The sequence below is a fragment of the Bolinopsis microptera genome, chromosome 6 (assembly GCF_026151205.1).
Source record: "Bolinopsis microptera isolate Bmic1 chromosome 6, MBARI_Bmic_1.0, whole genome shotgun sequence".
Classification (NCBI taxonomy): domain Eukaryota; kingdom Metazoa; phylum Ctenophora; class Tentaculata; order Lobata; family Bolinopsidae; genus Bolinopsis; species Bolinopsis microptera.
The window spans coordinates 20627740-20684746 of NC_087077.1; the positions used below are offsets into that span (position 1 = coordinate 20627740).

At 39.4% G+C, this 57007-nt stretch overlaps 3 protein-coding genes across 3 annotated transcripts; 1 reads left to right on the plus strand and 2 right to left on the minus strand.

The window, feature by feature from the left end:
• Positions 1-25511: 25511 nt before the first annotated feature.
• LOC134817222 (cytochrome P450 20A1-like) lies at positions 25512-26529 on the plus strand. Its single transcript, XM_063826357.1, has one exon. It carries the CDS (start codon positions 25536-25538, stop codon positions 26490-26492), a length of 957 nt encoding a protein of 318 aa, XP_063682427.1. The 5' UTR covers positions 25512-25535; the 3' UTR covers positions 26493-26529.
• Positions 26530-30593: 4064 nt separating this feature from the next.
• Positions 30594-33443, minus strand: LOC134817508 (sphingomyelinase phosphodiesterase C-like). Its single transcript, XM_063826650.1, has 7 exons — positions 32966-33443; positions 32663-32767; positions 32196-32312; positions 31646-31775; positions 31478-31495; positions 31225-31367; positions 30594-30702 (listed from the first exon to the last, which is right to left on the minus strand). Exons 1-7 carry the CDS (start codon positions 33397-33399, stop codon positions 30594-30596), a joined length of 1056 nt encoding a protein of 351 aa, XP_063682720.1. The 5' UTR covers positions 33400-33443.
• A 178-nt stretch (positions 33444-33621) lies between these two features.
• LOC134816676 (cytochrome P450 20A1-like) lies at positions 33622-35677 on the minus strand. The gene has a single exon (XM_063825629.1). It carries the CDS (start codon positions 35661-35663, stop codon positions 34257-34259), a length of 1407 nt encoding a protein of 468 aa, XP_063681699.1. The 5' UTR covers positions 35664-35677; the 3' UTR covers positions 33622-34256.
• Between the last annotated feature and the right edge of the window lie 21330 nt (positions 35678-57007).

Sequence of the window (57007 nt, forward strand, 5' to 3'; positions counted from 1 at the left end):
TAAACCCATACGATTACATTCTTGCTTGGTTATGCAAACTTTCCATTCTGTTCCTCCCCCCTGTATCAAGTCTCCAGCTATCCAACCTGAAACATCTCCAGTTATCAGGATGCGAACTAGCTTTACTTACTCACAGTTAGAATTATTAGAGGGCGTTTTCTCCGCACAGAATAATGTCAACCAAGAACATGCTCATAAAATAGCTGTGAAGTTCCAACTTCCTGTTGAGTGCATCACTGCCTGGTTCTCGAACAGGATACACTTGAAAAGAAAACGAGCTCTACGCACACTAAAAATGCTGAAACTGAAAGCTAAAGATAACGTCATTCGTTGATAAGGGGTCTCCATCCGGCACTCGCAAAAAAGGCGTTACCAAGATAAGAAGTAATGGCTTCCACGTAAATCATTATATTTTAACAAAGTATCTGATCAAAACCTGGCACAACTTAGCGAGTTAACTAGGTTTGACTGTTTGAGATGTTATTTGTGCTCCCTATGGTCTCAACTTCAAAAACATTGATATTTGGATACAAATTGTAAAAGTTATAAATATAAATGTATCCAACATTCCATTTCACAATCTACCTATTTAATTTTTGTTTGCTACCTATCAAATGCCACAGCATGGTGGGACATAACACTGAACAACGTATTATGTCAAATATTCATCAGATAAAATTCTACTCTGTACCTTTGAGCATCGTTTGATACGCACTGTTCGAGGAGTCAGTATTTTATTGCAGAGTTCCTCACGTATTTCTCCCTTTACTCAATATAAATACTGTAACTGACACTTTACTCAATATAAATACTGTAACTGACACTTTACTCGATATAAATACTGTAACTGACACTTCTATCTCCCAGAGGGTGGTACTAAAGATCAGGATAGCAAGATCTCGCACCTTAGTTCGCTGCTCAGTGAGAGTGAACATAACGCTGCTGCTCTACAGGAACAGTGCACTTTACGGTTTATGAAGAGTTTCTTTTTGGCATAGTTCCAATCAATAAAGCCATGCATCTAATGTCCGGCATAAGGTAACTACCTTACTCGGGAATATTATTGCGGGTTAATTTATGACTGGGAAAATTAATGACCGGGAAAAATATGGCGGGCTTTCCCAAAACCCGCCAAATTATCCCGGTCATGAATATACCGGTGGCCGACCTTTAAAGTTTTTTTTTCAGAGGTAAACAAATTTTCAACCGAAATTTCTGTTTTTTGTTACTTGTTAAAAGGTTAATGAAGTTATTTCAATTTAAAGTTATTGATATTACTCAGAAATAGAAAAAAAGACACGTCTATTTAAAGGAAAATAAATCTAAGCAATAAATATAATTAGTCAAATCTACATTAAAGCGTATTCTCATTCTCATTATCGCTAATGTCCCCGCCATTATCATTATTGCTTTATTGATATCCCCCTGCTGCTGACAGTGCACCTTCACCGTCTGTACCAATAGTTATGAGAGCCGTTATGTGAACAGTGGGTTCCATAACAGTATTTGTGCCTGTTGTGCCTAATACTGCACTAACTCAGTAGCTTTTGTGGTGTTGTAATCATCACAATGACACATCAGTTGATTAATGTGTCGTTAGTTTTTAACTGCTCGTAATTGTATTTAGCTAGAACAACCCCACTCCCCCTCCCCCTCTTTCAAATTTTACTGTTATTTATATTGAGTAATAGTCTGGGCTATTGGGTGAACGTTTCGCTATCACCAGCTTTTTTATGCGCTAATTTTGTGTTTCGTGTGGAGTATTTATTTTCTCTCTCCTCATTTACCGAACAACACCCACTCCCCTCAGTATCTAAATTCAGAGGCTACAGAACGGGAACAACTCGTCCCTGTCCTTACCATTGTCCTGAAACTTTAAAAAAAGGAGATTTCCTCGTTGAATAGCAGTGCCAGTGTGGGCAAGCGGGAACAAGTCCCATGGACTAGCACCTGGTTTTATACCTGGGTTCTTCCAAAAATTCAGACTTATCAGCCTCATCAGGTATTATTAAATCTAACCTTAAAAAGCACTTGCTATCCCTCCAAAATCGAGATGACCCTAATACATGGTAAATAATCTATATTATATCTCAAATTTGAAATTCTACATCCGGTACGGCTCTGCACACATGATATCAGCTCTCTCTGCCATGAAACATGGCTAACCCTTTAAACTATGATTTAAAACCTAAACCTAAACTAAAACCCAACTGGGCTCTCCTGTGTCCCCAAACTATACCAATAAGTAATTTTAGATTATTATATTTTTCTATATTCGTATAATAAGTATATTGACGTAGTGGATGGTTGAGCCTGAGGGGGTTTCAAGCACAAGTCACTCTCAAATCCTAAAGATAAGCAGTGGCCTTCGGCACTTGAAACCTCTTCAAACCTCCCCTGATTTATTTATTATTGATATTGTTTGATTGTGCCGTAAAAAATAAATAATTGTTTTATTATAGTTCCAGCTGAGTGCCGGGTCATTATCCAGTGCAGTTGGTGATAAATCGGTTTTTAGATTTGAGTGGTTGAAATGATGTTTCACATTTCAGAGTAGTTTGTGGCCCATCCATCGATCTAGAAATTGGTGATTGGGTCGATCAGCTGCTCGCGGGCCTCCTACTGCCTACGTGTCCATGAATGTGTGTAAAATGGCAAATTTCCGTCTTCAGTCTTAAAATGCGGGCGCGATTAGATCTGTGTACATGCTTATACTTTTTTGTTTTATGAGTAAGCTGTGTGATTGTGAAAGTAAGCTATACCAATGTATTTTTACGCTGATTTCGAATAAAACCTATTACATGGCATGGGCATGAAAATCATTTCTTAATTGACGATGTCAATTCATCTCAGCTCGGCGCGGCACAGTAGCGCATCTCGCCGATCTAGAGAAGCCTCATTGAGTGCGCGGCGCGGCACAGTAACGCATCGCGCTACAAATCATTTCTTGCTGAGTTATGAGCAAATAACCATTTTGGTCAGAAGCGCGCACGTGACAGGCTTGTAAAACGATACTTGAGCTGTTTATGATGTAAGGGGTCGTTCACATATTTACCTTGACGGATGTTACTCGTCTAATTAATTTCTTCGAAGTAGCCGCGCGCGCCGCTTTTTTCTCGAAATGTTATTGGTTATGGCCCGATGGCAAGTGCTACAAAGTAGCGCGGCGCGCGCCGGGCCAGACCATTAACAATGGTCAAATATTTACCCTCTAAAATAATAACAATTTGACAATGTTTTAATTCAAATTCCACTTAATTTCACTATGATAGTGATAAAATTTAGAAATTGATCCAATATCCGGCTATAATAGTAAATAGTTTAAAAGGTGCTAGGCCATTTATGAAAAACGAATTTGAGTAAATTTTATTTGTTCTCTTATAAAAGTAGCTGGAAATCCGGACATCCGGGGGGAGGGGGTGGTTTTGAAAATTCGGACACACCCGGACAGGGGGTGGTTTGATAATCTGCGATTTTGGCGGACGTCCTAAGTAGATGGCCGCTAATGTTTCTGGCTCTTACTAATTCGCTCGCCCAAAAAGGAGCGCTACTTAGGACGTCCGACAAAATCGCAGATTATCAAACCACCCCCTAACCGGGTGTGTCCAAATTTTCAAAACCACCCCCTCCCCCGGATTTCCAGCTACTTTTAAGAAAACAAATAAAATGTACTCTAATTCATTTTTCATAAACAATAGAATTCAAAGAGTTAAAATAAAATTCAAAGATTTGAAATAAATGGAACTTTTTGCTAATTATGCAAAAATTTTCGTACGTCCGGAGACTGGAGACGCGCGAAAGTTTCCATTGTAGGCATGCAATTTAGGAGACCGAGCGATTTAACAAAAGCCGCAGCCACGCACTTGTGCGTCGCAGACCACATGGCGTGGGGCAGGTGGTCCTGCAGTAAATTTAATGTTTATGCTATTTACATTTTTGGTCAATGTTCAATGTTATTTACATTTTTGGTCACATTTTGATGAAAATAAGAGAAAAAATTAAGTCCATAGAGTTGAGCAATAGGATTGCTCTAACCAGAGCCCTCTCGCTTGCAGTAGCGCGCGACCGCCGTACGCGTAGACACATGGCTATGTGAAGCAATAGGACTGTTTAAAGGTTTTGAAATGCGTTTGACAGTGATAATGGATAACAGTATCAAATATATCACATATTATATTATCAATTATGCTGTTGACAAGTTGAATTTCTGATTTTCCTTTCCACACGCGGAGCACAAGGGATATGCACGTGGGGGCAAATAAAAGAGATGGTTGTCTACAGCTATACTGTATTAATTTAGTATTTTAATGTTAACAAATTATTGTATTAAAGATCAAATTGAAAAACTGATGTAATAAACCAAACAAAGCAAGTAAAGTAAAACCGAGAATCTCAGTAACATTTAATGAGAACTACTACACACTATATAGGCTCTTACTAATTTAGCGCACTGCATACTACGAACGTTTCTGGTATTTATAAATGTCAGGTGTAAATATATTTCATAGATTATATTTATGGTAAATGGCCTTTTTAGATTCAACTGGCCACGAAATGTTTCTCAAGTAAACTCACGATTTCAATACCCTGAGATTTCAAGTTCTGGTTCCCCTCCAAACTCACCTGATCCCTAACATGCAATAACACGTTCTTAACAATCTCAGTGCCCACAACTACTCCTTCAGTTTTACAGGAGTTGAAGATAAGAGCGGTCAGTTTCAGCGCCAGGCTTCTCACAGAGGTGTGTTTAGTGTCGTCCACACATCTCAAGACACCCGGTATTGCTGCCTGGTACACACTCCTCCTCAGCTCCTCCGTGGAGTGTTCTTGGCTCGTGTCCAATGTTTGCAGCAAGTGTTGAAGCGAGCACAGCATTGTTATCTGTATCTTCCACGTGCAGATCCTCATATTTCCAGCCAGGAACTCGCACAGCTCCACAATCTTATCGGACTTGTTTTGGCAGACCCTCCATCCTACGCCCAACAGTAACACAGCTGACTCCTGAGGAAGGCTCTGTATGGTGAAGGTCTCCGTCTTCTTCCTCTTCTCCTTCTTCTCCTCCCCCTCCTCCTCCTCATCCTCTGGGAGAGGTATCAAGTAAGCAGAGCATATATCCCACACCTCCTCCCAACAGTCAGTCACCTCCACCCCTAACAACACGTCCCCCAGAGACCGCATCACCTGACTCACGTACTCGCTGTCCTTCTTCCTGCACTCCCTCAGGAACACAGACACCACTTTCTCTTCCTCAACCCCAAGATCCGAGACTTTGCTTCGTTTAGGGGAGGTCAGAGTCTTGGCCAGAGCAGACAAGATGGCTGATTTACCGGGGAATGTTCTGGCAGCAGTAGCAGCGAGCAGCAGGTCCACACTAGGAGGGATCTGTAGAGGAGGATAACTGGGACCCAGGACGGTAGCTACAGTTCCCAGAGTATCAGCAGCTTGTTATATATTTGGGCCCAGTTGACGTGTAGCAGGGTATTTTGCATTTTGGTTCAAGACTTTAAAAATCGCAAAAGTAGCCGTATTAATCCTCCAAACTTACGACTTAGATGAACTAGAGTTAGCCGTTAAAATACAGCTTACACTTTTTACCTTATGATTGGGTCGTAATTCAAAACATAATTTGACAAGGAGTCTGGCTCACCGGTCACTTAATGTCACTTAGAGCTCAATTATAGCGACCTTGGTCTGGCGACTGGAGCTGCAACAGGAGCATATGATCTGTACACGAGATATCCTTGTGTTTGGCTTGTACGTTAGCTCTAATTGGGTATTTCGTCACCAATTTCTGATTTCCCTTTCCACACGCGGAGCACAAGGGACATGCACGTGGGGGCAAATAAAAGAGATGGTTGTCTACAGCTATACTGTATTAATTTAGTATTTTAATGTTAACAAATTATTGTATTAAAGATCAAATTGAAAAACTGATGTAATAAACCAAACAAAGCAAGTAAAGTAAAACCGAGAATCTCAGTAACATTTAATGAGAACTACTAGTACTACACACTATATAGGCTCTTACTAGTTTAGCGCACTGTATACTACGAACGTTTCTGGTATTTATAAATGTCAGGTGCAAACATATTTCATAGATTATATTTATGGTAAATGGCCTTGTTAGATTCAACTGGCCACGAAATGTTTCTCAAGTAAACTCACGATTTCAATACCCTGAGATTTCAAGTTCTGGTTCCCCTCCAAACTCACCTGATCCCTTACATGCAATAACACGTTCTTAACAATCTCAGTGCCCACAACTACTCCTTCAGTTTTACAGGAGTTGAAGATAAGAGCGGTCAGTTTCAGCGCCAGGCTTCTCACAGAGGTGTGTTTAGTGTCGTCCACACATCTCAACACACCCGGTATTGCTGCCTGGTACACACTCCTCCTCAGCTCCTCCGTGGAGTGTTCTTGGCTCGTGTCCAATGTTTGCAGCACGTGTTGAAGCGAGCACAGCATTGTTATCTGTATCTTCCACGTGCAGATCCTCATATTTCCAGCCAGGAACTCGCACAGCTCCACAATCTTATCGGACTTGTTTTGGCAGACCCTCCATCCTACGCCCAACAGTAACACAGCTGACTCCTGAGGAAGGCTCTGTATGGTGAAGGTCTCCGTCTTCTTCCGTCTTCTTCCGTCAGCTTACACTTTTTACCTTATGATTGGGTCGTAATTCAAAACATAATTTGACAAGGAGTCTGGCTCACCGGTCACTTAATGTCACTTAGCGCTCAATTATAGCGACCTTGGTCTGGCGACTGGAGGCAACAGGTGCATATGATCTGTACACGAGATATCCTTGTACTAGCTCTAATTGGGTATTTCGTCACCAATTTCTGGTTTCCCTTTCCACACGCGGAGCACAAGGGATATGCACGTGGGGGCAAATAAAAGAGATGGTTGTCTACAGCTATACTGTATTAATTTCAATGAAACTAATAAATGAAATGAAACTAATAAAATCAATGTTTTAGCTCATTTTACAAAGTCAAATATTTAAAACAATTAAAATTGTATAGTGCTCAATTTGTAAATGACTAGTTGATCTTTGCTATAGGAAGTTTGCCAAGGACTGGCAGCTAGCGGGGCAAGGAATGCACGGGCTTAGGGGCTTTTGTGCACACCAGAACACTAGCTCGGTACATTTTTGGAAACTAGAAGGACTGAAAACTAAAATTGTTTTTGATGGAGGTTGAGGCATGTTTTTGAGAGGGACTGTATAATAGCTTGTGGTAACAACAGGCCTTTACTTTGATAGGATGAAGTTTTGGTTTTAGGACAGGGAGAAGGTGTAAGCAGTGATTTGTAGAGTTACGTTAATATATTGTAGTATGAACTTTTATTCGGAGAATTTGTATTATAGTATGAATTTGTGGTCAGAGAGTTAGATAGGGAGGATAATAAAGTTAGCAAGTAGCATAATTGATAAATGAAGTCAGGGAGACCATGGAGTCCTTAGAATTGTAGCTTCATCTAATTCATTCATTTAATTAAAACCAAACTTCGTCGGGACACCTTGACTTGGAACAATGAATCTTTTGTTAGAAGATAAGACCAGCTGCTCAAGGTGGGAAGGGCGCACGTGAGGAGATAGGGTGAAAAAGCACGCACTGAGCACTATAAATAGTAAAAAGCTTGGAGAAGCAAGGATAGCTAGTTTGCCCCTTTCTGAGGGGGGTCATTGATGCCGGACACCTTCTCTCCAGGAACCGTTACGTTAGGGTCCTGGAGAGAAGGTTGTCACGGTCCATTATAGATAGTGGAGCTGTGCTCCGGTACCTGACTGGCTTAGATGTAGACGAGGGGGTGGTAGTGTTACCACAACTGGGCTCTGGACGAGCGGGCTAATATACCAGGCGTTGAGCTTCGAGTGCTGTAGAGGTCTTGTAAGAGTAGATTAAGGGCAGAATCCCGTTAGGCACGGTCAACAGGGGTTGACCGTGAGGGGGAAGTAGGCAGAATAGGGCGTGATATAGCCAGACGATGGGGTGGTCTTGTAACCACAGCAGGGCTCTGGAAGAGCGGGCTGATATACTAAGATACTAGGCGTTGTGCTGCAAGGGCTGTAGAAGTTATTTAAGGGTAGCGTAATTTAGAGGTATATTTTAGTGTAGTCGATTTGTAATCCTTTTGATCTTATCCGAGTTGTTTCCTATTAGTTATCTTGTTTTCATTGGTCTGCAAACTTAATTAAATACAAATAACTACGAACTTAAAAGCAAGTGTCCACTGCTTACAATGGCGCGAACGGTAGGATCTTATTTTATTATAAGTTAGTGTATTTGTATTTTAATTATGGGGGAATAGGGGGGAGAGGGTATCATTATTAAAGAGGTCGTGATCTAAAAAGATTCTGCAATAAGCAAGGACATGGAAACAGAATTAAGAGAGGAATTAGAAGAAGTAAAGAAGGTAAATGGGAAAATAAGGAAAGAACGCGAGGAACTAAGGACAGAATGCGTGGAGACTGAAGCAGCAAACGAGGAGTTACGGACGCAATATGAGGCGTTGAGACAGCACGGGGCACAGCTAAGGAGGGATGGATTTACAGAAGGTAAATTAGAAGCCATGGAAGAGAATGAGAGAAAGATGAGAGTAAGAGAAGAGAATAGAGCAGCGGCGGGTAAGAATTACCCCTTGATGAAACCACGAATGTTTGAGCTGGGGAGAGACAGTTTTAGAACCTTCCTGAGCGGGTTTAGAATATTTGCTCATGCTGCCAACATTAAGGAGGAGGACTTGGTAGATATGATCATGACTTACTTGGATCCAAAGGCCCAAAGGAGAGTGGAGACTCTAAGGTTGTCCCAAGAAGAAAAGAGGGATGTTGAAGCGAGTTTTGAGGGGATAACCGAGGTGCTGAGCGAGGTTCATTCGAAGGCGGAGTGCAGGAGGAGACTTTATGAGATGAAGCAAAAGGAGGAGGAAACCATTTCGGACTTTGCAGCTAGGGTCACTGAGATGGCAGAGGCTGCCTATGCACCGGAGGAAGAGGCAATTAAGAAGACCATCAGGCTGGATGTATTTACCGCAGGAGTATTGAAGGATGAAATCGGGATAGAATTAATTAAGTCTGAAGTGCAGGATTTTGAGGCAGCGTTAAAGAAGGCGGTTAAATTGGACGGGATTCTAGCAAGTCGTAATCCTAAACCAGTAAGGAATGATGAGGAGCTGTTGTTCCAAATTGGGGAGAATGTAGAAGTAGATGAGGGGGTCGTGAACCGTCTGATGGATGAAAGCAGGATGAGAGGGGAAGTAGGCGCGTGTTACACCTGTGGACAGCATGGACATATTGCTAGGGAATGTAGAAAGCCCATTTTTTGTTATGCGTGTGAGAGACCGGGACATATTGGAAGAGATTGCCCACAAAGACAGGGCGGCCGAGGAGGTTTTCAAAGAGGGAGAGGGACAAGGTTGACAGGGTTTAATATTTTTGAAGGGAAGAGGGGTAAGTTTCATTTTTGAAAAGGAAGAGAGGGGAAAGGTTGACAGGGTATTTGATTAATATATATATAATTTAGATTAAAGTAGCGTTTAAATTGACCGTTCAAGTCATTTCAGGTGTAGTTATTGCTTAGTTATTACGGGAAGTGAGTATGAAGAGTGGAGAGTCAGGTTGGAAAAGAAGAACATCCGAGAATATGAGAGCAAAGCAGAGGGTTTGGTGGTGGTAGAACGAAAGTGTGTCACAGAAGAAAGCTTTTTTGGAGTAAAAACGAACGATAAAACGATGAGTTATGCGAGATTAACAAAGGAGACAGCTGATAAGGTGATAAGTCTACGAGGATGCATTGATGATAAAGGAGAAGTGGTCAAAAATGAGGGTAAGAGATTTTACAATTGTAAATGGGGATGGATGGAAAAGATAACCACGGTGGAAGTTAGTTGTAAACATGTTAAAGGGTCAGTGTATGTGAAGCACGGCCATGAAGCGAGAACAGATTTAACAAGTTTTAGAGGGTGTAAATATAATCAGGGGTATTGCAAGACTGGGGATGAAATGTACTTAAGATGGGAAGTGAGACCGGAAGTGAGAGAAAGTTTCGAGGAAGTGGGAAGTTATGATGCAGTTCAAATTAATGGGCATTTATTAATCGAGGAGTTGGGGTTGGTAATTGAGGTGAAGGGAGGAGTGAATGTCACAAAATGGGTAGATCGAGAATTTAGGGTAACTAAGGAAAGTAGGAAGGATCACGTAGTTAAGGCAGTGAATTTAAATGAAGAATCAATAACGCACTAAGAGATGAATTAAATAGCAGATTTGAATACCTGCAGGTGGAACTGATCAAATCACCTAAAGCACAGGCAATATATTTATGCAAAGTCTGGAATAGGTTAAGAATGATTGAAAAAATGACGGCTATGATAGATCCTACGACGTATATTAGAGAAAAGACGGGCAATAATTTATTGGTAGGACGGAGAGCAGGGGACTATGTGGTAGCTTACCCATGCGTAGAGGTAACTAAGTTAAAATGGATTAAACAGACGGGAGGGAAATGCTATGACGGTTTACCAGTAAAATTCGAGGTTAATGGATCGGAAACGGAACATAAGGGATTCCTTTTACCAAGGCATAATAAAGTTGAAGTCAGGGGAATAGAGGTAAACTGTCACAAAAAGCAGCCAATAATAACGGAAGTAAAAGGAAAGTTAGAATGGCACTCAGCTCAATCTGAGGATACACACAAGGTTAATGTAAGTAACGTGATAGACCTGACTAGTCAAATGGAAGAAGGGGTAGGGGTGATAGATTTTATGCAAGCAGATTGGGTGTATAATGCGGAAGACTTAAGAGATACTGAGATTGACAGGCTAGTAATGGAGGAAAATTCATTAAATCATGACAGCAAAATAGAGGGATCAGAAGGTGGGGAGGTTAGTTCACTTTGGGAGTTCCTGGGAATATTCAATGGGAAGATATCAACAATGATTAATGCGGCAATAATGTGGATCGAGAGAGTGGCAATAGTGATATTATTATGGAAGGTTTTTAAGAGCTCTTGTAGTTGTTTGAGGAGGAGGAGAGTAAGACGAGGAGGGGCCCCGAGATACGCTAGCGTGAGAAATAAGGAGAGGGTGAGAGAAAGAGAAGTGTGATTTGATGGAGAACAATTGAAATAAGGCACTAGTGCAAGAGCAGAGAGAGAGAGGGAGAGAGAGAAAGAGAGAGAAAGAGAGAGAGAGAGAGAGAGAGAGAGAGAGAGAGAGAGAGAGAGAGAGAGAGAGAGAGAGAGAGAGAGGGAAAGAGGAGAGAAAGATAAGATAAACAGGGAGGAAGTAATGTGAAGAAGGTAAATTAGTATGCGCATACTATAAGAATTAAAGAGGGAAAGGGAAAAGTGACAAGTTGATATTTGAATTTTCAATAAATGAATTGCTGTGAATGAATAACGAATGTAAAATGGTTAAACATAATAACGACTTTTATCAGGATGATTAAGTGGTATTTTGTGATAATGAGTGGCTGGAGCGAATGAGGAGATTTATGTGAATGAGGAACTGGGAACCATACTGATTTCGAAGGGACTGTTACTAGCAGATCAGAGGTCAGCGTACGTATCTAGTTTTATTCGAGTACCGAACCCATTAGCAGACGTGAATTTATGCAATTTAGGGTGTGGACAAGGGTCCGTTACTCTAAATAATTATCTAATGGCTGCGGGATGCAAAGTAGGAGCCGGTAAGACGGGATTAGATAAGGTGGCAGATACGGTCATACAGGGAATTGAATATGAGCCGGGAGAAGAGGGAGTATCGGGAGGCAGAGCCTTGGAAAGTTGGTGTCTGCTGGAATGTCTAAGATCGAACAAGTGTAAGGCTTTTGGAGTAAAAGAGGGCAGCGTGTGTTGGTTAAGAAATCGAGCGCTAACACATTATGAACTGAAGGATCAAGTAGGAAGTGCAGAGGTGGACTTAGCGTGTGTGGTGAAGAACAACAGGACGAAAGTGTGTGAGGAACTGTTGAAAGAGGACAGCATGAATTACTTGATGACCCAAGAAAATGAGAGATTTGTGCGAGAGCATTGGGAATCAATCAATCAGTTGATCAAAAATTCAGAAGGAACGATGAGGAGGAAGCGGTCCATAATAGGCACTTTGGCGGGGGCATCTATTGGATTCTTGGCAACAGGATTTTCATTTTTTGAGATGAACAAACTTGGGGATCATGTAGATAAGTTGAGAGCTGAATATAATGATTTCAGGGAAAGACAAGTGAAGTTTGATAAGGATCAAATAGAATTTAATAAGGAGGTGTTGAAGATCTACAAGGGCCTAGAGAGAGAGACTCAGAAGGAGATAAGACGATTACATTGTGGGGTAAGTAGTTTGGGGTTCCATATTTTGAATATGAGGAGATTGATGGAGTGGAAGGATTTCTTGTACCAGCTATACAAGGACGTTTTAGGAGGGGCAATGGTAGGTTCGATTTCTACCGTGATCTTCACTAAGGAAAACATGAGGACCGTAATAAAAGAGACAGAGTTGTTGAAGGGGACAATATATGAAGAAAACCCGACACTGGCGTATAGGCTGGGGACCATGTCCATAGTGGAGAAATCGATAAGAGAGGATAGATTTGTGATCCATGTAGTTTTAAAATTGCCCATAATAAAGAGAGAAGAACTAAAGGTTGTGTTTGAGGTTCAACAGACAGGGGTGAGGCATGGAGAAGCGTGTGTGAAGTATAATTTACCAAGAAAGGTGTACAAGAGTGAGGGGAAATTCTATGTGTTGGAGTCACCCATGTGTTCAATGATTTCTAACATTAGGCTGTGTACGTCAAGTATCAACAGTACGTTCACGGAAATGCCTTGTATCACGGATAAGGGGAGCTGTGTGGGGACATTAGAGAAGTGTGGCACCAACATTAAGCAAAGTGTGGGGGGAGTCTTAGTGAGAAGTCAGCAACCAATTAGAGCAGCGGTGTTAGGGGATCCGAATACTTTCGATCCAGAGCAGCCGAGGGCGAACTCAGTAACCTTTTTTAATTACAGTAGATATGGAGACGTGTTGGTGGGGAAAGTCAAGATAAGAGGAATACGTTCAGCAACGTTGGACAAGGTGGTAAAGCTGTCCGATCCCACACAATGGCTGGAGGAGATAAGAAATGATACAAGGAAGTTAACAAAGCAGAACATCACGCGCTTGACAAAAATCATTGAAGATCAGAGTAAGGAGTTGGAGAAAATGAACGAGACCACTGAACAAAACCGGAGATGGACCTGGTACATTGTGCCAATGGTTATAATTATGGGATTGATGATAATAGGATATGAGTGTGTGTGGAAAGCGCTTCCGGAGGGATGTAGAGAAAGAGTGGCGAGCTGTAAGAAGTGTAAAGACTCCCTAGAAAGGCGTCCCCAATATGAAGAAATAACATCTTCCCGGAAACGAACAAGAAGGAATACTGATGAAGATACGGAGGAAAGGCTGGAGATAGAAGACAAAGGTACTGCATTAGAGGATGAAGTGGAATTATTGGAAGGCTTTAACAGATATGGTGAGGAAGTTAGGGGATGGTTGCCAAGCATAACCTCCGAACTAGAAAGGGTAATGAGAATCCAGGAAGAAAACAGATTAAGGACTGAGGAGGGAGTAAGATATAGGATGAAAGAGAACAAACTACGGAATACACTCAGCTGGAGATTCGACAAGACGTTGGAAAGTTATCCGCTGGCAGAAAGGAATAAGACACTTTATGATAGATTGGCCCGAGAAATCGGCGATGAAATTATAAAAGATGAGGACCAAACCAGGGAGGAAGCTAAAAGTACGGAGAGGGAAGAGACAGAGTTTGAAAGAATGGCAAGACAAGCAAAAGACGGGGAATATATCAGAAAGATGTGTCTAAAGAGGGGTGAACAACTGGACATGCAATTGGTCCGAGGGATAAAACAAATAGTGAAAAATGCAAAGGAAACAAGTACCGAGTCGGAAATGGAAAAAGAGGGGACCAAAAATAGTGAAAATGAGGGTCAGCAGGTGAATAAAAGAAGAGCGATATACAATAAAGAGTTGCATTTGCTTTGAAATATCCCTTTGAGGGAGATCAGCCTAAGAAATTCCCTAAGATGGACCTTAAAAGTTTCAAACAATCAGACAAACGGACTCTAACCACTTGCTTCCCATAATTTAGGTCTTCATCAGTTCATGACGGTCTTCATCAACCAGTTTCCGGGAGCAAAACCTGTCCGTGTGGAGGAAACTGGAGTTGATGTGAGTCTGGAAAAGAGCCTGGGAGATCCGGAATAACGAAAGGAGGGCAGACGTCAACAGGAAAACGCTATTTGGAGGTAACAGGTAATTAGAAAAGGTAAGGCATGCACATTAAAAAGGTAAAAGTATAAATTGTATAGTATTAAAAAGGTAAAATATTGTTTATGGGCACATAACACGAAAAGGTTAAAATTAAGTTAATGCCTGGGGCCAAATAGTTTAGACCAAAACATAAAAAAACTGCTGCATAAAATATTCCCTTAATTTGTAAAATAGAAAGGTAACGATAACCGTGCAGACTACCGAAAAAACACCCCGGTAAATAACGAGTTCCAGAGGGAACTTAGGAGGGGTAGATAGCAGCAGGGGCGACGTGGTGACAGGAGGAGTCCAGGGCCGGGTCCAGATTCAGTGGTCTGAAGAGGGTTAATGTTAACAGGAGGAATCAGAGGTAAGAAGTATTATGGATGTGTGTTCTAGAAATAGAGACAGATTTAGCTGTAAATTAAAGGTTAAATCAGACATTAACATAAGGTCATTTACCTGTTGCATTTGGAGGAGGTGCAGGTAGAGCAGGAAGCAAAAGAATAGTGCCGTGGACATGGTCCACAGCCGTTAACCGTAAGCGACTCAAAGCAGGCCCAAGTAGTCCTAAGATTAGATACGGAAAATAAAGTTGTTTGTATATAAGTAAGTGTAAGGGTAACATATATACAGCATGAGAGTAAGCCCTGCCATCTTGAACGGACAAGAACTAAGGTAGTGCAGAATACGTTGGAAACAATTGAATACGAGGTGCCATTTTAAAATCACTCTAAACGGTGTGTCTAATGTAATACTTTAATTAGAACACCTGGGGGTTAAGATGAGAAACAAAATTATCTCGGAATGGCTATTGTTGAATGTTCAGTTGACATTGGCGAGTTTTTACAAAGTCAAGCAGCAGTTCGGATAGTGAAATAGAGACTGATGGAGCGGAGGAAAGAGATTTGTTGAAGACGGAGGAGAGAGGGAAAAAGGAAAGGAAAGAAGTATCCAGCACAAGAGATGATGAAGCCAAGAACAAGATCGGAAGATTAAAAGAGCGACCATATATTCATTGCAAGAAAGACGCGGACACAATAAGAAGATTGCAGGGGGAAGTGGATAGATTAAAGGGAGAGATAAGACAGCAGAGGAGACAAAGGATGAAAGGAATTTGATAATAGAGGTGACAAACAGAGGGAGAAAGATAAAGGAGATAAAGGATGATTTAACAGCAGAGAAATGGCGGACGGAAACTACGGATGAGATGTGGTTACGCTGGGGAAAGCAGAGGGAAATACGCAATAGACTGAATCAAGGAGGAGATCGGAGGGACGATAAATAGGAGGAGTGACAAGAGACTGCGATTTATCAGGTGGTACTTACTTTCCAGCAATGAAATCTTGATAGAGGGTAGAGAGTGAATGAAATTATTGACATTGTAAGAAAAATTAGAGTGACTATGTGGGATTATCATCCCACAGGGGCGGTAAAAAGATACGAAACATACCTGAAGCGGATGTCAATCACGAGGAGCTGGGGAGCAGGTCACTTCATCAGATTGGAGGAGGGGAGCTGGAGACGGGGAAGGGCGAAGGAGGACTCGGCGAGAGTTAACGGAAACACTCCGTAAAATCAGAGCTAAACGTAAAGGAGGAGGAGAAGAAGGGGTAACTAAAGATACTCTAATGACATCTACGTGCACATCCGACAGGAGAGGAGAAAGTCAAGTGAGCGGGACATTTTATAGAGGATAGAGGGACAATTTGTAGAGGATAGAGGGAGAATTGATTTAATTTAAATCAGGATGGACTTCAAAAATGTTTAATATTTAGTAGGGTTGGGGACACAGCATTAAAATATGATTAACGGAATGATCCGGGCTAGCGTAGTTTAATGTAACGAGCCGTGATTTTGAGTGTTATGTTAAAGTTTAAGGCAAGGTATAATAGGGTTCTAAAAAATATTTATTTTGAAAGAGTTGTGTAAGCAGTGATTTGTAGAGTTACGTTAATATATTGTAGTATGAACTTTTATTCGGAGAATTTGTATTATAGTATGAATTTGTGGTCAGAGAGTTAGATAGGGAGGATAATAAAGTTAGCAAGTAGCATAATTGATAAATGAAGTCAGGGAGACCATGGAGTCCTTAGAATTGTAGCTTCATCTAATTCATTCATTTAATTAAAACCAAACTTCGTCGGGACACCTTGACTTGGAACAATGAATCTTTTGTTAGAAGATAAGACCAGCTGCTCAAGGTGGGAAGGGCGCACGTGAGGAGATAGGGTGAAAAAGCACGCACTGAGCACTATAAATAGTAAAAAGCTTGGAGAAGCAAGGATAGCTAGTTTGCCCCTTTCTGAGGGGGGTCATTGATGCCGGACACCTTCTCTCCAGGAACCGTTACGTTAGGGTCCTGGAGAGAAGGTTGTCACGGTCCATTATAGATAGTGGAGCTGTGCTCCGGTACCTGACTGGCTTAGATGTAGACGAGGGGGTGGTAGTGTTACCACAACTGGGCTCTGGACGAGCGGGCTAATATACCAGGCGTTGAGCTTCGAGTGCTGTAGAGGTCTTGTAAGAGTAGATTAAGGGCAGAATCCCGTTAGGCACGGTCAACAGGGGTTGACCGTGAGGGGGAAGTAGGCAGAATAGGGCGTGATATAGCCAGACGATGGGGTGGTCTTGTAACCACAGCAGGGCTCTGGAAGAGCGGGCTGATATACTAAGATACTAGGCGTTGTGCTGCAAGGGCTGTAGAAGTTATTTAAGGGTAGCGTAATTTAGAGGTATATTTTAGTGTAGTCGATTTGTAATCCTTTTGATCTTATCCGAGTTGTTTCCTATTAGTTATCTTGTTTTCATTGGTCTGCAAACTTAATTAAATACAAATAACTACGAACTTAAAAGCAAGTGTCCACTGCTTACAAAGGCATTAAGAAAATTTGCTCTTTGTTAACAAGGCAGAGGATAAGCAATGTTGGTTATAATATGTATCAATATCTAGAATATACGGATTTGTTAGCTCCCAGGGAGTTATATCGAAGACACAGTTTGGATTTAGGAAATCTCACTCTACATCTCATGCAGTCAATTACTCTGTAGATTTAATTACGAAATCTCTTAAACTTAAGAATCATGTTTTAGGAATATTCATTGACCTAAGCAAAGCTTTTGACACCATCGATCATTCAACACTTCTTATAAAATTAGAGGGATGTGGAGTGAGAGGAGTTGCAAATAACCTCATAAAAAGCTACTTAACAAACAGGCAACAATACACCGAAGTTGTAGGAGAAAAATCAGATACCCTATCTATTCAATTTGGTGTCCCGCAGGGTTCAATTCTTGGACCTCTCCTATTTCTTCTTTATATGAACGACATCACAAACAGTTCTAAACTAGGATCATTTGTTACCTTTGCTGATGATACTAATATATTTGTTGTCGGCAAAACAAAACGTGAGGCATATGAACGAGGAAATGAGCTTTTGTCATCATTACAGTCTTATATGAGAGCGAATAAGTTACATATAAACATGTCCAAGTGCTGCTACATACACTTCAAACCCACCATGGCAGGTTCTAAGTCAGAGATTTTATCACACCCTGAAGCTGTACTAACAATAGACAACTTTCCAATCAAAAAGGTTTCATCCGCAAAATTTCTGGGTGTTATAATTGACGAGAACCTATCATGGGAAGATCACATTAAAGCTCTTAAGCGAACTCTAAATCATTCCACATCCACTTTATGTAGACTTCGCTGCTCCCTTCCAGAATTTCTACATCAACAATTATATTATACTCTGTTCGAATCACATCTTTCCTACTGTATATCTGTATGGGGTGGGGCAGCTAAGCAACGTATAAGCTCAATATTTACTGCTCAGAAGTACTGTCTCAGAGTACTATTTGGTGATAGGCTGGCGTACCAGCCTATAAGTTTAAGACTTGTGCACGTACTAGGCCTATAGGACACCAGAAACTTGACCAAAAATTTTTCATAAAAGAACACACCAAACCGATATTCAAGCATAATAATATTCTAGCTATACAAAATCTCTATACATACCACAGTTACCTCGAGCTCTACAAGATAATGAAATTCCGTGCTCCAATATCCCTATATGAAGGTTACACATGTTCGTCGAGGAAACCCTGCCTTCTAATCTGTCAGGTAGACCCACCTGACAACCACAACACTAGGTCAACCAAAATTTTTAACATTTTAACCCCAAAGTTTAGAATGACTGACTTTACTACTAGTGTAATGTGCTTGCGAGGAAAACTTAAACGTGCGCTATTAGCCAATCAGCATAACCACGCCCTGCTTGATTGGACCGTAAAAGATTTTGACTGCACAAATATTATTTTCCAAACATTATAACTGGCTGGTCACACACATCTCAATTAAATTCCCCTAGGCTACTGTTTTCCAAGTCTTGTCCTGTGAGTAAAGAATGTGTGAGAAAGTATTAATAAAATAAATGTATATTTTTTGAATTTTCTAAATCTAATCTGAGAATGAAGTATAAAGAAATTTTTAATTAGCACTGTATAGTTTAAGATATTTATAGCTTATTATAACCATTGATACAAAGGCCATAATCTTTCGCCAGCTCTTTAATATCCACCTTGAAGCTACATTTTATATCCTTGAACTACACAATATAAACTAAAGCATGTTTTAGTGTAGGCTTTTTGTCACAACAAGACTGCAACCTATAGTATCAACTATAAACAGAACCCCTAATGTCTACTAAAAAATTTCTTCTAGTCCTAATATGAGCCTTGTCTCTAAAAACCTAACTAAACTAGCGTTTCGGTGTGTGCAAAAGCTTTCAGGCACGCGCATTCCTTGCCCCGTTAGTTACCTGTCCTTCCAAAACCAAACTAGCAGTCAAGGACAAAAAGTCATACACCAAATGGGCATTATATTTTATGAATTGTTTTACATCTTTTTATTCTGTAAAATGTGCTAAAATTAAATTTCTTGTTTCATTGAATTTCTTGTTTCATTGAGATCTTCGTTTATCAATTTTCACTAAATATTTTTAAAATTTTAATAGGGAGGGGAATTCATCAACTTTATTAAGTACCTTATCAAAAATAAATCTTATCAATGTAATAGTTCAAAAATCATAAATCATAATCCTAAGTTAAAAACACTTTCTCACTACACTGCGCTCACACACGTTAGTAAGGCAAAGGAAAATGCCACCCAGCTAATTTTCAATTTCAAGATAATCATTTTGGATGTGTGGACCCTAGGGTAGACTTGGTGTCAAAATTTAAATTAGAGCATTCGAAATCTTTGTTTGTCCAATCAAGATCAGCATGGTTATGCTGGTTGAAGAGCAGTGATTGCTTCATCCTAGACTTCAGGCAGGCCACACTCAGACAGTAGTCACGTATACCAAGCTTAGGCACAATTACGTTCCAAATACGAGTCGTTCTGCTATTGAAGTTGTCAGGGGGGTCTGCTTGGCTTAGTATAAGGGTGGGTTTCCTACTTGAGCAGGTGAAATTTTCATAGAGGGAAATCGGAGCACGGAATTTCATGATTTTATAGAGCTCAAGGAAACAGTGGTAACTGTACAGGTTTTGGACGGCAAGTATTCCGTGTTCCTTGAACAAAGGTTTGGTGTGCTCTTTCAAGAAAAAATTTTTGTTTAGTATTTTGATGTAAACAAATTATTGTATTAAAGATCAAATTGAAAAACTGATGTAATAAACCAAACAAGTAAAGTAAAACCGAGAATCTCAGTAACATTCAATGAGAACTACTACACACTATATAGGCTCTTACTAATTTATCGCACTGTATACTACGAACGTTTCTGGTATTTATAAATATCTCCGGGATTTCGACGCGGGATCATATTATCAATCAGCCCGGCCCGCTGTTAGATAAACATCTCAAGGTGATATCATCCCGCCCCGGAAATTTGTATAAACCCGGCCCGCTTTTTAGTCGTAACTGATGTTTATCATTCAATTCTCCGACTTACAATAATCAATGATACTGCTGATTAGAACTCGATAATAGTAGAACAGTTAGACGCGCGATCACGTGGGCGCGTCACGTGCGTACCACGTGCCACCAATAGCATACGCCGAGTCTATACCACGTGACACGAAAGCGCACCACGTGATATGAAACATCGTAACCGTCCACTTCTTTTACACGCAAATTCCTGGGAACGTTGCCAAAGCAGCTAATTCTTGGAATTTCTCCAACGCGTGGCGTGAGAAGTTGGCGACTAGCCAGCTACCCTTGTCCGTGCCCTAAAAATAGTATTGTTTTGCTTGCTCTCCTTCCAGCTCTTGTTCCTGCTAACGTTCAAGCTATTGCTCCACTATGACAGATCGGTTTGACATTCAGATTGATGAACTGCTTTCCAATCGTGTTCCGGACAGTACAGTTAGAGTCAACAACTGGGCTCTAAACAAATTTAATTCTTGGCTTCAGTCATCCAGATTTGCTCGTGACTTCAATGACTTTGACCAAATTCCTGTTCAACGACTCAACTACATTATCACTCTCTTCTAAAGTATAAATCCCTTGTCGAAATCGCCGGAGATAATTATAATCCATAAACACTTCACGCTCAGGGCTAAATAAATGTAATCCCTCAGCTGGCGCTTCGGGATTACATATTAACACAAAACTCGTGCGCTGCGATGATCTGTTATATAAACCCTTTGCGTGGCGGGTTTATGTTATTATAAATGTCAGGTGTAAACATATTTCATAGATTATATTTATGGTAAATGGCCTTGTTAGATTCAACTGGCCACGAAATGTTTCTCAAGTAAACTCACGATTTCAATACCCTGAGATTTCAAGTTCTGGTTCCCCTCCAAACTCACCTGATCCCTAACATGCAATAACACGTTCTTAACAATCTCAGTGCCCACAACTACTCCTTCAGTTTTACAGGAGTTGAAGATAAGAGCGGTTAGTTTCAGTGCCAGGCTTCTCACAGAGGTGTGTTTAGTGTCGTCCACACATCTCAAGACACCCGGTATTGCTGCCTGGTACACACTCCTCCTCAGCTCCTCCGTGGAGTGTTCTTGGCTCGTGTCCAATGTTTGCAGCACGTGTTGAAGCGAGCACAGCATTGTTATCTGTATCTTCCACGTGCAGATCCTCATATTCCCAGCCAGGAACTCGCACAGCTCCACAATCTTATCGGACTTGCTTTGGCAGACCCTCCATCCCACGCCCAACAGTAACACAGCTGACTCCTGAGGAAGGCTCTGTATGGTGAAGGTCTCCGTCTTCTTCCGTCTTCTTCCGTCAGCTTACACTTTTTACCTTATGATTGGGTCGTAATTCAAAACATAATTTGACAAGGAGTCTGGCTCACCGATCACTTAATGTCACTTAGCGCTCAATTATAGCGACCTTGGTCTGGCGACTGGAGGCAACAGGTGCATATGATCTGTACACGAGATATCCTTGTACTAGCTCTAATTGGGTATTTCGTCACCAATTTCTGGTTTCCCTTTCCACACGCGGAGCACAAGGGATATGCACGTGGGGGCAAATAAAAGAGATGGTTGTCTACAGCTATACTGTATTAATTTAGTATTTTGATGTAAACAAATTATTGTATTAAAGATCAAATTGAAAAACTGATGTAATAAACCAAACAAGTAAAGTAAAACCGAGAATCTCAGTAACATTCAATGAGAACTACTACACACTATATAGGCTCTTACTAATTTATTGCACTGTATACTACGAACGTTTCTGGTATTTATAAATGTCAGGTGTAAACATATTTCATAGATTATATTTATGGTAAATGGCCTTGTTAGATTCAACTGGCCACGAAATGTTTCTCAAGTAAACTCACGATTTCAATACCCTGAGATTTCAAGTTCTGGTTCCCCTCCAAACTCACCTGATCCCTAACATGCAATAACACGTTCTTAACAATCTCAGTGCCCACAACTACTCCTTCAGTTTTACAGGAGTTGAAGATAAGAGCGGTCAGTTTCAGCGCCAGGCTTCTCACAGAGGTGTGTTTAGTGTCGTCCACACATCTCAACACACCCGGTATTGCTGCCTGGTACACACTCCTCCTCAGCTCCTCCGTGGAGTGTTCTTGGCTCGTGTCCAATGTTTGCAGCACGTGTTGAAGCGAGCACAGCATTGTTATCTGTATCTTCCACGTGCAGATCCTCATATTCCCAGCCAGGAACTCGCACAGCTCCACAATCTTATCGGACTTGTTTTGGCAGACCCTCCATCCCACGCCCAACAGTAACACAGCTGACTCCTGGGGAAGGCTCTGTATGGTGAAGGTCTCCGTCTTCTTCCGTCTTCTTCCGTCAGCTTACACTTTTTACCTTATGATTGGGTCGTAATTCAAAACATAATTTGACAAGGAGTCTGGCTCACCGGTCACTTAATGTCACTTCGCGCTCAATTATAGCGACCTTGGTTTGGCAACTGGAGGCAACAGGTGCATATGATCTGTACACGAGATATCCTTGTACTAGCTCTAATTGGGTATTTCGTCACCAATTTCTGGTTTCCCTTTCCACACGCGGAGCACAAGGGATATGCACGTGGGGGCAAATAAAAGAGATGGTTGTCTACAGCTATACTGTATTAATTTAGTATTTTGATGTAAACAAATTATTGTATTAAAGATCAAATTGAAAAACTGATGTAATAAACCAAGCAAGTAAAGTAAAACCGAGAATCGTAGTAACACTTAATGAGAACTACTACACACTATATAGGCTCTTACTAATTTAGCGCACTGTATACTACGAACGTTTCTGGTATTTATAAATGTCAGGTGTAAACATATTTCATAGATTATATTTATGGTAAATGGCCTTCTTAGATTCAACTGGCCACGAAATGTTTCTCAAGTAAACTCACGATTTCAATACCCTGAGATTTCAAGTTCTGGTTCCCCTCCAAACTCACCTGATCCCTAACATGCAATAACACGTTCTTAACAATCTCAGTGCCTACAGGCTACAACTACTCCTTCAGTTTTACAGGAGTTGAAGATAAGAGCGGTCAGTTTCAGTGCCAGGCTTCTCACAGAGGTGTGTTTAGTGTCGTCCACACATCTCAAGACACCCGGTATTGCTGCCTGGTACACACTCCTCCTCAGCTCCTCCGTGGAGTGTTCTTGGCTCGTGTCCAATGTTTACAGCACGTGTTGAAGCGAGCACAGCATTGTTATCTGCATCCACCAGCGTGCGCTTTTTCGCATAGCGGGCTCTCACCAGCCCGCTGTCAAAGGGCCCGATATCTCTACAGCCGCTCATGATTTGTATCACGTTGCGACCCCCACGGTCGTTTCACTATGGGAGCCGCGCACTTCGTGCGCGGCGGGTCATACAACGTATGACAAGTATTGCGCAAGCGATTTTGATAGTTCGGCCATTTTAAAAGTTTTTTGGCTGATTTTTTTAACTGAACATTATTTACAATTCGTACAAGAAGCCCTTCAAAGGATTTTATAATTAAAATATAGATGACGAAGTTACAGACCAAACAAGGTCGAGAGAAGCAAAATTGAAATTTTTGTAAAAATCAAAGTTGTAAATTTTACCATTCACCCAGGTCATAAGATATCGCTTCAAAAGTTCTTGTGAGTGTAGCTGATGATCATATTCAACTTTTTGGAACAGGATTTCTCTCAATTTTGAGTTTTACAAAAATTTCAATTTTGCTTCTCTTCGTCATCTACAGTATATTTTAATTATAAAATCCTTTGAAGGGCTTCTTGTACGGATTGTAAATAATGTTCAGTTAAAAAATCAGCCACAAAACTTTTAAAATGGCCAAACTATCGGTATTACAGTGACAGACTTCTCCAAATTTTAAAAATTTTCGAAAAAGAAAAATATATTTTTTCTCGATGAGGGACTATTTTTAGAAAATTTTGAAGGTGTGCAATTTTATTCTTTTTGTCTATTTAACCATAATATAAAATAAAATCGATGTTCGGAGCAAAAACGTTTTTGGTGTATCTCCCCTTAAGGCGCCCCTCCCCCTGCAGAGCGGGGCTAGAGAGGGCCTTTGGTTTGCTGCTCGCATCTGATATATATAAGGGCTTTTTTAAATGATGTACAATGTAATGTGACGTAAATGTGGCTAAGAATGCAAATGGTTATTTTTTATTATCAAACATGTCAATCTTACAAATGTCAACAATCCTAAAATAATTTAGAACCGAAACGTGATCCTTTGTAAAATTATATGTCCCAATAGTCAAATTGACTTGTACTCAAGTATAAAGTTAAACAATTTACTCCAATAACCACGGTCACTAGCAAGTTCTCTCAAATGGAGAATATCATCATACGACTCCAGCAAGATGAAACGCTTCCAGAGGTCAACCTTCAGGTGGTGTAGGAGGTTACGTCTGTGAGCCCCGAGTCTACCAACTTCACTACACATCTCGACAGCAAAACACAGCGCAGCTTGAGCTGGTGATCTTTCATCGCTCCTCAGTATGTGTCCTAGCATCTTCCACCTAGATAACTCAGCACGCTTAGACATAGGGATAGAGTTACTCTGTTTGTAGAGGGTATCTTTGGACATCATACTGCGTGGCCAGCTGACATTCATGATCTTTCTGAGGTGGTTACGGTGACATGCATCTAGTTTGTCCCAGTACGATTTAGGCATTCCCCAGCAACTAGAGTTATTTTTTGTTATATTAAAAGTTCAGAAATTTGTTTGCTCCTATTTGTTTGAACTGTGATTAGTGAATCACAATTAAACCATTCATAATTAAACCAAACCTAACGTATGATTCTCCCCACAGCTTAAATTGAAGAACACAATGAATTTCTATTTGCAATTGATTGTTGGATTCTTTCTGGCATACGTCATTAAGAAGATCTTCTTGACTAAAAAAGATAAACAAATCCCTGGAATGGAACCTAGTTCAAAAGACATGGGAAATTTAGAAGACTTAGGTCGGGCAGGGAGTTTACATCAATTTTTGGTTGGTTTGCATGATAAGTACGGAAAAATTGCATCTTTCTGGTTTGGGACTCAGCAAATTGTATCCATTTCATCTCCAGAGATGTTCAAAGAACAGCAAAGTGTATTTGACCGCCCATTGTTACTTTTTCAATTGTTTGAACCATTCATTGGCCCAAATTCGTTACAATATGCTAATAAGGATGATGGGAAAGGTAGAAGGAAAGAGTACGATCGTTCAATGTCACATAAAGCGGTTACTCGTTACTTGGGGGAGTTCAATGCAGCTGTCAATGAAATAATTGATATGCTTTGTAAAGATATGGAAGGAGGTATTAGTGAGCATGCTCTCTGTACACATATGGCTACATTTGCACTGAAGGTCGATCTGATGACATTATTTGGCAATGTATCAGATGATTCGAAGATTACTGAATTTCATAACAATTACAACGTCTGCTGGTCAGAAATGGAGTCCCGGTTGGGAGGAAAATTTCCAGAACCCGGCAGTGAGCAAGAAGAGAACTTCCAGACAGCATTAAATGGGGCAAAAGATTTTGTTAAAGGAGTTGTTGAAATCAGAGAGAAGCTGGAGATAACAGAAGAAAATGAGAGGTTTATTGATATCCTGATTAGACACTGCGCAGATGAAGACACCCTACTGAGTGATGCAATAACCTATGTTGTCGGAGGGTTCCACACCACTGCTAATTCTCTGGCCTGGGGTTTCTATTTCATAGCTGGTAATAGTGCTGTACAAGATAAACTTCATGCGGAAATATCAGAACATTGTGGAAAGCATGATTCAATAGGCATCTCCAGCATAAACAAATGTGTGTATTTGAAGCAGGAGTTTGATGAAACACTAAGGTGCTCCGTGCTGGCTCCATTTGCAGCTCGGTATCTTGATGAAGACATACTGCTTGGGGGTTACCCAATTCCTGGAGGAACTCCCATAGTCCATGCTCTGGGTGTTAGCCTTCAAAATCCTGAATACTTTCCTGAGCCTAGCAAATTTGATCCAGACAGATTTAGTCCAGAAAACATCAAAAACCGGCCAAGCACAGCTTTTCAGCCGTTTGGTGTTGGTAAGAGGATCTGTCCTGGTCATAGGTTTGCAAATATGGAGGCAGCAGTTTGCATTGCAGCGATGGTGAGGAAGTTCGAGATTGGACTGGTTGATGGGCAAAAGATAGAGCCTGTACATGGACTGGTGACTCATCCCTCTACAGAGATTATGATTACTCTAAAACAGCGTCATTGAATCAGAGGGTTCAACCAGTATTGAAACAGTGTATTTTGTGTGACTTGATAAGACATTGCAATCATTTTTTATCCATGTTTCACGTTATAATTAAATATTTTTTTGATATACTATTAGCACTCAAAATATCTATCATAATCTCGTAGGATTTAACATTGGTATTATTATCAATTACTCTAAAGTATTGATTATTCAATGATAATAAAAAGTTTAAAAAATCAAAAGTAATTCTGCATGTTTGTAGTTAAATACTGTCATAAAGTTTTAGTTTCTAAACATAAAAGTATATTAGATTGTTTTGCATGTAATATAATATACAAATGATTGATTTTGTAAGTTTTATGATCTTAGTTTGATGCAGTAAACTCTCAATTTATCAATTCACAAGGCTTTGCATAGAACGCCAAATTCCACAGGTCTTTAAAAATCCCTGAAAATATCAAAATAAGTATACATAGTTATAAATTAAGGGTTTGCTTTTTGTCGAAATTATTTAACGATTATTTCTAGATTTATCTTAAGACCGAACATATGATTTTTCTAGGTGTGCATGCAATGATTTACATAATTAAATGTAAATGTTATGTTCTTATTGTATTTTTTAATTTTTCTATCTTGCCTTTTTTTCATTTTCAATCTTGCTGAAATATCCATTATATTCCATGCAAATAATCTGTCAAAATTACCACTATTTAAGTTTAAATAATATAATAATCGTAATCTCAATGAAGTTGCAATAAAGATATTACAAGCAGTTGTGGTTTAATTCTTTGTGTTACAGTTGAAAATGGTATGATGAACCTGTTCCCATGGTGATGTGAACCTGCTCATGGCAAATATAAAGTACTCGCCTCTGGAGGACCAGGAGATTGCGATAAAACATAATCCCTCAATCTTCTCCACCTCTAAAATATGCGGGTTTCTATCATGTATCCTGGTGGCTGGTTGTGTATGCGTTTCCATAGCAATAGCAAAACTTCTCACTGAAAACAAGTTTCTACAGAGCCCGTACACGAACTACACCAGCTCCTACTCATTTGGTGTTGTGTCAGACTTCCAGCTGGACCTGAGTTCGGAGAAGTGCTGCAGTTACGAGACGGAGTATAGTTGTCTCTGCTGTCCTAACACCCCCAAACTACTGAACGCTACCTTTGTTTCCTTTGTTAAGGTCCTCAGAATGTATGTAAACACAAAGTTTATACTTTACTTGGGAAACATCGCCAGTAAAAGTAATCAGACCATTCAGACTTACTCCTATTTCAGGTGAGGCGCCCTTTTTTTAAAAGGTTTCTTATTTGGAAGCAAAACATTCTTATATCAATCAAGCTATGTAAATTGTAAACCAGTGCACTGTTTTAGATCTTTACAGTTCAAGGTATCCGCTAAAGTTTCTTTTTGAGTGCAAGATTGGTTAAAGTTTCTTTGTCAATTAGTCTAGAATTACAGATATTTAGATTTAAAATCTAATTTCAGTGAGTTTATACGAGGGTCTGCAGTGAATATACCTGTTTATCCAACACTAGTTACTTAGTAACCTAGTAACCTAGTAACCTAGTAACCTAGTAACACCTGTTTATATTTCAGTGAGTTTATACGAGGGTCTGCAGTGAATATACCTGTTTATCCAACACTAGTTACTTAGTAACCTAGTAACCTAGTAACCTAGTAACCTAGTAACACCTGTTTATATTTCAGTGAGTTTATACGAGGGTCTGCAGTGAATATACCTGTTTATCCAACACTAGTTACTTAGTAACCTAGTAAACTAACTTAACCTAGTAACCTAGTAACCTAGTAACCTAGTAACACCTGTTTATATTTCAGCGAGTTTATACGAGGGTCTGCAGTGAATATACCTGTTTATCCAACACTAGTTACTTAGTAACCTAGTAACCTAGTTACTTAGTAACCTAGTAACCTAGTAACCTAGTAACACCTGTTTATATTTCAGTGAGTTTATACGAGGGTCTGCAGTGAATATACCTGTTTATCCAACACTAGGAATAGACGACAGACCCGCACTTCATTCTAAACTATTCTATGCTGAACTTTATGCGTGAGTGCCTTGTCAATAGCTTCCATAATTATAAGTATACCATTTGCACAGTGGGCACAGTTTGATTCGCCTGACACTGTTCATAGAGCTAACTTATGATTATTCTTGCTGTGTAGTTAGTAACTATAGTAACGGTAACTACTAGTTACCGTGTGTAGTTAGTAACTATAGTAACGGTAACTACTAGTTACCGTGTGTAGTTAGTAACTATAGTAACGGTAACTACTATACTAGTTACCGTGTGTAGTTAGTAACTATAGTAGCGGTAACTACTAGTTACCGTGTGTAGTTAGTAACTATAGTAACGGTAACTACTAGTTACCGTGTTTATACTCAGTAAACTATAAGTCGTCTCCTACAGAACGTGGATTGATCTGATCGGCTGTTTTGGGTGTCCTTTAGCTGCAGATGATGACACAGTCAAAGAAACGAGAGTTTACCTCGCTGCTAACTAACCCACCCTTGTTATTACTGAAAGGTTTCATCGACTGGGTTAGAGGGTATTGCAATTCTGCACTAATGCATGTATGCATATCCACATTTATTATTTGATCATTATTTACAACATACATTTAAAAAATGGAGACAGTGGAAGAAAGCGACGATATTTTAGATACACTGGAGACTTACTAAGAAAGATAACAAACGTTGTTAACCCATCTGCTGACTTACAAAAAGTAATGTTACCGCTGCCAAACCTTTCATCTAATATTAGCAATGTTAGCATGATGCCTTGAATATCTGTAATGCATTTCTTTACGATTTTGTACTGTAAAGTAATCTTTTAATTGATGAAACTTGTGTCCTGTTCTGTCAAATAAAAGTTCAGATATCACATTAATTTTTATTTGTTCTCAATTAAGTGGGACCTCTGTTAACAACAAAAATGCAAATACAAAGATGTTTACGTGAGTTATACAGTGAAGTAATACCATGCTCTTCTGACACCGATCATTATATGTTGAGTATCTTAAGAGTTTGCGACGTTATCTGTTATTTGAAAACATTTAAATTATATACATACTTATTATTTGACAGTTTCAATCACACTTAGGCGATCAGGAACATGTACTGTTTATCAAGTAGTCGTACTAGTTCAAACTCTACTCCTCCCATAAATATTGCAGACCATCTGAAACATGTACTGTTTATCAAGTAGTCGTACTAGTTCAAACTCTACTCCTCCCATAAATATTGCAGACCATCTGAAACATGTACTGTTTATCAAGTAGTCGTACTAGTTCAAACTCTACTCCTCCCATAAATATTGCAGACCATCTGAAACATGTACTGTTTATCAAGTAGTCGCACTAGTTCAAACTCTACTCCTCCCATAAATATTGCAGACCATCTGAAACATGTACTGTTTATCAAGTAGTCGTACTAGTTCAAACTCTACTCCTCCCATAAATATTGCAGACCATCTGAAACATGTACTGTTTATCAAGTAGTCGTACTAGTTCAAACTCTACTCCTCCCATAAATATTGCAGACCATCTGAAACATGTACTGTTTATCAAGTAGTCGCACTAGTTCAAACTCTACTCCTCCCATAAATATTGCAGACCATCTGAAACATGTACTGTTTATCAAGTAGTCGTACTAGTTCAAACTCTACTCCTCCCATAAATATTGCAGACCATCTGAAACATGTACTGTTTATCAAGTAGTCGTACTAGTTCAAACTCTACTCCTCCCATAAATATTGCAGACCATCTGAAACATGTACTGTTTATCAAGAAGTCGTACTAGTTCAAACTCTACTCCTCCCATAAATATTGCAGACCATCTGAAACATGTACTGTTTATCAAGTAGTCGTACTAGTTCAAACTCTACTCCTCCCATAAATATTGCAGACCATCTGAAACATGTACTGTTTATCAAGTAGTCGCACTAGCTCAAACTCTACTCCTCCCATAAATATTGCAGACCATCTGAAACATGTACTGTTTATCAAGTAGTCGTACTAGTTCAAACTCTACTCCTCCCATAAATATTGCAGACCATCTGAAACATGTACTGTTTATCAAGTAGTCGTACTAGTTCAAACTCTACTCCTCCCATAAATATTGCAGACCATCTGAAACATGTACTGTTTATCAAGTAGTCGTACTAGTTCAAACTCTACTCCTCCCATAAATATTGCAGACCATCTGAAACATGTACTGTTTATCAAGTAGTCGTACTAGTTCAACATTTTACCGGTAGGACATATTCGAATTTCGGCTTTCTATCCCACGACCCAAATTTTACTGTTTTGACTGAATTTTTCTTGAATGACTATCTAGCAAAGTATCTAAGGACGGCGCAAGACACGATTGTGGTACTCAAAGTTCAATTCCAAAATAAATCTTTGATAAATGGAAAACCATCTATATTTAATGAGATTTTGGAAGAATTTTGAAAAGAAGCTTGCTTCTCTGTCGTCTCGACCGAAATTTCGCGGTTGCCAGTTTTGATTGAATTTTTGACCAGCGATCAAATTATAATATACAAAGAAGCACTTGCTTCAAATATACGTTAAACTTTAACACACACTAGTTTAACAGGTTGCTAGGTTACTGTCACTCTCACCTGAATACATGAGTGTAACACACACTAGTTTACCAGGTTACCAGGTTACCAGGTTACCAGGTTACCAGGTTACCAGGTTGCTAGGTTACTGTCACTCTCACCTGAATACATGAGTGACCATGAGATTGGTAAACTTTCTGAAGAAGACTGGATCCCATTCCGCTCTGAGTGGATCTGAGGAGCCTTCTTTTCTCCTCCATATCTCTTTTGTACTGTATCCTGGCGCTGAACCCCCTATCAGCATCTGAGTAATGATATGGTTGGAAAAATATCTGAAATATCCAGAATCTTTATCCACTTACATCTATACTAGGGAGGTCTAAGCTATTCTGTTGAAGTTATAAATCTGAAAACCTGAAACTGAGTAAACACCTTGGCTTTTGTTGAATCGAATGAGGAAGCCAGGAGTACTGAGTAAATACCTTGGCTTTTGTTGAATCGAATGAGGAAGCCAGGAGTACTGAGTAAATACCTTGGCTTTTGTTGAATCGAATGAGGAAGCCAGGAGTACTGAGTAAATACCTTGGCTTTTGTTGAATCGAATGAGGAAGCCAGGAGAACTTTCTCTAACCATACAATTTGGGCTTCAGCTTCGGCTTTCTCTTCAAAAGACGCATTCTTTAGAAACAGATTAGTATTTAGAGATATGATCCTGAAAAGAAGTGTGTTAAATTTAAATAAAAGCTGATATTATATGGACTATGGTGCTGATATTGTATTGTGATTGGTGCTGGAAGTTTGATTTCGGTCGGAAGAAGCCCACAACAGAAAGCTTAACAAAACGAAAAGTTTTACTTTTAAAAGTCTGTCCCATTTTCAAATATGAAATTTTCTGAATGTACAAATTTGACAGATTGGATGAAATATTTGCCCAGAAACTAATTGGTCAGTTAATTGATGACGGTATGAAACCAAATTGAGGTACTGGGAGTCAAAATCCCGAATAAAATTGCAAAATCATATTGTCCAAATCTCTGTCCCATTTTCAGTTTTTTAAGATGAAATTTCCAGGATCGAAATTTTATAGTTTTTAAACTAAATTAATGGGTGCAGTATAATAAACTAGACTCACTTAGCACCATAGTTAGTGGATATAGCGTAGTAACCGCCTGCAGTAATAGTTTCTTTGACAGTGTCATCATCTGCAGCTAAAGGACACCCAAAACAGTCGATCAGATCAATCCACGTTCTATAGGAGTACAGTTTACTGAGTATAACCACGGTAACTAGTAGTTACCGTTACTATAGTTACTAACTACACACGGTAACTAGTAGTTACCGTTACTATAGTTACTAACTACACACGGTAACTAGTAGTTAACGTTACTATAGTTACTAACTACACACGGTAACTAGTAGTTACCGTTACTATAGTTACTAACTACACACGGTAACTAGTAGTTACCGTTACTATAGTTACTAACTACACAGCAAGAATAATCATTAGTTAGCTCTATGAACAGTGTCAGGCAAATCAAACTGTGCCCACTGTGCAAATGGTATACTTATAATTATGGAAGCTATTGACAAGGCACTCACGCATAAAGTTCAGCATAAAATAGTTTAGAATGAAGTGCGGGTCTGTCGTCTATTCCTAGTGTTGGATAGACAGGTATATTCACTGCAGACCCTCGTATAAACTCACTGAAATTAGATTTTAAATCTAAATATCTGTAATTCTAGACTAATTGACAAAGAAACTTTAACCAATCTTGCACTCAAAAAGAAACTTTAGCGGATACCTTGAACTGTAAAGATCTAAAACAGTGCACTGGCTTGTTTGATATAAGAATGTTTTATTATATATAATATAAGAAACCTTTTAAAAAAAGGGCGCCCCACCTGAAATAGGAGTAAGTCTGAATGGTCTGATTACTTTTACTGGCGATGTTTCCCAAGTAAAGTATAAACTTTGTGTTTACATACATTCTGAGGACCTTAACAAACGAGACAAAGGTAGCGTTCAGTAGTTTGGGGGTGTTAGGACAGCAGAGACAACTATACTCCGTCTCGTAACTGCAGCACTTCTCCGAACTCAGGTCCAGCTGAAAGTCTGACACAACACCAAATGAGTAGGAGCTGGTGTAGTTCGTGTACGGGCTCTGTAGAAACTTGTTTTCAGTGAGAAGTTTTGCTATTGCTATGGAAACGCACACGCAACCAGCCACCAGGATACATGATAGAAACCCGCATATTTTAGAGGTGGAGAAGATTGAGGGATTGTGTTTTATCGCAATCTCCTGGTCCTCCAGAGGCGAGTACTTTATATTTGCCATGAGCAGGTTCACATCACCATGGGAACAAGTTCATCATACCATTTTCAACTGTAACACAAAGAATTAAACCACAACTGCTTGTAATATCTTGATTGCAACTTCATTGAGATTACGATTGTTATATTATTTAAACTTAAATAGTGGTATTTTGGAAAGATTTTTTTTGTATGGAATATAATGGATATTTCTGCGAGATAGAAAATGAAAAAAAGGCAAGATAGAAAAATTAAAAAATACAATAAGAACATAACATTTCCTTTTAATTATATAAATCATTGCATGCACACCTAGAAAAATCATATGTTCGGTCTTAAGATTTAAATCTAAATAATCGTAAAATAATTTCGACGAAAAGCAAATCCTTAATTTATAACTATGTATAGGTAGTGTATACTTATTTTGATATTTTCAGGGATTTTTTTAAAGACCTGCTGAATTTGGTGTTCTATGCAAAGCCTTATGAATTGATAAATTGAGAGTTTACTGCATCAAACTAAGATCATAAAACTTACAAGATCAATCATTTGTATATTATATTACATGCAAAACAATCTAATTTACTTTTATGTTTAAAAACTAAAACTTTATGACAGTGTTTAACTACAAACATGCAGAATTACTTTTGATTTTTTAAACTTTTTATTATCATTGAATAATCAATACTTTAGAGTAATCAGTAATTGATAATAATACCAATGTTAAATCCTACGAGATTATGATAGATATTCTGAGTGCTAATAGTATATCAACAAAATATTTAATTATAACGTGAAAACATGACATGGATAAAAAATGATTGCAATGTCTAATCAAGTCACACAAAATACACTGTTTCAATACTGGTTGAACCCTCTGATTCAATGACGCTGTTTTAGAGTAATCATAATCTCTGCAGAGGGATGAGTCACCAGTCCATGTACAGGCTCTATCTTTTGCCCATCAACCAGTCCAATCTCGAACTTCCTTACCATTGCTGCAATGCAAACCGCTGCCTCCATATTTGCAAACCTATGACCAGGACAAATCCTCTTACCAACACCAAACGGCTGAAAAGCTGTGCTTGGCCGGTTTTTGATGTTTTCTGGACTAAATCTGTCTGGATCAAATTTGCTAGGCTCAGGAAAGTATTCAGGATTTTGAAGGCTAACACCCAGAGCATGGACTATGGGAGTTCCTCCAGGAATTGGGTAACCCCCAAGCAGTATGTCTTCATCAAGATACCGAGCTGCAAATGGAGCCAGCACGGAGCACCTTAGTGTTTCATCAAACACCTGCTTCAAATACACACATTTGTTTATGCTGGAGATGCCTATTGAATCATGCTTTCCACAATGTTCTGATATTTCCGCATGAAGTTTATCTTGTACAGCACTATTACCAGCTATGAAATAGAAACCCCAGGCCAGAGAATTAGCAGTGGTGTGGAACCCTCCGACAACATAGGTTATTGCATCACTCAGTAGGGTGTCTTCGTCTGCACAGTGTCTAATCAGGATATCAATAAACCTCTCATTTTCTTCTGTTATCTCCAGCTTCTCTCTGATTTCAACAACTCCTTTAACAAAATCTTTTGCCCCATTCAATGCTGTCTGGAAGTTCTCTTCTTGCTCACTGCCGGGTTCTGGAAATTTTCCTCCCAACCGGGACCCCATTTCTGACCAGCAGACGTTGTAATTGTTATGAAATTCAGTAATCTTCGAATCATCTGATACATTGCCAAATAATGTCATCAGATCGACCTTCAGTGCAAATGTAGCCATATGTGTACAGAGAGCATGCTCACTAATACCTCCTTCCATATCTTTACAAAGCATATCAATTATTTCATTGACAGCTGCATTGAACTCCCCCAAGTAACGAGTAACCGCTTTATGTGACATTGAACGATCGTACTCTTTCCTTCTACCCTTCCCATCATCCTTGTTAGCATATTGTAACGAATTTGGGCCAATGAATGGTTCAAACAATTGAAAAAGTAACAATGGGCGGTCAAATACACTTTGCTGTTCTTTGAACATCTCTGGAGATGAAATGGATACAATTTGCTGAGTTCCAAACCAGAAAGATGCAATTTTTCCGTACTTATCATGCAAGCCAACCAAAAATTGATGTAAACTCCCTGCCCGACCTAAGTCTTCTAAATTTCCCATGTCTTTTGATCTAGGTTCCATTCCAGGGATTTGTTTATCTTTTTTAGTCAAGAAGATCTTCTTAATGACGTATGCCAGAAAGAATCCAACAATCAATTGCAAATAGAAATTCATTATGTTCTTCAATTTTAGCTGTGGGGAGAGGAGAATCATACGTTAGGTTTGGTTTAATTATGAATGGTTTAATTGTGATTCACTAATCACAGTTCAAACAAATATTATTATTAAGCAAACAAATTTCTGAACTTTTAATATAACAAAAAATAACCATTCTTAGCTACATTTACGTCACATTACATTGTACATCATTTAAAAAAGCCCTTATATATCAGATAAGAGCAGCATACCAAAGGCCCTCTCTAGCCCCGCTCTGCAGGGGGAGGGGCACCTTAAGGGGAGATACACTAAAAACGTTTTTGCTCCGAATATCGATTTTATTTTATATTATGGTTAAATAGACAAAAAGAATAGGATTGCACACTTTCAAAATTTTCTAAAAATAGTCCCTCATCGAGAAAAAAAATATTTTTCTTTTTCGAAAATTTTTAAAATTTTGAGAAGTCTGTTATCTGTCACTGTAATACCGATAGATCGGCCATTTTAAAAGTTTTGTGGCTGATTTTTTAACTGAACATTATTTACAATCCGTACAAAAAGCCCTTCAAAGGATTTTATAATTAAAATATAGATGACGAAGTTACAGACCAAACAAGGTCGAGAGGAGCAAAATTGAAATTTTTGTAAAACTCAAAATTGAGAGAAATCCTGTTCCAAAAAGTTGGATATGATCATCAGCTACACTCACAAGAACTTTTGAAGCGATATCTTATGACCTGGATGAATGGTAAAATATACAACTTTGATTTTTGCAAAAATTTCAATTTTGCTTCTCTCGACCTTGTTTGGTCTGTAACTTCGTCATCTACGTATATTTTAATTATAAAATCCTTTGAAGGGCTTCTTGTACGGATTGTAAATAATGTTCAGTTAAAAAATCAGCCAAAAAACTTTTAAAATGGCCGAACTATCAAAACCTTAGACTGGCGATTATTTTGGTCAGGAACAATATTTTTCCATGGGACCAAAAGCAACTAATAAATATCACTCCCCTCTATCAGAAACAACTATAAAATCAAGGCCGAGAGAATTTTGATTAACACTGTAAGATTAAACAGAAACTTTAGATTTCGATGTGTTTGATTGAACAAAAATGAATCGAATGTTCCCCTTTATTAAATGTATTGTTGTATTTCAAAAATGATGTTGACTTTTTAAAAGGGGGTGAACTGAACTAATTGGATTTGGAACTGCAGAAAACGATGAAACGCTTCTTCCATTGTCATTTCGTCTTGGTAGCAACGACATCAAGTTCGTCGAAAAGACCAAAGTACTAGGCTTGATAATGGATAGAAAGCTCACCTACATCGAGCACGCAAAGGATATTAACAGAAAGATACTTGGCCGGTGGGCTACAATATGCAAGTATACAAACCGCAACTGGGGATTCAGACAACATGTCATTGTAAGGCTAATTGAAGTTCTCATATATTCACGAATCCACTATGCTGGAACTGTCTGGATCAATAATAGAAGTATCAAAGAAGTTGAAAGTGCTTGGTATAGGACTATAAAAGCAGCTTTGGGTGCAGTGTTCAATGTAAGACTAACTACAGCTGAAATGATACTTGGTGTGTTGCCACTCAACATATCAAACAAAGTGAACTCAGTGAAGCACATCCTTAAACTGAATATATTCCCGAATAAAGAGGATCCACTGAAACACCTTATTGATGACCAAATGAAATCAGGCAGTTACAGCCCACTAACTGGAAAGGTAAAAGATGTATTTCAGTTTCTATTGTGGAAATCTTCGATACTTCCTGAACACTCCACTAATGAGGATCTAAAAATCATAAATAACCATGATCTAGAAAAACTCACCTGTCTATCAATAAAAGGATGCAGCTACAGTAAATCAGTGATGAAACATTACAGTGAACAGCTTTGGCAATCGTCCATAAACAGCCAGTACCAGCTGGAAGGGTATACAGAGGCACCTACAGTGAGCGCCACAAAGCTGAAGTTTCCGCCTAAAACATCAAGGCAACTTGAAACCTTGTTTCTAAGCTTGTTCTATCCAAACAACATAATGAATCAATGAAACAAGAAATTTTTCAATGAAACAAGAAATTTAATTTTAGCACATTTTACAGAATAAAAGATGTAAAACAATTCATAAAATATAATGCCCATTTGGTGTATGACTTTTTGTCCTTGACTGCTTGTTTGGTTTTGGAAGGACAGGTTACTAACGGGGCAAGGAATGCGCGTGCCTGGGAGCTTTTGCACACACCAAAACGCTAGTTCAGTTAAGTTTTTAGAGACAAGGCTCAAATTAGGACTACCTTACTCGGGATTATTACGACGGGTTTATTAACGACCGGTTTTTTTTTTTTTTTATCAATAAACTTTCAAATTGTTACACAAATACATCATTTTATTTCAAAGAAAATATCGCCGAATGACCTTACATGCCTTGACAAGTGACCGAGTGTAAACAAAATAAGGGACACCGAAACACCAGTTGACCAGTAAACTGATCATAGCAATTACATCGGGCCCTAAATGCACCTATAAGTGAAGCGATGCTGCAACCAAGGCATGCTAGGTTTATTCCATTGAACTAATAAGGTTACAGCCTAAAATATAAATATAATAAATAACAATGTACCATAAATCATAATTATAAACACACTTTATTTAACATATTTTATTAATTATACTTCATATCAATTTATATTTAGACAATATAGTTACATTAAGGTAAATTGTTTAACTGTCAGAGGATGTTATATGGTCGTTTAGAACTGTCCAGAGGTACTTAATTAAATGGGTTTTAAACACGGATGGCCTTGAGATTTCCCTTAATTCATAAGGGAGTTTATTCCAAAGAATGTGTGCTCTGTAAAAGTAAGACTTAGATATGCCTGAACATCTGGTCTGGCTTGACGTAAGGTTTTGTGGAACTTGAGGAGAAATGTCACTAATCATACTGAGATCGTCTAGATGTGATCGCCTTAACCTACTTCCCATGAAACGTCGTAAGTAAGGTGGAAATGTCACAACTGACATGTCATAAAAAATATTATGAAAATATAATATATCCTTGTAATCAAACCTTACCGAGAGTGGAAGGATATTTAGTTCCTTACACGCTATGAAATACCTTTTTTTGTCCCTAAGGCTCAAGTAAATATCATTAAGGATCCACTTGATACCTCTTTTTTGTATCGATTCAAGTTTCTCCACCGAGGTTTCTGAATGAGGCCGCCAGACAATTGTGCAGTGTTCGAAATGACTTCTAACCTGAGATAGATAGAAGGCCCGACGTTTTTTAGTGTTCTTGGTGAAGTAACATGTTCTTTTTAGAAGGCCTAACCTCTGACTAGCCTTAGAGTATATCATATCACAGTGATGTGACCAATCTAACTTACTATTGATATGTACTCCAAGATCTTTTTCAATGTCTGTGTATTCGATAGCCGTTTCATTCATTGAGTACACAAAATTAACACTACGATTCATAGAATATGCTCGGGTAATAGAAAGAACGTGACTTTTTGAAGGGTGAAACACCATCTTATTATGATGAGCCCAATTTTGAAGACTGTTAATATCCCGCTGGAGCAGCCAATGGTCATCCTGGGACGTGATTCTACGCCATATTTTTGTATCATCAGCATACATGGTTATATTTGTTTCCGGTGACAAATCCTCTGTAATGTCATTAAGAAAAAGTATAAATAAAGTAGGCCCTAAAATTGAGCCCTGGGGGACACCTGATCTAACCTGACAGGGAGCAGACATTTTATTTCCAATGACAACCCTTTGGTATCTGTTTTCAAGGTAGCACTTGAAGAATCTCAGTAGAGATGCATCAATGTTATATTGTTCTTTGAGCTTCAACAGAATTATGTCGTGGTTGACAGAATCAAAAGCTTTTTGGAAATCAAAGTATATTATGTCAGTGCGAACATTGTCATTGAGAGATAGGGCTAAGCTGTCACAGAAATTTACTAGCTGAGTTGTACATGATTTCCTACTCATAAAACCATGTTGACGTTGATCAATAAGATGTTCACATCGATTGAGCAATTCATCCCGGATTACTTTTTCGTAAACTTTCATAATAATGCTTGTCAGAGAAATTGGCCTATAGTTGTTAACTTCAATTTTAGAGCCTTTTTTATGAACTGGAACAACGTTTGCCATTTTCCAATCTGCTGGAATACATCCAGTTTTATAAGAAGCTTCAAAAAGGATAGCAAGAGGCTTAGACAGGCTCACTGAACAGTACTTTAAAATTCTTCCATGGATATTGTCGGCCCCTTGCGCTTTACTTGGATCAATATTTTCAAGTAAACCTTTGATTTTACAAGTGTCGAAATTGACCTGAAAATCACGGTCACTGGAAAAGTCGATATCTATATCATAATCACTACCCTCTGTAAACTGTTCGTTAAAATATTTATTGAATAACTCACACTGTCCTTGCGGATCGGACCGTAGGCAACCATTGTAGCTGACTGTTTCAGGAATGCGATTAGAGTTTGATTTAGATTTCACAAAAGACCAGAACTTTTTGTTAATGAGATTTCTGTTATCATCATCTTCAAAGTTTGCGTCCAATTTTGCATCAACGAGATTTTTAAAATCCCTCCTAGCTTTGGAAAATTTTAAATATTTTTTTGGATTAGAAGACTGTTTCCATTCGTCATGTAGTCGCTCCTTTTTTCTACATAAATCAAAGACATCTGAGTCAAACCATGGGGGTTGAAATTCATCGGAGACAGATATCTTAGGAATATGTGAATTACAATGAGAAGTGAAAATAGTATTGAAAACTGACCAGGCCTCTTCGACTGGTTTACCACTAAGTAGATGTTCCCAGTTTTCAGAATTCAGTGCATTATTTAAATTGGTCCAATTGGCCCTTTTGAAGCTATAGATTTTTCGTTTGGTAGACTTTTTCTTTCTAGCGTTAAGTCTTATGTCAAATCTTATCGCATAGTGATCCGACCCACAAATACCATGTTTACTGTCAACAATTAATTCTGATATAATTTCTGGCTTATCCGTCAAAACTACATCTAGAACATTTCCCCTGTAATGTGTAGGGTCTGTTACCAGCTGCTGTAAAGATAAATCATTAAACGTATCAATGAATGCTTGTTCAATAGGAACAGAGGAGGAGCCCTCATCCCATCTGACCTGGGGCATATTCAAATCACCAACCAAGGTAATGCTCTGTACTCTTCTACGCCTACGGATGTTATGTAGGTATTGCTTGACTCTATCATGGTTATCATTGCCAAGTGTGCCAACTCTGTAGAACGAGCTTAATATGGATTTTCTTCCTAACTTGTCAGAAAGCTCAATACTCAAAATCTCGGCTCTACATTTGACAGGAATGATTTTAGATTCTATGTCAAGACAATGTTTTATGGCAATAAGGACACCACCCCCATTTACTCTGAATTTCCGACTATTCTGGGGGTCCGGGGGATGAGTAAAGCTAGAACGGTCAAGTCTAAATACTTTGTAATCAGCTGTCGAGATGATTTCACTATCATGGATATTGTCCTTTAACCATGTTTCATTATAAACTACAATATCTGGTTTATTGATATAAATAAAATGGTTTAGTTCGTGAATTTTTGTAGAGTGGAGAGTGGGATTTGCATCTCCAAGTTCACCAAAAGGGATCAAGCCCTGAACGTTACAATAAAAAACTGAGCAGTTTCCCGGGGGTCCTGGATTTTTCATGCTAGGGTTACAAATAAAGATAAGGAGAAAGTTTATGAGTAGTATCCAAAGGTAAAGTGATGCAGTTATATTTTGTAGATATGGGATTAAGCCTCGTTTGGAATTGTATTTAACAAAGAACGTATGTAGTGTTTTACCTCTAATAGATAAGCTACTCATTGTACGTCTAATTGCAATACCAAAGATAACAAGGTAGAAATTGCAAAGTAAATTACCAAGACTGTTAATATTTAGTAGGAGTGGAGATTTAATAAGCTGTATCAGTTTAGCAGGGTTTGTAGGTGGGTTTTCCAAAATACAGGTGGTAAAACAGAGTAACATAACAAGGACGAAATAATAGTACATAAAAGCAAGACATATGTGATGTGGTTTGAATGAGTTTTGAACGGGTGTGGAGTGTATTACTGAATTCTTTGTTCTCTTCTTGTTTGAGTGGCTATTATTAAAGTAGCCAATACGTTTTCTATATGTTTCTAACTCAATCATGTGAAATCTAACAATAAAACGACCAACTGTGGAGCAATAATTCCCTTTACGGTGTGTAATTTGTACTTGTATTATTGTCCGTGTCCAGTTTGTTTGCGTGATCAACGCCCGTCCGTGATTAGTTATACTATCATAATCAGTTATGTGATGTAATCACGTAACTGTAGAATTCATTTTCATCTATTTAAATTGAGAAAATAAGCAATATTCTGAGAAACGGAGATAACTCGTCTTAGATTAGATAAGATGTGATCAGCCAATCAGCTCATTCGAAGAGTGATGGACATAGATGCTGGACTAATATTGAGGCTCATGATGAATTAAAATTATACGTGATATTATTTAGGTATAACTTAGGCTGAAATTTGTTCGAATTTAGTTTACAGGTTATTATGGTGGATTTATAAGGTGACCATTTCCGCAGTTTGTTCTGTCAGCTACATGCTTGTTTAGTCGGTCTTGTTCTGTTCTTGAGTGAAATTGTTAAGTAGTGCAGCAATTCTATCATAAAGATTAATCACTTAACACGAAAAGAAAACTGACATAATAAATTTCTATACTGGCGCCGCAGGGGCAGATATCCTCTCTTTAGTCCTAGAGAAAGTAGAATGCAGTGAACCCAACACTCAGATAGCACGGATTGACCAGACAAATTAAAGTGAAGGCCATCTCGTGCCAGGTGTGAGGTGCCAAATTTCAAGTTATCAAACAGTTTGAAGTTAGAAAAAATATTAAAATATGGTTCGGGGAAAATATGGCGAAATTGCTCAAAACCCACCACATTTTCCCGGTCGCCATTTTACCGGTGTCCAACCTTTCAATTTTAGATTCAAAAATTTTGTCTCAGATGTAAATTTCCTTATTAGAAATAAGCAAGTTTAGAAATTTTCAGTTAAACAAAAAATTTCAGTTAAACAAAAATTTCAATTTTATGCCATTTATTACAGATTAAACAAGTTTACAATAAATCAATTTGATATTTAACGGAATCCTAATTCAATGTGCAGTATGGTTGTCACTCTTTAAATAGGTTAGATATAGGTTGACGGGGCAAAGGAGTGTGCGTGCTGTTCGCTATTGCTCACACCAAACGGCAACCTAGTAAATGTTTTGTATGAACACCGGTCTCCATCACGACACAAAATTAGGATTGTAGAATTTATTGTATAACTATTAGTGCAGTGGAGGTAGCGGTGTGGTGCATTAATAGAGTGACAGCCTACTGATTTAGAGTTGTTTTTAAGTGAGCATAATGGGTATATTTTTGGATCTAATGGCAACTTTAAAATTTGTTCTTTTAATCATTTATTAAATATCAGTTTAAAAATATATAAATCTGGAATCTGTTCACTCTGTGAACCAGTCCTATAAAAATTTCAAAAACCCTCCTAAATTAAATATTAAAAACGTCTCAGTAATGGAAATAGACATACAATTAAGAAATTATCCAATTTCTTAATATCTACCTAAGAGAAAAATACCTACCTAAGTCAATTTCTACCTGTAATACACTAAATATTAGGTTAAATACATAGGTGGTGGAGTCAGCACACATTTACCAAAATCAAAATTGTTTAATAGGAGGAGCCTGTGGGCCGAGATCACTGGATTAAATTTGATGAAGGGGATTGTTTTCAAATGACAGCTGCATTATGTCATAATCGCTTGTGGTCCATGCCGAATCATTATAAGCATATTGCAGCTTTAGAAGTGCCTTTTTCAGGCGACTTTTAGCAAGGCTAATCTTGTAGGAGTAGTCAAAGAGCTTAAGTTTAGGTGCAATTGTGTTCCAAATTTTGGTGGATCTTGATATAAAGTCATTAGATGGGAGTTGTGAAATGATAGTGGTTTCCTTTCTAGAAGATGACTGATAATGCTGTTGCAGTGATGCTGGGCACCTTAGTTTTAGTATTTTAAAAACTTCCATAAATGTGTGATATGTATATAAATTTTTGAAAGCCAGGATGTTTTGTTGCTTGAAAAGTGGTTTACAGTGCTCTAGTTGGAAGAATGTATGGTCAAGTGCCTGGCTGTCAAACTCTCTTGTTCTTGCACATGTAAGGAACTTGTTTAGGTATGCCTCTTTATCACCAAAGAGGACCCGTACACAGTGCTTCTGAGACAGCCAGATACTTGCTGTCCTAAAGAGTGCTGCATCACCCCAAACTGAGATACAATATGTGAGGTGGGATTCAAATAGTGTGTGGTAGAGGTCTTTATGGAGTTCCTTTGGTACAGAGTCCCTAATTCTATTTAAGGTGGCAGAGGCATAGTTTAACTTTCGTTTAAGTGCTGTTATATGAGGCCCCCAGGAAAGCTGTTCGTCAATAACAACTCCAAGAAACTTAGTTGCTTTGGTTTTTTTAATTGGAAAGCCATCAATATGGAGTTGAAGCGAATCTGGCAATTCTACTGGTTTACTAGCCTTTGGTTTAAAATGCATATAACAGCACTTTGACATGTTGATGTGAAGTTTGTTAAGGATCATATACTTTTTTATACAGCTTAGCAATTTGTTGCCTTTCTCATAAGCTTCTTCTACAGTTTTTCCATCAATAAAAATGTTGGTGTCGTCAGCAAATAGTATGAAGGTTCCTAAATCCGAGGAATTGGCAATATCATTTATGTATAGAAGAAAAAGGAGCGGTCCCAAAACAGAGCCTTGTGGAACTCCAAATTTAATGATAAGGTTTTCGGATTTTTCATTAAGGACTTCTGTATACTGTGTTCTATTTGATAAGTAGCTTTTAATAAGACAGTTTGCATTGCCTCTTATTCCATACCTATCTAGTTTTGTTAGGAGTGTACTATGGTCGATTGTATCAAATGCTTTACTCAAATCTATAAATATTCCTAGAACATGGTTTCGTTTTTTTATGCTATCTTCAATAATCCTAACAGAGTAGTTAACAGCATGGCTAGTAGAATGGGACTTGCGGAAGCCAAATTGGTTTTCATCAAGGATATTTTGTGACAGAGCGAAACTGTAGATACGGCTGTATATCACTTTTTCAAATATCTTACCAAATATAGGCAGTGTAGAGACAGGTCTGTAGTTTCCTACATCCTCTTGGTTTCCTTTCTTAAATATGGGAGTAACTTTCCCAACTTTCAAAACATCAGGAAATACCCCGCTCATCATGAGTTTGTTGAAATGTTGGGCTAAAACAGGGCAGATTAAATGAGCTGACTTTTTGATTATACGGATCGGAATATCACTAGATTTGCCATTTTCCAACTTGGAAATTATTTCCATGAGCTCAGTATGTGAACAGTCAGATAGGAATATAGAGTTATTGTTGGATGGCAGGAGGTAGTCTTCAAATGTTGAAAATTCAGAAGCCTGTATAGGCAGGTCAGCTATTGATTCATTTAGAGTGGAGGCAATTGAGTTAAAGTATTTGTTGAACTCGTTTGCAATAACCCTTCTATCTGTTATTTTTCTGTTGTCGATTATAAATGAGGGTTTTATAGTCTTTTTACACTTCCCTCTAAGTTCATTAATGATCTGCCATGTCTTCTTACGGTCGTGCTTATTTTCTATGATTTGGTTGCAAGAGTAAGTATTTTTTGCAGAGTTAATTACAGATTTGAGGATCCTTCGGTATATTTTGAAGGTTTGTTCGAGAACATGGTCTCCATCAGGGTTTGCCTTAGTTTTAGATGTAATCCAGTTATCTTTTAATTCATGTTTTTTTTCAACGGCTGCTGAGATACTATCTGTTATCCAGGGGTTATTGATAGGATTCCGTTTAGTAGTTTTTGGCTTTACAAGTTTGCATGTTGCATCAAGTACACGATCAAATAATTTAGTAAAATCCGAGAATTCATGAGAAGTGTGGAGCTTTGAGAGGTCAGTGTTCAGTAGGGTTAGGAATTTATTAAGGTTGGCATTACTGAAGTCGTAGTACTGGACATGTTTTTCACTTTTTGGACCAACCTCAAATTCGATGTCAGTGAATTCAAATGTTGGAGCATGGTCACCAATTCTATCTGTTATACAACCTGAGAGAACACAGTTACCAGGGTCATTCGTGAGGATGTTGTCAATACAAGATGGTTTGCAATTTGGTCTCTCATGTGTAGGTATCGAAATAACGGGAGCGAAACCATTTCTAAATAAGCATTCTTCAAAAAGAGTATAGTTGCCATGACCAGCATCACCATTCACTTTAAGAAGGTCAACATTAAAGTCCCCCATTATACGTACACCAGATTTAGGGAGGAGTTTACATATGTGATCAAATGACTTAAGGAAATTATGAATGTCACCATTAGGAGGGCGATAGATGACCCCTGAGATGAGTGTGAGCTTGCTGGATGATTGAGTGATCTTAACAAAGATTGATTCAATATCAGGCGTGCAGTAGCCAAGATTTTCTATGACTTCTGCATTAAGGTGATTTGCTACATACAGGGCAACACCAGTCCCTTTCAGCTTGTTCTCCTGAGTGACCTGATAAAAACTGTTGTATTGCGGTATTCTGTATAGTTCTTTAAGAGGTTCATCTGTGTTTGTTTCAGCGATACCAATTACAGAGAAATTTAGTTCAATCCGTTTGAGTTCAACATTAAGACAATCGAAGTTGGTTTTGTTACCATCTAAGTTGACAAAGTAGGATGTGAATTTTGAGTGTGTGGATGAAGGATTACATGAGTTTTGAAGCTCCCTGACTACCCTATTAAGATCAGTTGTAGAGTAGCTCTGACATTGGTCTAGAACATTCGAAATTTTTTGAATAGTTTCGTCATCACATCCACCTTCATCATCGTAGAATTTATCACCACCATCACTAATCATCCCAGAGAAGGGGTTGTAGCGTGGTATCACGTTCAGTGAACAAACCTTACATACCCATAGGCCATTGGTGGGGCAGAAACCTGCTACTTTAAAACATTTAGTATGAATAGCTGTCCGACAGGCTTCACATTCCAGTAGGGGCTGCCCAATGTTGATGGGCCTTGAGCATGGCTCACAGACCTCCTTAATTAATTTCATGATCATAGTTATGTGTCGGTTAGGTTGGACCAGTGGATCCAACCCTTTGTGCTGACTCCCTAGACACCTTTTCCTTCAGAAACACACAGTTTTTCATGTGGCTTACAAACTTAGCTAAACCTCTACTTCCTAAGTGAATCGTGTCGTTACCCCTAGTGAACTTAACCGATAATAGCTTATTGTTATCTAAAAAACCATACATACCCTGAAACCAAATATTAGGAAAACAGTTCTTTATCATCTCCTGTACCAAGTTGTTGTAGAGCATTATATTTTTATTCATTTCATGGATTCTTGATGGTAAAACAGGTACAACAAAAATGTTAGTAAGTGGACACAATTGACGTATTTCAGTTAGTTTGTTCTTTAAAGTTGACACTGTCTCGTGGATATCTGAGACATTTCTTACGTTTTCACAGCGTAGATCGTTGGTACCACACATAAGGAAAGCGTTGGAGAATCCAGCACACAGGTGTGGATCGATGTCTTTGACACGGGCAGCCTTGACTCGTTTACCAGGGAAGGAATGACCAACTTTACCTGCACCATCCCCAAAGTTGACATCTTTGGTATTCGAATCACCGATTAAAACGATGCTTCGTCGAGACTGGCTGCTGAGAGATCTGAAGGTGATCGAAAATCTCTCCTCTGTTGGGTTATCATCAGGCAATTTTGGCACACCGTGGCGGTACCAATTTTGTGAAGACCTTGTCATAGTGTAAAGTGAGTTAGACTTCACATCAAGCTCAATAGGATCTAGGTCTTTGTCTTGTTTGGATTCAAAAAGCACAGTTCTAGTCGCACCAATTGAGATCGTGACGATTTTCGAGTTGGCAAGAATAGTGGATTCATCATCAGAATGCATAGCTAGGTAGCTTTGGGATGGAGAGAGTCTGTCTGAGGAAGGGTAGTGGTTAATGAGGACCGAGTTTGGCTTGTGCTCGAGTTGTAGTTCTGAGGAGAACCTGTCAATAATGGAAACAAGTTCAGGTGGGATAGGCTCGTGTTCTTTAGGGGGCTGGGAACCAGTGTAGCTGTAGGGCTCTCCATACAGCCGGACGCTGTGGCCATTCTCTTCGATGAAGTCTCCAGAGTCCTTCAGATAACCTAGAAGGTCTCCTACACTGCTCAGTTCCTTGTCTGTCAGGTATAACTCTTTGTACTGCTCGTAAGGCTGTTCAGGACATTTTAGATTTCTTTTGGTGGGTGATGGAATAACAGGTCTAGGTTGTTCTCTGAAGTTAAGCTGAAGGGATGCATTTGTTCTTCCTTTGAACTCCTGAATTTCATTGTTAAGGTTTTCTAGTCGAGCATTCAGGGATGTAATGTCGACGCTCGGAATTGACCTTTCAATGGTTTCTTTAACTGATTCACTTATCTTCTGGAGCAATGAATTTTCCAGGAGGGTGCTCTCGTTGAGTTGAACTGCTGTGGCACAGGTAATGGCTTCTTCAGCAAGAATTTTTTCTTTTTTAGCAGATGGGTGGTTCTTAGGCCTAGGAAAGATGCAAGTGTAACACCAGGGACATAGCCATTTTTTGGCTGATGCAGTCTAAATCACCCTGGGAGAGTTTATTGGTACCAGGTAGATTACCGCAAGAGGCATGCCATGATTGTTTACAGTCTGAGCACTGTATTACCCAGTCTTTTCCGTCTAGGGAACTGCTACATGGGCAAGAGGTCTTTTTAGTAGATTCTGACTTTTTCTTCGTCTGATCACTACTGTTTTTCTGCTCATTGGAGCTTGTTGAACTTGACTTGGGAGTAGTAGATTTGTTTGCGAGGGGACTGGCTTGTCCTCCTTTCGCCAGAGGACTTACACCACGTGGGCTTTGACGACGTTTGGCTTGTAGGTTCGAGGACTTCTGGGTGGGTGATCCAGAGGATAGAGTTTTCTTTTCTGTGTTTTTCTGCATTAGTGTATGTTTAGCAAGGAGCACATGATGAGATCGGGACCAGGGCACCATAGAACCAGCCAGCAGCCTGAAAATAAGATGATGAGAGTAAAAGAGTTTTGACATATGAGTGAGTGATATAAAGAAGAAAAGTAATTTGAAATCAAGATGAGCAGTTTTTAAAGTAAAAAGAAGAACATAGGCTTATCAGATGAATGCAAAATGTGTTTTTGTGATGTGTTTTTTGCTTGATGTCATGGGAGGGGCAAAAGGGCAAGGGAATGGAGGGGCGGGGAAGCGGGATGGGCTGCACTGGGCAAGGGGAGACAAATATTGTTTTTATTAATTTGTCTAAAGTAGATTTGTGTATTATTTTTAGGGTGGGCTGATTTTTTTTGTAAAGAAAAAAGAGGAGTATATAATATATAATACAGAACATGAATAGAAATGATTTTTAATGACGCATAGAGGTTAACACTACAACACTACTATAAACAATTATTCAAGAATGTCCATGCAGTCCAGAGTACCCGCAACAGGTAATGGGAGGGAGGAGTTGGGCTAGGGTGGGGCAATGAAGAGATGAGTGGTTGTGTCTTGATGGAGGAGATGCAGATGTGACATGAATCTAAGAAGAACTCATCTTAATATCGAGGCTGATAACCAGTCTTCTGATGCCACTGGTCCCGAGAGCTCACATGCACCCCGTGCAAGTTGTTTACAGCTGCATTTCTTTAGATTGCGGGTACTCTTGGCTTACATTGCACATCCTCAAATTATTTGTTATATAGTAGTGTTGAAAGTATTAAAACTTTGCTAGTAACGTGTTGGTAGTCTAGTACTCTAGAAAATTCGTTGTTTTGAATTAGCATTAAATGTTTACGTGTATCAAATAACCATTATGACTCAATTTGTAGAAAATCTTCGAAAGAATGCATCGTTCACATTGTTTAGAATTATGAATAAATGACTGATGAAACTGATTCATGTTATTGACAGTTTTAATTAATTCAAGTTTTAAATTTTACTGTTACTTTTACTTTGAGTCCTATTTCATTATGTAGAGATAGTCAATACCTGAGAAATTAAAAATTGGCCTATTTAAATCAACTTTGACAGTAAGGATATATGACAAGAATTGGGCAAAAAGGTGAATTTTTTGCAATTTTAGCCAAATGAAGTCGAAAAACCTACAACAAGTGTTCCAATCTTAGTTGTAGTGAACGTACGGAACGTTCACTAAAAATAGTTTGTGAACGCGTTTGCTAAAAGATTTTAACGTTCGGAACATAAGGAACGTTAATTGCTATTATGAAATTAAAATGCCGGACATAGCCCAATTATCCGGCAAAGATGCTGACGGATGAACGAGATTCTCTAAGACGGCAGGTGGACGTTTTCCAGAAACGGCTGATCACTGAGCAATTCCCATGTACCCTAACAACTGATGGTTGGAAGGATCTATCCTCTCACCCTCTCGTTAACTTCATCCTCGTGCAAAGGCAGGCGTTATTTTTCATGACGCGGTTAATGCTACAGGGGTTGAGAAAACTGCGAATGGTCAGTATGAGATTGTAAAAGCCAAAATTGAAGAAATTGGCGCCGACAGGATTTGCCACGTTGTAACAGCCAATCCAAATGTCAATAAATCTCTACGACGCTTAATCGAAGCTGATTATGAACACATCATAGGATCATGTTGTGTAACCCACCAGTTCGATCTACTTGCCGAGGATGTCGGGAAGTTGAGCTGGACCAAGGAGACATTGTCGAATTGTAACAAAATAGTTACAAATGTGAAGAAACGTTTAGAACCCATTCTCATGTCAATTTGCTAAAACCAGGGGAAACTCGGTTTGCCTCCCAGTTTATTATGTTAGAGAGACTGAAGGGTTCCAAGGATGTCTTGCCAACAAAAGGTGGCTCGAGCTCCATTCCCCCTACATTCAGTAGGGTTTTGTGTTCACCCGCGGCTTATCAGGGATATGATCAGCACACGAATCAGGATGTCTGGAAGTTAAAAACTATCGGAAAAATTATCAAAATATTGACTAACGTTCACTAACGTTCACAAACGTTCACTACAAAATGATTGGAACGTACGTTCAGTACGACTAAGTTCAGCGTTCACTACAACTAAGGTCCCAATAGTCTTCTTTAGTGAATATAAGACAACGATTAAAATATGAGCACCCATACCCCTTGGGAACCCTAAAAGCTGAGTCGGCGGGTTTATTAACGACCGGTGAAAATGTGGTTCGGGAAAAATATGGCGAAATTACCCTAAACCCGCCACTTTATCCCGGTCATAATAATCCCGAGTAAGGTATAAGAAAAATTGTTAGCAGACATTAGGGGTTCTGTTTAAAGTTTTTACTATCTAGGTTGCAGTCTTGTTGTGACAAAAAGTCTACACTAAAACATGTTTGATTTTATATTGTGTAGTTCAAGGATTAAAAATGCACCTTCAAGGTGGATATTGGAGAGCAGGCGAAAGATTATGGCTTAAATTTATCAATGGTTATAATAAGCTATAAATATTTTAAACTATACAATGCTAATTAAAAATTTCTTTATACTTCATTCTCAAATTAAAATTAAAAAATTCAAAAATATACATTCATTTTATTAAAACTTTCTCACACATACTTTACTCACAGGACAAGACTTGGAAAACAGTAGTGAGTTTCTTCACCGCTTCAAAAGCAGTAAATTTGATTCTCCACTGTGTGATTGCAGGCGAGGGGCTCAAAATTCACTTCACCTGCTTACCGACTGTCCTGATGTACAAGCAGATAAAAGGAACAAAATGAGTGAGCTTCTTGAAAGACACCCATTCCACAACATCAAAAACCAAGGCTATGGTGGGAACTCAATGTTGATATCATGGAGCAGACTTCGTGAGTTCTTTGATTTAGCACTTGAAATAACAAAGGATGCAGAAGAATTCCTTCGAATAGAGATAAAACTATAAAAAGTTGATCATATTCTAACTACTATAACTACACCATCCCTATGATTAGTGAGCCGGGTTCAATGTTAGACCGGACGAAGCATATATTTCATGAGCCGGGGTCAATGTTAGACCGGACGAAGATATGGCTACATCTCAACAGTGGATAACACAGCAGAGGTTCTATTACAGTTAAATTCTGTTACCTGAACTCAACTAAACAGTTCTAATATTATAGCATATACTATAATATTATGAAAGATATTTTGTGTCAAAAGGAGGCTGTTTAATCATTCTTACACACCAAGGTTGTTGTGTGTTTTTAATTAATTTATTATTGTTCAAACGTTTATATTGAGAATTTTATACATTAGTCTATAGACCAATTAAATTATTTACTGGTCACATATATGTGGTTTTAAGAATTATATGACATTGAACGAACTTATTTATTGCGAATTTAAAGGATTGCTAGTATTTTATGTATTTGTTTTCACTTCTGCACGTTTAGGCAGTTGCTCTTGTGACCAGAGTTTTAGAGTTATATATATATAAAGGGGGTGCACGGTAAAAATAAACTTGCTCGGATAATTTTAAAAATTTGTGTACCATTGTTTTCTAGAGACTGTGAGAATTTTCACAGTACCAAATTTGTCATACCTTTTCGGAAAGATCAGTGAGTTTCGCCTAGATGCCATATTTGATGATGCGCGGCTTTTGAAGCAAAATTAGCTGTAAAAGTCGCGTAATTTGACCAAATTCGTTGATTTTTATCGTATTATTCTGATATATCTTCGGTTCCTTGAATGAGATCATTTTAAAAATTTGCGACGACCTTTCAATATAATAATAAGGCTTTCACAACTGTCCAAAAAATTTGGTCGATATCGGAGTTAATATAGTGATAAAAATGAGGCAAAATACGCTGCTTGTAGCTGTAACAAAATGTTTCATGGTTCATGGTTGGATTTGACCATTGTTAATGATCTGGCCCGGCGCGCGCTACTTCGAGAAGAAAGCGGCGCGCGCTACTTCGAAGAAATTTAGACGAGTAACATCCGTCAAGGTTGGATATGCTTTAAATTTTTCGGACACTTTCCTTGTGAGTCTATGAGTAAGCTTACTAAATTTTGTTAAAATTGGATCAAGGGAAGGTTATTCAATTCACATAGCCATGTGTCTACGCGTACTGCGTGACGCGCTTGTTTCACAAGTAGAATACTTTCCCCCTTTTGTCTGGTTCCGGGCAAAAGACCAGGTAGCTTCGATGAGGCCTGGCATGTGGGTCTGGATGTGCTGGTTGGTGGTTCCCAGTGTGGTGTGTGCTGAGACTGGGGTGGATGGCTGAAGCCAGGGGACCGCTGGGCTGAGTGGCGAAGCTGGTGGTCGTAACGGAGGCAGTCCACATTGAGCACCCAAGCGACGAAAGTCGCTAGGTAGCTCGTGGGGATAGCATCCGGGTCGATAGCTGGCGGCGTTGTCTTAGCATGGCGTGCCACTGGGTGTAGGCACTTTGTTCTGGGCTCGCATGCATCGCGTCAGGGGGCTTGTCGGCTGGGGCGTCTGTCACACGTGTAGGTACTTATTGATTTAAAGTACAGCGGCAGAGTCAATCCTGAGCACTAGAGCACCACTTATGACTCTGCCCATTTGCTCTGGAGTTACTGCCCAGGACCCAATCCTATCCTGTTTCTCTCACCTATAGTGATTGGTAATGGTGCTTTATCCAAAGCAAATGACCTTGCCGTGGTAAGGGGGCTTAATCGGCATCACAAGACCAGCCGAGACTAAGCTGTACTGTTCAGCTGAGCAAAACTGAACGTAGGTCGCACGTGCCAACCGTCTTCCTTTACCTCATTTGATCCCTTTTTCTTTCGGAGCTCTCACAGCCTTCACTCACACCTGAGCATATAGGGTTTTAGAAGTTCAGGGTGTGTACTTCAAGGTCGGGCCCTTAATACCGATCATTAGCACCCGTTTTACCTTTACCTTATTAGCGGCATATCATTACTGTCGCGGTAGTAAAACAAACATCTTTCTACGATACGCAGAAAGTGTTAAAACTCTCACTAATACACTTGGACTACAACACCGGATTACCAGTGGAGGAGGCAGGACTGAGCTGGCCTCGTGTGGGATTGGCACACTTGCGCAGGCTTCACAGCCTTGCTGCGATGGTGCTGGTTCCTATCGGGGCTGTGCTCGTTCAGCAACCACCAAGGAATCCACCACTACTACACCTACACTACAACACCGGATTACCAGTGGAGGAGGCGGGACTGAGCCGGCCTCGTGTGGGATTGGCACACTTGCGCAGGCTTCACAGCCTTGCTGCGAGGGTGCTGGTTTCAATCGGGGCTGTGCTCGTTCAGCAACCACCAAGGAATCCACCACTATTACCCCTATACTACAACTCCGGATTTACAAAACAATCATGACTGATAGCGGTAATGAGATGTATCAACTGTCTAACACAGATGAGACATTGATTTTCGCAGAGCGGAGGTTTTCTGATTTACGCTTAACATCAGACATTATTGTGATTAAAGGACCTATTTCAACAACATTGCGCGGGAACGCGCACATAATCTCCCATATACTGATACACAACAACTCATTATCTCTCAATCCTACCCCACCGTGGAATAGGATACAGATCACCAACATCTGGGAGACAGTGGCTGTGCAGCTACATGAAGGTGGGGGCCCGTCGACGGAGTTTAAACAGAGGCAGCGGATCTGGGTGGATGTCTCACCTTCGGGTGAGACATTCTTAGAGAAACACAGTTTTCTCCCGGAGACGCTGGCTGCTGCTATTCGACTTCGACCAGCCCCCCGACACAGTGCCCAATCCAAAAGGTCCTAGTACCCGACCGGTGAGGGTAACTGCAGGTGCTGCACGCCACGTCCCCAATACCAAAAAAACAGGTAAAACTCATCATGAATATTACTCTGTTACTCAAATCAACCTTAAACGCAAGTACAACGCTTGGAAAACCCTGCTGGTGAACACTCATGGCAGGAAAAATCCTATTGTACTAGCGACTGAACCATACACTAATAACAAACACCTAATTCCACCAATAAGCAAAGAACTAACCGAGTATTATTACAAAGTTGGGGACATTAGGCCCCGTGCCGCCATAGTAATACACAAAAACCTAGCTGAAAAAAGTTGGGAACTATCGCAATTCACAACCCCGGATCAAGTTGCTATTAAGATTCAACTTAGCTCGACAGAAGTAATTCTGGCAGCTTCGTACATGGATATTAATGGACCAGCTCCATCCCACGAAACCACACCTCTAGCCAAATACGCTATAGACAACAAAATACCACTCATAATAGGCTCTGACACCAACTCCCAACACACTCTTTGGGGTAACAGGTTGTGCAATAGAAGAGGAGAGGAACTACTTGATTTCCTCTCGTCGCTAGGGCTCTCCTGTTCCAACAAAGGTTCAACTCCAACATTCCTCAACTCACGAGGTCATAATTCCATCATTGACCTCACTATTACCAACCAACTGGGGGCTGAACTGATCAGTAACTGGCACGTTAGTGATCTTTACTCAAACTCCGATCACAGATATATCATGTTCGACATTACTTCTGGTCCCAAAAAAGAACCAAGACAAATACGCCTAGTCAAGAACACTGACTGGGCGAAATTTGACGAGATTCTTTACAACAACAATGATCTCCACAACACCTGCGTTAACACACCACACGACATTGATCACAAAGTTAACACCATTAATACTGCTCTGCGAGCGGCCTTCGAGGAGGCATGTCCCATTACTTACATCTCCAGCGCTGTCAGAAAACCACCCTGGCTAACTCGAGAAGTTGAGGAAGCACAGAGGGGTATAAGACGCAAACTCATCACAGCTCGTCGAATCAAAACTGATGCTTCGTGGCTCGCTCTTAGAGAAAGCAACAAGCAATACAACAAGATCCTGTCCAACTCCCAGCGCAATGCGTGGCGGAAATTCTGCGCAGACACAGAATCGGTTAAGGAATCTGGAAGGATGAACAAGATTCTGAAAACCTGTACTGACACCAATAACAAACTTGAAGCCATTTATAAACCAAATGGCGAACTCACCAAAAACGCAGAGGAGACACTGGAGGTCATGACACAAACCCACTTCAAGGAGAGTGTTACTGATCCGCCAGTTCCGCCTCTCTGCCCCTTACCCATCTCCACAGACTTACTAGACAAAATCTACAGCCCTGAAAGAATCGAAAAGGCTCTCCTATCCTTCGATCCCTTGAAGGCTGCAGGACCTGACACTCTAAAACCTATCATATTCCAGAAAGCCTGGGCTCATATCAAAGACATAACAAAAAACATTATGACAAAAAACCATGAAACGCAACACATCCCAACTTTGTGGAGGGACTCTCTTGGAATCTTTCTCCCTAAGCCTGGAAAAACCGACTACAACAAAGCTAAGTCATTTCGAACGATCACTCTTTCGCCTGTGATGTTAAAGTTGCAGGAGAAAGTGATCTTATGGCATATGCAACATGACCTCAACATAGCTAATGATATCAACAAACGACAATTCGGCTTTAAGAAGGGCTGCTCCACAGAAGCGGCACTTCATAAAGTTACTCACACCATTGAGCGCAGAATAGCCAAGAAAGGATATGTCCTAGGTGTCTTTCTAGATATAGAGGGCGCCTTCGACAATGTCTCGTTCAAGGCTATCTCTGAAGCAGTCAAGGCTACGAAAGTGGACTTGGCTACAGCACAGTGGATCATCAACATGGTAACCAATCGATTCATCACACTAAATCATAAGGATAAGTCGAGAAGGGTACGGATCAGGCGAGGTTCTCTGGAACCTGGTAGTCGACGATCTCCTTTCCTTTACCGCAAAAGACATCCCGGGTTACCTGCAAGCCTTTGCGGATGATCTGTTGTCTCTAGCGGAAGGGGATGATTTAGACATCATCTGGGACCGAACATGCAAAACTATTAAAACGATAGAAAATTGGTGCAGAACCAAAGAGCTATCTATTAGCGCCCTTAAAACTCAGATAGTCATGTTTACCTGGAATAGTAAGTGGACTCTAAGACCTATAACAGTTGGCAACAACATTATAGGTCTTTCCAAGTCTGCTAAATTTCTAGGAGTGACCTTGGACAGCAAACTCAACTTCAATGAACATATCATCAACACCACCAAAAAAGCCACGGCATCCCTCATGCAATGTCGAAGAGCTGTCGGCCCCACATGGGGTATGAGCCCCAAAACATGCAAATGGATGTACACGGCTGTCATCCGTC

Bases quoted from the DNA above. Each gene is read 5' to 3' on its own strand.
- LOC134817222 (XM_063826357.1), top strand. From the start codon at position 25,536: ATGCTTTGTAAAGATATGGAAGGAGGTATTAGTGAGCATGCTCTCTGT.
- LOC134816676 (XM_063825629.1), bottom strand. From the start codon at position 35,663: ATGAATTTCTATTTGCAATTGATTGTTGGATTCTTTCTGGCATACGTC.
- LOC134817508 (XM_063826650.1), bottom strand. From the start codon at position 33,399: ATGGCAAATATAAAGTACTCGCCTCTGGAGGACCAGGAGATTGCGATA. The intron at 31,776-32,195 runs GTGAGTCTAGTT...ACTTCTTTTCAG, and splicing joins TCCACTAACTATGGTGCTAA to GATCATATCTCTAAATACTA. The intron at 30,703-31,224 runs GTGAGAGTGACA...TACATGTTTCAG, and splicing joins ATGGTCACTCATGTATTCAG to ATGGTCTGCAATATTTATGG.